Source organism: Primulina tabacum, chromosome 13 (assembly GCF_025594145.1).
Source record: "Primulina tabacum isolate GXHZ01 chromosome 13, ASM2559414v2, whole genome shotgun sequence".
In the NCBI taxonomy this organism is placed as follows: Eukaryota; Viridiplantae; Streptophyta; class Magnoliopsida; order Lamiales; family Gesneriaceae; genus Primulina; species Primulina tabacum.
The window spans coordinates 29180338-29250760 of record NC_134562.1 but is presented as its reverse complement, the minus strand read 5'-3'; the positions used below and the strand labels follow the sequence as shown (position 1 = coordinate 29250760).

Below are 70423 nucleotides of genomic sequence, written 5' to 3'. Positions count from 1 at the left end.
TCCCAGATACTGACTTACGTGGAAATCCACATATTAATTCAAAATCCATGCGTGGAAGAAAACACATGGTTCTCTGGTGACAATCTTAAGCAAAAGTAGGATCGGTTGGAATGAGAGAGACAAAATGGTTTAAGCTATGAATGAGGCATGAAAATCAACGATTAAGGTATTATTTTACATGGTTGTTTGTTTGGTTAATAGCTGGAATAATTTTTTTCGTTGAGAAATGATTACATGGGAATCCTTGTTCTTTATCTGGTTTGTTTTTATAAACAATAACATCTCCTCAAGTTTTGCTTAATTTGTTACAGGTAGACAATAGTGTACATTTCTTGCGGCATAGGAAATGGTCGTATTACCATGATTGGTGTGAAATATTTGGAAATGATCGAGCAACTGGTGAACATACAGAGGACTTTGCGAATTATGTTAAAGATGTCCCTAATATGAATTACAAAGTATCTAATGACATCTAGGTTGGGCTTCAGGACGTATTTTGTGTTGTTGAAGGAGTTGGTGATTCCATTTCTGGGACACAAATTCCCTCATCCAAGAAAACTGCAAGCAACAAGTTAAAATCAAAGAAACATAAGAATTCAAATGAAGAAGAAGATAGCATCGTTGCGGCCATCAACAATGTCGCAGAAGTGACCAAGACTTCTATAGCAGACCTTGTTAAACAACTAGCAACTGATGAGAAGATGGAGAAGGCAATGGACAAAGCGTTAGACACATTAGAAGTGATTCAAGAGCTAAGCGCAGGAGGAAAAATTTCTTGTGCAGATTTGTTTGTTGATAACCCCAAAAATTGGCCCTTTTCTTGCGTCATGGTCATGAAGTTAGGCTAAGCTTAGTCAAAAGGCTCCTCAAATCAAGTTAAGAATTTGGATTTCTAGATCTAATTTCTCTTTGGCTAAACTGAGTGCATATGTTATTTGGATGAAATTTGAACAATATATGGACAATCTTGTCAAAGAATTAATTTTTTTAACATTCTGTATCGGTCATTCAGTAAAAATTTTTTAAAAAAATTATGTTTTTGGGCATTAACTTAGTTCAAGAATATGAATTTTATTAACTAGTTGATATATAAATCGAATTGAAATTTATGATTTTTGAAGGTTAGAACTTACGTGATTTGGATTCTATTCTTTGATGGATTATATTTCTTTCATTTGCACACACATTACGTAAATAATTTCATGACGAATCTAAAAAAAACATAAATAAAGTTAAAAAAATAGAAATAATTAGAAATCAATATTAAAAATGAGATAAAACGCAAATTAACTAAGGTATCACATAGAATGCAAATCTGTTAATTATTTTATTGTCATAAAATTTTCATATTAATTTTTATTAAAAAAAATAAATTATAAGATAAATACATGATCTATAATTTAAAATTTTATAATATATTTATTTATTAACATCTGAATACATGGTTTTGAAAACCCTGTCATTTTATACACCAAATTGTCAACAATACTAGTTTAGGGTATTTTTGTATCAAAAACAAAAAATGTAAAATTTATCATAATTATTAGAATCTTACGAAACAAAACATGATTTATCACAACACGTTATATATCATTATCTTGAGTTTTTTCATCAATTCAATTAGTTATCATATCCTACACATCAAACATAGCCTAAAGGTTTTCGAAAAAAATACAAATTAGATTTCAGTTTTATCTTCAGATCTATAATTTGTTTTCCACCCGAGTACTGCTTCATCCAAAACAAACTTTTACATCTTCATTACAAAATATATACACATACAAAAAAATACAGAGATAACTCATTTAAAGTGTCTTCTTAATGTTCTTTTAGAGGCAACAAGTGTTGAGTATGCCGGTAGGAGTTTCTTCTCATGGAGTCATGAAGAAAAAAGATTGTGAAAATATTTGAGATATAAAATATAATGAGCTTATTTTTTGGGACCTAGGCAGGAGCCCTGATAGCCCTGCCCAGGGACGGCTCTGTCCCAAGGCAATAAATCTGCGTTCGAGAAGCTAACAGTCACCATCCATCTCTTCCAAGACATCTCCAAGATTAAATTTATTTCTTAATTTTTTTGATAATATTATGTATTAAATATATTAAAATATTCAAATATAAGAGTTTGTCTTTCTAGATTAATCTTATTAATTATAAGATTTATACTAATTCTAGTTATGATCTTCTTATTAAAAGAGTTTATTTCATAATAAAACTTCATTTTTCATATTTTGTATATATCTATTCTGTAGAGCCCAAAATCAATACACGTAAAGCACATGCATTTATTTAAATTAAATTAAATAATTTTTAGTGATGCATGACCTATTTAAATTGCATTTTTTTAAATTATTTATGTTTATGTGATGCACGTTAAAATGTTTTCTCGAGTTTCATGTTTCAGACGATTATTCGATGCAGGATCGAGGAAAAGAGACCGGTGATGATTTTGACAATTTTAAAATGTGGTATTTTATTTTTAAGTTAAGGTTGGGGCATATTAATTAATTTAATAAGTTTCAGCATTTTAAAGCCTAAATTATGTATTTAGTGAGTTTAGAATTTTGAAACTTTTAAAGTTGGCTTTGTACATTTTATTTTGTTAAAAATGAGAATTTTATAAAATTAGTGTGTATTTATTTTAATTGAGGAATTTGTTTAAAATTAATGTGAGTTAACCTTGTTATTAGCATTTTAATTAGTTATTTAACAAATTAACTCTCGTAATTACCACTAATCACACACACACATACTTTTACACACACTAAAAATCGGCTATCACACACACACACACTTCATTATTCAGATTTTATTATTTTTGAGAAGAGAAAACCTAGGGTTCCTCCACCTTAGAGCAGCCGCCCTTCCCTCTGATATTTCCAGCAAGTTTTCGGTGATTTTTATTGCAAGAAAATCACGCCACGTTCGTTCCGGATCGTCTATCGCATCCTTCCTGCTTCGGTGTCGTCGGTCGGTAACGTTAATTATCAAAAGACATGTATATTCTGTTATTCCTGCGTCGATCTAGTCATATTATGTGTTGCGATGTTTTTATGCGAGAAAATCCATGTGTGATGTAAATGGTTTGAGCAGAAAAATTGTTTGATCAATCTATGCAACGTTTTTAGATCTCAGAATTTCGTTTTTACTGTATTTTGAATTACTGCGATTTTTCGGTCGCTTTTCTGGAAAACCTTTAAACATATGAAACGTATAACTTTTCGATACCTTCGATTTGATATAAAATTCAAAATATTTGGATAAAAATTGAGTGAGTTATGGTGTTTCTCGTAGGGCTGCTCAAACTGCGTTTTCTGAAAATTATGATATTGATGTGTTCTTGAAGTTTATTTCTTGCAAGCTTCGTTGGGAACCGTCGGGTGATCGCTGCTGTGTTTAGGTATATGGAGTATGAGTCTGGGATGAGTTTTGATGCTTCGTTTCGTGTCGATAGTCGTTGGTTGCATTAGAAATCATAGGAGACAATTGGTGTCAAAATTTGAGTTTATGGGTTTTATTGCGTTGCGTGTGGTGCGTCGTTTCTTTGGGAACGTTTGGGGCGTTTTTATGGAGTCGGGTCAGTGTCATAGTGTCCTAGGATGTGTCTCGATGGATTGGTTCACGAATTGTATCGTTTTAGTTAGGAGTGTTAAGATGCTAGTCGCGGAGTCCAGAAGACTCGGCGCCCAAGCGGTAATATTTTACCGCCCGAGCGCCACTTCTTCTGTCCGAGTGTTTTTCCCAGTAGACCTAGCGCTCGAGCGGTAAATTTTTACCGACCGAGCGCGGCCCCATCTGTGAGAGTGTTTTGGTTCTTTCTTCTTTTCAAGTTCAATAGTGAGTTCATGTCTTTTATTTTTGGGAAATGTTCACATATCATTTTAGAGATTGTTAGGGGTTTGATGTCATGGGTTAGTACGATGATTTAACGAGGTCAAATCCCGAGTGATCTAGAATGTTATATGCTATTTTTTTTTGTACTTCGGTGGTGAGTACGAGTACCTACGTCTAATCTATGTAAGTTAACGGTTTGAATGCTTGTTAGTATATGCAGCAGTGGCCCCAAGCGAGATCCAACGAATCCCTAAACGCCAAGTAAGTAAGTATGTTCGACGTGCAAGAAAATACTTTTAAGTTTTTGAGGTATGCTAAATGTCTTGTGACCAAATTATGTATGGGATTGGAAAGCGGTAAAGTATGACCAGGGACCAATCCACCCCGTTAAATTATGAACGGGTTTAAATCAGGATTGGAAAGTAGTAAAGTATGACCAGGGACCAATCCACCCGTTAAATTATGTAGGATCTTCCCTGTCAGTCCAGTACTGTGGTTTTAGTCTGATCAGGCGTATTTATGTATGGGTCACTTGCTTTGAAACATGCCTCTACGCAAAATGATGAAGTTTATGTATGTACGAGTATGCAAGTATGTTTAAGAAAGCTTTACGTTGATGGCATGTCTATGTTATGTATGTATGTTCAAGCTTTTAAGTATTCAAGTTCAAGTTTCAAGTATGTACGTTCTATTTTAAAGATGCATGTGGTTTTATTACGTATTACTCGTTACTTCCAGTTTATACATGTTGAGTCTTTAGACTCACTAGACTTGATCGATGCAGGTGAGGATGAATTTGAAGAGACGAGAGGTGGGGACCAGTGAGCTGGCTTAGACTGAGCGGGAGGCTAGACCTGAGGACCGCCCATGTTTTAAGATTTTATGCAATGATTCAAAGACTCTGATTTCACGTTATTGTTTACAATGTTTAAACAATTGTTTTAAGCAAACTTTATTTGTGATCTTTAGTTGCAAATATTTTGAATGATCAGTTTATTGCTATCGCAATTTGAAGATTTCTATTTAATTAAGAAAATTTCTAATTTTTTCGCAAATTTTAAAGTAGTTTAAAAGTACGGTACGTTACATATTCAAGGAATTATCTCTAGGTCAAATAGACCTTATGTATATATCAAGAATAGATGTTCAAAAAGTGTGGACAGTGAGAGAAAACAAGGAAGAATAGAAAACTTGTGTTGTACTATGAACTAATCAAGTGATCGAGCTTCGTTGTGTTGTTGTGAAGTGTTGGAGACTCGCGTAACATTTAATCAAAATGTTGTTTGAGAATCGTTCATTGAATGGATTTCAATTTCACAGAGTTTTTATTCATAGTTATTTGGTTATTGTTGTTGATAGATATTTAGGATATACTTTTATCCCTCACTGTGTTAGGGGAGTTAGTTTTTGTTATTCACCAATATTCTTTTGGTGTGTAGAATAACTATATTTTTTAGTAAATATTTTGTCCTGAGATACCGCACAAATGCATACACTTGTGCATAATTATTTATGTATTAGTTTATTCACTTAAAGTAATTGTGTGCTAAATCATTTATTCCGCTGCATGTTATTTTAGTTGTTACAGCACCACACACAATGTTTGACTTAGAGAATTTTGGCCTATTGGACTTCTTCATTTTGAATGGAATATTGGACTAGCAAGGCCTTTATGAGTAGATGGTAAGTGAGAATGTCCCACAAAGGAAAATAATAATATCATTAGTGAGCTTATATTGAGTTACACTTTGTGATGTTGTAAGAATGATTGGTGAAGATGTCCTCTCTCGCGCATGTCATAGCAGGGAGAGCCCAAATCATGGGTCCAATTTGCACTGAAAAAGGCTTGACTTGTGTGCAAGCGTACGAACACGACCTGGGTGCATCGAATGTCGGACTGATTTTTGAAAATTCAATTTTGGATGATCTTCCATCTGCCTGACTCTTCAGCTAGACTGACTGTTGGTGCTCCAGCTGACCAACCTTTCGCCTTTCAGATGGCCAATCAGTGACACTATCCATATGTAACATGTGTGCCTATATATAGAGGCAGCCTTTAAGTCCTTCATCATCACACAACACGCTCTCCTATATTTTCGTTCAGCTTTCTTTTTTGTTTCTGCTACTGTTCCTCTACTCTACATCGTGAGATCATCTCGTGATAAAGTTCTGGTACTTTTTGGTTTGTCGTAGTAGTGCCTCGTGCTAGGTTATTGCTGGTTGTTCCATTGTATCCTGGGAAACAGACGTTCAAGTTCATCCTCGAAGCACATACCAGAGTGGACAAATCTGTGTTTCTTACGCAAGTTTTTTGTATCATAGGTTTGGTTTATTTTAAGTTTTTGCTCTACTGTCTTTCTTCACCATATTGTTCACTGGTTTCTTACGCAAGTTTTCTGTACTTTATCGTTGGATATATTGTGCAACACACAACACTTTTGTCTGGAACATACAGTCCACTAGTTATTTAGTACTTTCAAGTTAAACAATTCTTTCAATATCTTCCTCGCCACTTCAAAGTCACCATCGTTCTTTGGTACCCCCATCTATGTAATCTTCACTTAGTATTATGATTAAAAGCTTTGAGTAAAAAAAATGCATTGTTTTGTTTCTCAACTGTTTTGATTTTTTTTGAGTTTTTTTTCAATAATGTGTAGCATAGCTTTTAGGTTTTAACATGCCATTGGTTTTTAATTTTTGTTCACCGAGATTTAGTTTGAAATAATAGTAATGGACTAGGTTTGTTGCTTTGAGTCATTCATATTCAAATCAATCATAGTCTTGATCGATTAGATTATAACAAGTATTCTTTATCAATCTAATTTTGTTAATTTGTCATTTTTTATTTATTATTATTATTGGAGAATTTCTTATCATTTGAGAAATAGACATCTTTTCTGAATTTTATTCTTGGTTTGTTTTGAAGACAATGAACAAATTATCTGAATCTAGTGCATCCACACTGCATAAAAACAGGGATTTTTCAATATGAAGGAAATGAAGACTGTATGTATATATGAAAGAGAAATGACGTCTTGTACCAGAAAAAAAATATCATTTTTTGTTAGCTGATTATACTTTGATATGATTGTTTCAATAAATATGAATATTCCTGAGAGATTGGCAGGTTTATGGATAGGCTAATATGTTCCTTTTGGAGGGCTGAGATATGTTTTGCTGCTAGATTTCCAGGCTTCCTAGCAGTTGCTCAAAGTTGATTACTCCTTCTATAGAGAGTTGGAGCTACTACTTGCTATCTAATATGGTTAGTTTATTTGGTGGCTAACTTTGAGTTTCGGGGTATGTTCCGGGTAATTGTTTTGATATTTCTAGGGTATGTTCCGAATAAATGTATTGGTGTTTCGAGGATATGTTCTGTGTAGTTTTTTTAACGAAATATTAATTTCATTAAAAATGGTAAAAATTTCAAGATACAAATACTTTGGACATCCCCAAAAGATAATAATATCATACACCATAATCAACATACATACAACTAGCTAGAGACTAGAAATGCTATGTCATTCGCGTCAGGTATGCAGCGAAAAATGTGGATCTGAATTCTTCTAATTATACCATCAAGGATCGGTTGCTCATTGTCAAACATAACTCTGTTACGCAATGTCCATACATGGTACATAGTAGCTGCAAAGGCCGTAGTTCTCATTCTTGTCAGTGTCGAGTTCCCCCTGTAATGTTTACGAAATGCTCTAAAAACAGTTGCCGGTGAACCTATGATTTTCTTCATATCTAACCATTGGCGTACACCATCCCAGATTTGTTTTGAAATACGACATTGAAAGAATAAGTGTGCAACCGATTCTTCCTCAACTTGGCAAAGAACGCATTTCCTGTCACTTATAAATCCCAATCGGTCCCGAGTCAATAGTTTACGATGTGCAAGCAACCATAAAATAAATCGATGCTTCGGAATTATGCATGTCCTAGCCAACAATGGTTTCCAAGGCCAATTACCTATTGTATGCACAAAGAATGTATATGCTCGATATAGTCCCTAGTTGTTTCCAAACCAACTATGAAGTTGAGCTGTAGCAGCTTCCACCGAACCGTGACAACAGAGCAACTCATCCCGGATGTCTAAAATCTGCTTAATCAGCGGAGACTCGTCTTTGTGCAAACTCCAATTCCAAACCCCTCCAAAGCAGCTATATATGTGATTCATCAACTTAATCCAAAGACTTTCTTTCCTCAATTGAATCTTCCACAAAGTCTTCGCCGGGAGCGTCCTGTTCCACGCTTTTAGGTTCTTTAATCCAAGTTCTCCATCTACCAGTGGTTTACATAGCACATTCCATGCAATAGGTGGGTGTTTTGTTGGCCATACAAATTTCCGACAAATCGAATGGATCGAATCAATAACACAATTTGGCACAGGTAATATGGACAGCCAAAAACATTTCACCCCTTGGATGACAACTCTAATCAATTCAACTTCCCAACATAAGATAAAGAGTGTCGAGGCCAGGAGCTAACCTTCTTGGTGATGGTGTCTACCAGTACGCTGTAATCTGACGCTCTCAGATGTCTGGCCGCAAGAGGGACGCCAAGGTATTTGAATGGTAAAGTTCCAAGACTGAATTCCGTAATGTCCAGAATTTCATGTCTCACAGTTTCATCAATACTAGCCATATAGAAGTTAGATTTAAATGCATTGATTCGTAAACTAGCCATATCACCAAAATCATTCAAGCATTTCATGATCAGCGAAACACTACGAGTATCCCCATAAGATAATAGCAGCAGGTTATCCGCATAGGCTAAGTGTGTAATTCGAAGGTTGCGACACTTTGGATGAAAACCGAAACATTGTGATCTAGACATTCTTTTGAGTGATCGAGATAGCACTTCTAGACACAAAGTAAACAGTAAAGGAGAAGTGGGTCATCTTGTCTCAATCCCTTCTTACCAACAAAGTGTCCATGAGGTTGGTCATTAATTACAACAGAATACGAGGTGGTTGACACACATTCCATAATCCAATGTGTAAACCTGCATGGGAAATCAAGCGCATGAGGACCTCTCTCAAGAAGTCTCAGTCAACCGTTTCATAAGCTTTCTCCAGGTCCACTTTCAATATGCATCTTGGCGAGCCACGTTTCCGAGAATATTTCCTCAACAACTCTTGTGCTAAATGGATATTATCCACAATAGTCCAGCCTTGAATAAATGCCGCTTGGGCTCCATCAAATAAGTCTCCCATCAGTCTTTGCAACTTGTTAACCAAAATTTTAGAAATTACTTTATAGATAATGTACAACAAGAGATCTGACAATACTTATTAACCAAGGAAGCTTCAGCTGATTTCGGAACAAGTGCAATGTTAGAGTGCTTCCATTGCTTGAGGAGTCTGCCTGAGGAAAAAAATTCAATAATAGCTGCACACACGTCCTCCTTGATAATGCTCCATGTTTTTTTGAAAAACAATGCCCCAAACCCATCTGAACCCGGTGCTTTATCATTATCTATGTAACGCTCCTTCAATCTCCTCTACTTTCACTGATGCTATCAAACCATTCTACTCATTTGTCGAAACACACGGACCCTCCATGATCGTGTCTCGGTCAATCGGTAGCCTGTCAACTTACTTCCGAGGACTCTTTTATAAAACTATACAAATCAATGTGCCATCTCCAGTGGCTTGGTCACCGTGATACCATCCTGATTTTGAATTGCAATAATCGCATTTCTCTTGTTTTTCTTTTTAATCAAATCATGGAAAAACTTCGTACATTTATCACCATGCTTCAAATAGTTTAGCTTTGCTTTCTGCGCAATGAACAATCTTTCAGATTCAAGTAGCATCTCAGTATTTTTTTTCACCTCTCTATAATCATCTAACATCACCCCGGATGGCAACATGTCCTCCTGCATAGTTTCTAACTTGTTTTTTGCAACAACTGCCCTGGCCGATATGTTGCTGAACAGTTCTATATTCAACACTTCAAGGGGTTGTTTCAAACCTTTGAATAATTGCTTGAGACAGTATTGTAATGTGCCATGCCCATTGAACCGCCAGTTGCTGATCACTATGTCCACAAACTCATTAGTAAGAGTCCACATGTTTAAGAACTTGAATGGTTTCAGCTTCTGTTTGTGTTGCTCAAGCACAGATACAATGCATACAATGCATACAACGTGATCCGAGACACAACCCGATGCTTTAAACTCAACAAATCCATCTAGGTTCGAAGAATTCCAACGTTGATTTACAAGTACACGATCCAACTTACTACAAACCTTAGGGCTCATCCAAGTAAAGAAGCAACCAGTGAACCGAAGGTCCAACAGATCCAGTGAAGCAACACAATCAACAAAGTCTTGTGTTTCATAGTTCTTAATACTCAACCCTCTTTTTTTCTCATCTTGGGAGAGCACATTGTTGAAATCCCCATAATTATCCATGGTAAAGTGCAAGTTGACCCAAACAATTTCAAATCATCCCAAAGCCCTCTTCTTTGAACAATCGTATTAAATCCATAAAAAAAAAACACAAAACACTCTTTTAGTCACCAAGCAATCTATACGACAATGAATAGACTGTTCGGTTATACCAATAATATTCAAAGCAACCTTATTTGGGTTCCATAACACAAAGATGCGACCTTTATTATTGAGAGGAAAATTATGAGTTACCTTCATTCCTTGAAACCGAATTCTAGAAGCCAGTTTACTGAGTATGTTAAAGTTCCAACAATCCGGGGGTAGCCCATGAATCTGAACCCAAGATGGTAGAGAGTTCATGTCTTCCTCCCTAAATTTGAAGCATCTCAACATTTCTTTAAGAAAGAGATGGAACCCAAAAACCATGTAAGAACCTCTCCTCATCACTCGGTCCTTAGCTTCATCATTCGGAAAAGTAAACACAATCCATCCACTATCGTGTGTGTGAAAAAGAATATCTTTTCAATAGAGCAGCAGTAGGTGGTTTGCCACTAATGACATATCCAAGCAAGCTAATACCATAAGTCTTTTCTATAGAATCGATTTCGTCCATTCTGAACCTCAACTTACTCGAGCCTGTTTTCATAAACTCCAGCTTGTAATCAACATTAACCATTCTATTATTCTTAAACAAGCTAACATAAGAGACTCGATTTTGCTTATTAATCAACCCAGCATAGTCTCTATGCCCATTTGAAGCTGTGTTACTCATATTATTCAGAACAGTAACAACAGTAGAGGCATTATGATTACCTCTGAAGGATCGATTCGGGGCACCTTTGAGATGCTTCAATAACAATATTCTCCAAGAGCTGCAATAGCTCGTGTCCTAAGAATGTAAACACCGATGAATTAGATCGGGTTTGATTTTAAATCAAGCGAAAAATACATGAAATAATCATTCGTTAAGAAAGCTGATACATTTTAAAAGCTTTTAAATTGTGTAAACTGGTTAACTGAAATAAAAGGAATCAGTTCGAGCATGTATCAGTTCAGCTATAGTGAGAACTGAAATGATATCAGCTGAACTGATCAAATAAGTTTAAAGCAAAAGTTAAGCAGTTAAATACACAAGATATGTTTGTGGATGTCCGGAGACTTCAACTGCTTCTACGTCACCCAATCTACCTCCTCATGTAGAATACACTACAAGACTTTGATTTATACAATACCTTATACAAACTCACTCAGCTTAGGACTTACTCTACCGCCTAACTGAACACATATTCAGGACTGAAGGCAGCACCTTCCAGCCAACACTTGTTTAATGCCTATGTGTCAAAGACTACATACACAAGTTTTACATCTTTGTGCAAGACGATATTCGAGTGGTGAGGTGTGTGTGTGTGTGTGAGAACTGATATCTGAAAATTACCTGAAACTGTTCTCACACACTGAGGAATATATGCTTCTTAAACTAAGCTGATAACACGTTGAAGTGTTCTCTCTGGGCTGATTGCTTCTTCTAAGCTGATAAGCACTATGCGTGCACTCTCTATTTTTTCACACACTTATTCTTTATTGGTATTCACTGATCTTCTATTTATAGGCGGGAAGCAGAGAGTATAGTGAGACTCCATAATTGTATATGTTGCAGCTTGAATGCGTTCCTTGAGATCTGTGTCTCAATTTTTCCGACATCTATGCTAGAACATTTTGTCTTTAAACTTTGCTGCAACGTCCATTATTGTACTTTGATAATACAGTTGCTTTTGTACCTTTGTGCACAGCTGGATTCCATTGAATAATCTTGTCGAGATCTGCAACCGATTGAATCCTAACTGATGCACCTAACTGTTCATCTAAATTGATATTCAGTTGGGCTGGTGAAATCAGTTGACTCGTCAGTTGAACTGATTTCACTCTTTCCGTTGAACTGGTCAACTGGGCTCTTCATCAGTTGAGCATTTCATCAGCTGATCGGTCTTTTGAAGATCTTCTGCTGAACTGTCTATCAGCTGGACAATCAGTTAAATTGTTCTTTAATATATCATTTGAGCTGATTTAGTTTGAGCAATCAGCTGGCACTTTCAGTTCGCATCTGTTAGCTTCAGTTTTGGTTCGTTTAACTGATTAATTTGAAGTCTGATCAGTTCCAGCTTCTTACGTACTTAGGTAAATCATTAAAAACAAAATAACAAATTTTGTTAACATCAAAATCAAGATTGCGACACATGAAATGTTCCAACAACCTCCATTAGTGTGTTGTCCATTACTACAACCATTGGGAAGCAGTGAGTTACTAGGCAGATCGGATTGAGAAATCACAATGGTGTCCGCAGTAGCATCAATGCTCATTGTGGCAATGTAACAAACACTTGGGCAGTAGCTTTGAATTACAATAACAGAAGGAATCGATGGAACCAAATCAACACCAAGCGAGAACCCTAGCAAGTGCGCATATCAAATTACAGAAGGAGAGTGGCAGAGATACAAAAGAGTGATTGATGATGTTATAGCAGAGCTTATTAACAAGACCGAACAATAAATGAGTGAATGTATCAAAACAAATCAAGCCCTACTGTTGGCGAAAACCAGAACCAGTTGCCATAGGTTTTGCACAGTAGAAGACTCCAATAGTAGCGATAATCGATCAACAACAAAGTGAAGAATGTAAAGCAAAACCTTAGATAATAGGTCGACTCAGATGATAGAGCTAGCAGGGAGAAGAGCAGCAAGGAACGTTCCATTGTAGTGAGAAGCGAGAGTATTCCCTCTCTAAAACGCCATTGCTTTCCGTTGCAATTATGTCTTGTGTAGTTGAATTGATTGCTTTGAGGCATGCTCTGTGCATGTGTACTTGCTGTCCCGGGACAACCTTGCTTTCGTCCCGTATTGCTAGCTTTTTGGACATGACTAGAGTGTTGTTTGTAGGTATATTCATCTGATAGCCATTCTACAGGTGTTGTCACTAGCTTGTAAGTTTTTTCCTAAAAAAGTAAAAATAAATATGAATATCTTTTGATTTGTTTTGTACAATGTGCTAATTGTATTTTCTTTAGCATCATTTTGTATTGCTTATTATTATATCAAAAGGTGATACTTTTCGAACGAAAAATACTATGTTATAATCAAAAATATTATTTTTCAATGTAAATTTTTTATTTTTTATTAATTATGTTGTGAAAAAATATTGTGTAATATATGTTCGTTGTAGTCGAAAGTATTATTTTCCACTCTAAATTTATTGTTTTTTGTTATTTATGTAATGAAAAATATTATGTAATATATGTTTATTTGAACAAAAATAATTATTTTTTATGTCAAAAATATTGTTTTTCACTGTAAAAATTATCTTTTTTTGTTAGTTAAATTATGAAAAAAATATAGTATAATATATGTTCTTTTGAGTTAAAATCATTATTTTTCATCGTAAAAGTATATTTTTTGTTTGTTATGTTATAAAGAAATACAGTGTTATATATATTGATTTAAATAAAATTATTATTTTTTATATTAAAAATATTGTCACGGAGAAATTTTTTGAGCTTCTTTTCTCAGGAAGGGGAAAATTGAAAAACAAAAGAAGAAAACAGTAAACAAAGAAAAATGGAAACAAGTGGGAGGCTTCGCCTGAAACCAATTTCCCGATTATGATGCGTAGTTTCACCGCAGTGTATACCGATAAAGCTTCTTCATATTGGCAGTCAGCAGAGAGCCGCGGATTAATCTTTGCGAATAGGCAAAAAAGCTGGACAGAAGCCTGGGGAAACAAAAATGGCGGATTCTGAGCAGCACCCGCGTCTCATCCTTCGCAATTTCCTTTCTCTACATCTGTGCAAGGTCATTTCTACACGCAACTTAGTCCTACTGTTTGTATATATGTATACACACAAATATACGTGCGATTGCATGCTAAATTCAGGAATTGGAGTTCATACACAAGAGCTGTTGCACAGTTGGGTACAGACCAAACGTTTTCTCCACCACTCTCTCTCATCTTATTGCCACAAATTCACCCCATCTCATTATGCCCTTCGTTCCCATTCGAGGTTCTTATATTCCTTTTAATCCTTTTCTAACATCCAAAACTAGTGGGTGTTTTTTGTTTCGTTATATAATTGTTAATGGGTTTATCTTTGATTACTTTTGTGCGTTTGCAGAAAATTTAAAGGAGAAAGTGGAGGAGTTCTTCGGATGTGAATATGAGTTGTTTGTAGAGTTCACTGGACTAATCAGGTACATTTGTTATCAATCTCTTCTTGTTGAATTGAACAACTTTTATTGTAAGTTTTTGGGAAATATTTAATTGGTTACATCAAGAAAATAATTTTTTTGGTTGCCTTTCCAACTCATTCTGACTAAATGCTTGTAAGCGTATTGATATATTTGTTATCATTGTTTCTCTTTTAATTAAATTCGGTTTTTTGGTTGTTTTTGGCCATCCTTTGTCTAAGTTTTCCTCTCATCTTATGTTTTGTATACCAGTTGGTGCAAGGGGTCTAGCATTGGATGGCACAGTGATGATAACAGAGACTATCTTAAACAAAGGGATTTTGCGGTGTGTACATGCTCTTTATAACATTCCTCGTCTGTTTTTTTAGCTATCCTTGCCCTTTCATGTATCAAACTTTTGGTTATATTAGGTGTTGTTTCAGTTGCATAATAAAAAACGTGGTCATAAAATATTTGGAAGAAGTAAATAACAATGTATTCTGATGCATTTTCGAACATCCCTGTCTTCGCCGATGAAGGTAGGCTAGTTAAATACTGAAGCGAGGACTAAGTATTTGGTGTATCCGGAAAACACATTGGTGCAGCTATCATCCGCATCGCAAGGGCTACAGCTATGGTGAAAACTTCCCCTCATGTATTGAGGATACTATTCTTGATCGAGTCTTTCTTACAATGCACAGCAAGTATTAAGTTATATACAGACGTGTTTACTTGAGTAAGTTGATATGGTAGTTTGTGTCAAAATGAATTGCTAATACCTTAATCCTTTAGCTTACACTATGTTAAAATAGTTAGTTTTCGGTACGACATCTATGGTGCATGCTAGAATATATTATTTTCACTTTATGAACTCTTGATATGGCCTTGTGTGAAGCAATTTAACTTATTATTCTTTTGAGTTGTGAAGGTTGTTTACCTTTTTTCTTTTTCTTTGCTGTGTCAGAACAAATTTTCATAATTGTGATAAGTGTTTTATTACTTACTCTAGTTGTTCAGGGGCTTCCAATATGGCCTCATCTTTTATTCTAGTTAGTTTTGGTTTGTGGTTTATCACATCGACCATCTGAAATTCTTTTCGCATATATATATGTATATATGTGTGTATATTGCTCTTTTTGGAAACACTGTTGTGAATGCCGTCTTATTTAAAATAATTATCATAAATCATATTTAGGATTGCAAATAAGTTGTTTTATTTACTAGTGTTGTAAACTCTGTCATCACTTTCTTTATCATACTTTATGTTCGTGAATGATATCTTGTAAAGTGGATACATGTAGAAACTTTGTTGTCCAGATAATGAATGAAGTAGTCCGATGCTTCTTCTATTCTTATTCTTTTCCTACTTATTGTTGATAGATAAAAATTATACAATTTGATCACTAAATATGGAGAGTTAAGCTGGGATTATTGTGGTACTGCATTGTCAGTGGTGGTCCTTTTTTGATACATATGTCTTTTATTTGAAGTTATACTATTCCAGGTTAGTGATTGTTAGGGCATATTATCTTTTATCATTTAAAATGATATTTATTAAAGTGAAGCAAGTATGACTACTTCACTTCACTTACATTGTGCTCTGTTTGGTGGATTCGGAACCACGACTAACACTCTCTCTCTCTCTCTCTCTCTCTCTCTCTCTCTCTATGGTTAAAGGCAGTTTGTTATTTAAATAATTACGAGGTGGATTTCAAAGGAGGTCTGTTTTACTTCCAGGATGGGGAACCCTCAACTTTTGCACCCATGGCTGGCGTAAGTAATTTTCCATCAGATATTCTGAACATTATTTTTTCAAAAGGTAGATTTTTTGTTGGAATACCTATACCCTGAGGCATAGTCATGTGTATTCCCAATAAATCTTTTGTCCTCTATCGATGATTCCTATTGGAGTTTTTTATTTTATGATTGGCCAAGGCATTATAGTTTTTCTCTTGGGCTAGCAATTGTGAACTTGGAAGCACTAGATAAAAAGCCATAATAAAATTAGTTGTGCAGCTGTGCCCTGAGTTTTCTACAGGGATAAGTTAAGAAAGGTTGCAGTTCACGGTTTTTTATATGATAGTGGGGTTCAATGCAATTGTGAAAATATCATAATTGAGTTGTGGAAGGCTTTTTGATTGCAGTCAATGGATTGTTGAGAAGAGAGGTGATTCAGTTCGATTGTTGATCTATGTATGTGGTTTTCGTTGATTGTCAAATGATATTCTTTTGTGACAAATCTTTATTATCTGCTGAGAATATTGTTGTGGTGTCTGCAGTGTGTGCACCTATGAGATGCCTATGATACTTATCAATGGGTGGAACGTGATGTAGCATAAGCGTATAGTAACAAGGATTAACTTGTCGATGCACATAGAATGCCAGTAAAATCTCGAAAATAATGTAAAATAACACTCAATAATTCAATTCGAAAACTTTCTTTACCTCAATAGTATGTCCGTTTATATAGAACGAGCTCATAATAACCAAAATGGGGAAATATTTCCAAAAATGGAAAAAAAATTATTGTAATTAAAGATACCATCTTGCCTAAGGAATAAGGAAATCAAATCAAAATTAAATTTCGATTTTTTTATTGACAAAACAATAACTTCCCAAAACGGAAAAAAAACGCGAATTTTAAAGTCTGAATGAAGAAATTTGCCTAAAAGCTTTTTGGGCTCATGGCTTAAGCACGAGTCTTGTTCGTTGGCCCGTTTACAATCAAAATAGCATATTGTTACGTCTAAATCCGACATCATCCAAAATCACTAATCTCTCACTGGCTTTATTTGGTCTTGAGTGATCCCAGCATGCCAAAAAGAAATTTTGCACCCCACCAGAAAGGGAGTTAGAAACTGGAAGGGGAAAGAATGTTATCGAAGGTTGCTAATTTTGCTTTTGCAAATGTAAAAAGTCTGAAAAAAGCCAGATCAGTTTACACATTTATAACATGGATCGTTACAGAATTTTGGGCTGCCGATTTTTTTTATTCTTTAACTTAATAGGAACTAATACATAGATAACTATAAATATATAATCTTGGGACTTGTATTATTAAAAGAAATGAAGCCTCATAAGCATAAGATGTATATCAAATTATCCTTATTTTGGATCTAATGTCCTTGATGCTAAAGTTGAGTCTGCAAACATCCTAATCAATCATTTATGTTATCCTGATTGATTAATTGAATATGTGTTAGTAATCTGATGTTTGAGAAAAGAAATACCAAATTGATGGTGAAAGTTTTGAAATAGTTAAAGCTTCTTTACACGTGGATGATTGATGTTCCTTTCTCATAAAATAGAGATATTATTGCGACCATGCTACTTCACTCCTTACCGATTCTTTTTGTACATAATTTCAGGATGTTATCATATATACAGCGGACAACAAAAATGTTCATTCTGTTGGCGAGGTAGCCAGCCACTCATTGGTTTTTCTCTCACTTGTGTACTCACCTGCCTCATAAGCACTCTGCTTACTTGATTTATTATTGTATGGTTAGATTTCATGAGTATGTTTTCCATTCTCGATACTTGTTTAAAACTTTAGATTGCAAGTTTCTAATTCTCAGTGAAGGAGTGAGACCAGATTAATTATTAAATTCTGGTCACTATGTATAAACTAATATTGACAGTCAGATCACCTCCCCATTTCAGAACCCATGCTGTACTACTGGTTTAGAAGACAAGTGGACTAGGAAATTCTTATAGTTCTATTAAGATACTGACTCTGAATGCACTTGTTTCTAGCAATGGTCGTGAGATCCGAACCTGTATTTTTGTTGTTTCTCTCTTGCACGTCAAAATGATTTTTTTTTAAAGAATATGGGTGCAGTTTTTGGGATAAGCCAAATTGTAATTCGCCAACTTCTTGGTGCGAGTTTAGCTAAAGGTTCAACTGAAAACGTGGTCAGCAGAAAAGAAAATAGACGACTTGCGAATAGAACTTCATTAATGAATGAACTTTTGATGGAATGTTTATATTTGTAGACACATTTTTTATTACTTGGTCTGTATGTGCATAAGAATGTTTATTTATAGGTTTAGTATCATGTTCCCAACTTCATATTTCTTTGGTTAAAAATGTTTTGATTTTTCTTCATTTGAAGTACTTAATGATACATGATATGCTTAAAGTTTCAACAATTCCCTTTTTTCATGCTCATTATCATTACTTAATTTTTGTGTACATTGATTAACAGATCACTGAAGGAGAAAGACTTACTCTTACTTTGATTAAAAATGTTTTATTTTTTTTCATTTGTAGTACTTAATCATACATGGTATGCGTAAAGTTTCAACAGTTCTGTGTTTTCAAGCTCATTAAATGTACACTGATTGACAGATTACTGAAGGAGAAAGGCTTGCCCTTACTTTGTGGTTCAGCCGTGATGCATCTCATGATGAAGATGCTAAACTTCTTCTTTCTCTTTCTGAATATACATTAAATATCTCTAAAGGAGCTATTCCTTCGTATTTTCCTCTACGAGCTTCCAATAATATGTACTGGTTCCCTCCTGAAGAAGCTTCAATATACGAATCAGGATTTGATATATGCTTTGCAAGGTTACATGTTCTTGGATTTGACATTTCTGCATCTGACAAAGAAAGTTATGTACCTTCATTGGATTCATCTTGCCACTTGAAGTTACTAGAGAAACCTTTACATTTGGTATGTGGCGATGAGTTACTCGTATGGGAATTTGTCAACATATTGCATGCCCTGCAGGTATTTATTCCTTGACAATTGCTCTAAATTATACTGTGCGTGAAAGTGCTAGAAGGAGCATGATCTGAAATCGGTAGTAGTGAAGGTTTTTAATAGTTCCTTCAATTGAAATCGGAAGTTTCATTTTGTTATGCAATCGGTTGAGAATTAACAAGCTGGTTATAAAATGAGTGTTAGAATGTCGCGAGTATTTTTATGCTATGCTTAATTTTGATGACTTGCGTTTAGTGCATTTACAGCTCCATACTTTACTCCAAATGTGGTATTATTAGTTGATCAGAACCTTCATGTTGAAATTTTCTGGTGAATATAGCATTTTCGAGTTTGAAATTTGAAAAAATTACTTTTACACGAGCGCTCTTCTATTCTCTTTATTTTCTGGGCAATTTGTCATGGTAATGAATAATCCATAATGTGGTTGAAATAAAATGAAACATTTTAGGCTTCATTTATTTTGCAATGCATACGCTATATATTTTCTTTTTGTATCAAATAGGTGGTAAACTTTTACAATTGGAAAGCATCAGAATCGGACACAGTGGAGGTAAAAGGTTCTTCATCTATCAATGTAATATCCTTGTCTGAATCACAGAGGCAGAAAATTGACAGCTTGAAAGCCGCTGTTCTGAAGGATCTTCAATCAGCTGAGATAAGATTTGGACAATTGACACATGGCAAGAAGAATTTTCAACATTCCTTCGATTGGATTAGTTTTTTTGCCATAATTTTCGAGTGGGAAGCTTATATCTGTGACCTGCAAAAAGATATACTCACAAGCTTACCACACTGGCAAATGTATCAAGCTATTTTCTGTTTGCCTCAGTCTTGACATTGGATTCGTTGAGTAATAGACGTCATCCATCAGGTATCACCCAACAATATTTTTCCTTGCATGGGCGAGTAAGTAGTGTAATACTCTTATTCTCATGTGGAAGACAACATGGAATGTGCCTGGACTCTGGACTAAGCTGAATTTATGCTATATTAGGTGGACACAAATCTACTTTAAAATCCCTCAATCTTGCAAGTGTTTGGGGCATCTATGAAGTAGGGAACATGAAAATCGTGCAAAGTTGGATAATATATTACAACTGATAATTGTTTACATAGCAGGGTCGTACAATATTTTTGCGTTACGCAAAATATACAATCTAAATTTTGGAGAGCAATGATTTCGATGCACTCCACTGGTGCATTACATTGCCAAGAATATCATAAAAGTTGATTTCAACTTCAGTTTGAGTAATTTTCATGGTCATGAAACCTTGCCCATCATAATAGAACTTCATTTCATTTGGATTTGACCAATTGTAGCCACCCCTCCATGACTTAGAACCACCCCCACTGGTTAGAAATTGAAGTGGGCTATCTGCACTACTGATGTGTTCCAAACAGTGATCATGCCCATTTATGTAGAGGTCAACATTGTTTGCCTGCAAATTTTTTACGGCTCATTCAATACTCGCATATTACACCCATATATCAAATGCATGGCTGATATCCATCTAACTGAGCATAAAGTAAATAATCTACAACTATTTCTACATCTTTTCTTATATTGAATCGGTATTTTTCTGTTGTCTTACTCAGATACACTACGCAAAGATATCATGGTGTGTAGGAGACACTGGTAACACAGGAAATGGCGCACCCCCAGAGTAAAATTCGGTATATTTGAAAAGGTTTGACAGCTGATATTGGAGGTGCATAATTTTCTATTATCTCGACTCGATGAGAAAGTACTAGATCAAAACTTCTCCATAACCAAAATATCACATTATAATCCGATTATGCAGTTGCTGAATATAAATTTGAAATATGTTGTTGACTAGTTCGAACTTTCTATACTTGTTTCTCATATGTTGTATTGAAATGGCTAAATGTACGACATACTATGAATACTTGTAATGAACCGATACCACTCTCTCGCGATCATTATTCATAGGATTTCTCCAGCCCAGACACTAAAGCTTTTACCTTCTCAGGATTCGAACCCAAGACTTCCAAGATCTAGCTGGTACCAGGATTGCTTTGCCAAGACTTATATGTCCAGGAGGTCTTGGGTTCGAATCCTGGGAAAGTGAGCGTGGACCGGAGAAGTCCTATGAGTAATGGTCGCGGGTGAGTGGTGTCGGGTCATTACAATACTCGATTAACATTGCGAGTAATGGGCATACGGGAAAAAATTTGAATCTTATACGAGAAAAAGTTCTACAAATGTAATATACCTCGAGTATTGGGAGAAGCTTTTGCACAAGCTCTTGAGTATTTCCATGAATCCCAGCACTTCTAATTGTGTGGTGGCCGACAACAATTTTCCATTTTGCTGTTGATTCTGCTAATGCTGACTCCAAATCCTACATTATATTAAGAAATATTAAGTTGATTTCATCTGCAGAATTAAAATAAATAATTTCTTATTTAAAGAATACTTTTTCCCATATCAAACTTAATTTCTTGAGAGGATGTATAAATTTTACTTTTAAGAGAGTTGAAGTATATTTGTTTCTGGGATGCACCCCTCTCCAGTCATACACTTCATCTCCAGGATTGGTGAAGTATTTATCTTGGAATGGTGTCGTGTCTATGAAAAAGAACTCTGCAATTTCTGATGAAAAATGGGGAAAATCAAATGTAATAATATCATTGAATAAATATAATTTTGGAATAGCATTAAAGTAAATTCACTCTTCTGGTTTGAAATGGTGGCTCGGCCTTTTCTTTGATCTTTGCCAACATTGCTTTCACTTTTTTTTTTGTATGTAATTTTTGACTTGTATACATTGCTTCTATCTAATGGCTGATTTTGGCGAAATCCACAAGTAAAATTAATGGTTTTGTAAATTTTATTTGTACACTTAAATTTCACAAAAATGAAATATCAATAGGATAATTATGCATATAATATTATATTAGGTTATTTAGGTAGATATGAATCACTTTCTCCCATTGTATAAACATAAAAACTTTCATGACATCGTATTTCAGATCAATTTTGTGAGATGAATATCCTATCTAACCCGATACACGAAATATTGGACAAATATTTTACCAACAATAATCGAATCAAAAATTTTCAGCTAAAAAGATCATTAGAATGTTAATCACACACACACACACACACACACACACATATATATATATATATATACACCCTTAATCGATAGTATACGAACCTGCATTGAGAATGAATGATTTTAGGCAAAACCATTTACTATCCTTTTGATTGAGGAGAGGATTCAATTGTGCCAAAGCATCTCCTCTATAATCATGGTTCCCCAAAACTGATTTAAAAAATATTATAATATATACATATTATATGCCAAAAAGACCATTAAAAAATTAAAATTAAAATGTTTGAGAGAGGGTTATGGAAATTACCACTATACCATTGCTTCTGTAGGCTTGGAGCTGTGTATATATTTGTGAAGGATTGATCAAAGGCTGGATCATTTACATCAGTCAATCCATCGGGATAGAAGTTGTCACCAGTTGAAATAACAAAATCCAAATCCATCTTCTCCCCAATTATTCCCATCTATCAAATATCAAAAGCGAAAAAAAAAAACATACACTTTTGAATTATTTTCTATCATCGTCGATATCTTATTAGCAACTAATTTAAAGTATCGGATACAGAAATGGATACAACGATGATATTACGATGGGACATACTATAAAATACGATTTTTTATTTAAAAAAGTTAGAAACGGGCACATATAGGATACATAGCTAGTGATAATGGTTCAACTCAAATTAGGGATGGCAATTTTCCCCGCAGTTTCGGGGCTCCGCGGGGAAAACCCGAAATGGGACGAGTTCGGGGATATGTTAATGGGTTTGGTTTCGGGTTTGGGAATTTTTAAAAATCCACGAAATATATTGGGACGGGTTTGGGAATCCTATCCCCATACCAAACCCTCCCAAACCTGCTCCGATAACATATATATATACATATACAGTTGTATATATATTATATAAAAAAAGTATATACAGTAATATATATATATATATATATTATATAAAAAAAATATAATACTTATATATATATAAATATAATAATATATTCAGGTATTTCAAATGGGTTCGGGGACGGGGATTTTATCCCCGCGGGTTCGGGGACGGGGATTCCCCGATTAGGTATATCCGGGGATGGGTGCGGGGATAGGAGCAGGGATATAATTAGGGGACGGGGATGGGAATGGCAAACCCGCCCCCGAACCGTCTCATTGCCATCCCTAACTCAAATCTTTTAAACCATATAGTAGCTCAAGCGTTACGTTTCGACCATTCTCTCAGAACGGACAATTATTATGACTCATCACTCAACTTCCCAATAATTACACAATCTTACAACTCATGAGAGTCGAGCACATACTTTTTTACTTTGATACCAATAGCATGATTGAACATTTATCGTTTTAATTAAAATCACAACAGATAATAATGATACGATTCAAATATTTTAAATTGTACAACATATTAAGCATCACACTCCAATCAATATTCTAACAAAGATAATTATTAATTCCCAACACACACACACAAATATATATATATATATAAGCAACACTTGTTGGATTGTAAATAATACTTCTATTTTATATATATATATATATATATATATATATATATATATATATATATTTACCATTTATTAATTACATTAGCATAAAAAAATAGAAGTATTATTTACAATCCAACAAGTGTTGCTTACACTCCACTTCACATTTTTATCCTATTATTATTTGATAAAGCTTCCCCTAACTATGACTTCTTGTATACATAAAATTTTGATTGATCCCCCAAATGTGTACTTTTTGTGTAATCTATTACTATTGTTATATTTAAAATCTATAAAATATTTTTCTTTTTAAAAAATCTATAAATATTTTATGACAATAAATATTTTTGTTATAAATAACATATGCTAAACAATTTCAAGAAAATAGCTAGTTTAGACATATATGGCATAAGAAAAAACTTGTGTGAGACGGTTTTACTGGTCGTATTTTGTGAGACGGATCTCTTATTTGGGTTATTCATGAAACAATATTACTTTTATGCTAAGAGTATTATTTTTTTATTGTGACCCGTCTCACAGATAAAGATTTAATAATTATGATTAAATTGTTGATAAATAGATTTTTTATGGCTCGAATATTAGATTCATAATTAGAAAAATAAAAGACTAAATAAAAGGTTGAAATGGAATATCCAAATATGCCTGAGGAAGAATATTTTAGTCGTGGAAGGAATAAACTCTTAGCAACCCACCAAGCAACGTGCTGTCTAAGTGTCAAAATATATTGAATTTCAAGATTCAAACAAAAACAGTTCATATCATATCAAAATTCTAAGTTAAACGAAATATCGTGTTCGAGACTCAATTATAATAATCTCTTTCTTCCGACTCAAAAAAAAAAAAAGATAAGAATGCTTGTGATTTAAGTAAATATTTAAAGACATAGGAATTTAACAGACTATTAATTTTGAATAAAAAAAAATTTTGTCATCTCTTTGAAAATAAAATAATATTTCACCCAACATTTATATATTTTCCGAGGTCTGATAGGAAAAATCAGATAATTCGAGTTCGAGTTATTTTTATATATAAAATATATCAGATCGGATATCAAGTAGTACTTTCCTGCCTCATCGAGTAATTCAACAACCAAATTTTAATTTTTAATTTTTTTTATTTCTTATTTTAGTTTACAGATAAAATTAAAAATAGAAAATTTATATTTAATTTGATATCAAAAGCAAAGTAAATGAAATTGAAAGTGAATTCTTGGGATTCATTTAAATAATAGTGACAGATAAAATCTTTAATTTGTATTTTTATGTATAAAAAAATCAAAATAAAGTAAATAAAAAAAACCTGGTGGGCGACAGCAGACTGGTTGTATAGTCCTCGTCTTCCCCAGTCTCCGACCACCATGATGCTCAGGGAGCCGTCGGATTTGGCCGGATGTTCGAATCTTGGGAGATTATCAGCGTTAGCTCCATGATCAGTACAAAAATAATTAATTTCAAGAATCAGAAATATTTGCAGGATAAAATTATTATAATTACAACGTTTGGAAACCATATTCAGGCAGGAGAATGAATGGTTGGAATAGATGGAAAACTAAAGCTTCTATTCTCTCTCTCTGTCTTTCTCTCTCTCTCTATATATATATGTATATATATGCGTGTGTGGAGTGTGATTGGCTGGAATCTTTGTTTGCCACAGGGCTGACTCAATAATGAAGCTTATAATATATATATATATATATATATATATATATATATATAATAGTAAAACACGATAACTATATTTAAACTAAGATTACAGACAATTACCTCGGAGATTAAAGAAAGTGTAGGAAAGATTTGTCTTCTCCGACAAGACAAAGAAACAGTTTTCTTTATTAAAGCATAAGCAACTCAATTCGTTGATCGTTTAACAAAAAAAAAGATATTATAATCTTCAACTATTAATCCAGTTTTATGGTGCAGCATTTATCAATAGAAAATCTGATTTACAGATTATGTTTGTAAACTGTAAATCTTTTATCTAACCGAGTCTCTCTCAATTACGTCAAAAAATTGTGTGAGATGGTCTTACGTATCGTATTTTGTGAGACGGATATTTTCTTTGGGTCATTCATGAAAAAAGTATTACTCTTTATTCTAAGAATATTACTTTTATTGTGAATATCGGTAGGGTTGACTCATCTCACAGATAAAGATTCGTGAGACCGTCTCTCAATAGACCTACTACTTGAATCCTTATGGCTTTAGCAATCGATGAGTTGGAAATACCAAGAAGTCTTGCTACTACATATGTTAAACTTATTTCTATAGAAGGAACTGAAATCAGCCGAATTAATCGATTTCGATCGATTATTTTAAAAGAATAAAATTTGTATTCGAATCAAATTTACATATCACGATTCATAATTTCTCTTTATTCAAAATCATTCAGTACACTATACATGTGATGATACACAAATCCACAAGACAGGGTGCTTCTTCTTTTTTTTAAAAAAAAAATATATATATATATATATAATAAAATGAATTAAACAATTTTAAAAATTACCGAGATAATTTGAAAACTTTTCAATGAATGGATGTGGAACGAAGGAAAAGGGTGCGACAGGTCAGCCCAAAATAATGTACACACCAATTATTATTATTATTATTATTATTATTATTATTATATAGAGTTCCAACAAACAAGTGTAAGTGAATTATTTATGACCATACATGTTACATGGATAGACCCCTATAATATACGACAAAAAATAGGACAAAAAAACTTCCAAGTTCCAATCAAACTTAAAAAATAAGAGTAGGTATTATGAGACAATACGATGAATTTTATATGTGAGATGGGTTAATCGTATTGATATTCACAAAAATAGGACAAAAAAACTTCCAAGTTCCAATCAAACTTAAAAAATAAGAGTAGGTATTATGAGACAATACGATGAATCTTATATCTGAGATGGGTTAATCGTATTGATATTCACAATAAAAAGTAATATTGTTAGCATAAAAAGGAATATTTTTCATGGATGACCCAAATAGATATCTGTTTCACAAAATACGATCCCTTGAGACCGTCTCACACAGGTTTTTGCCTAAAAATAAAGGAAATTTTTGTGTGAGTTTAACTTATTTTTAATTTTAATTAATTTCTGACATTACGTCATCATTTAAGTGAAATATAATTAAAATCTAAAAAAATTTTAACACTCAATTTATACTATGAAACCCAATTTTGATTACTTAAAATATCGAAATTTAAATTATGCAACGTTAGAGAATGAATTCAGCTAATTTTTTTTTTACTTAGAACAATATAGAGTTATACTCAACCAATGATAGCTTTTAATTTGGACACAGCACATTAAAGTTGCCACTTATTTTGTGGGACTCTACGCGACATTTCACATGTGATAAATGGATAGAATAGATTGGAATCGTGGCGCATATTGATTTGATTACCAGATGAAATTTCGGATATTATAAAAATAACGTAGACTTCATGTATTGTTCATGGATATTTTCTAGTAAAACGGATTAGTATTACTTATATTTACAATAAAAATAATTTAAATATGAGATTTTTTTCACAAAATTGATATGTGAGATCGTCTCACATCATTTTTTTGATAAAAAAATAGCGTCCGGTTTGGTCAATTTATGTGATAGGTCCTTTCCTGCTGTATTATTATAATTTATTTCACGAGTTAATGAGATTTATCATTGTCGAAGTTAAGGTGCTAAGTAAGTTTTGTACGAGAAACTATTAGAATTTGAGAATAAGGTTTTGCCTTGCTGATATTGAATTTGGTGCACAAGGTAAATGTTTTTGTTGGAAAAAACTCATAAACCGCGGAATCCATCATGCTAAATCATTAAGAGTTTAACTGAAATCTTAAGCGGAAGCATACCTGAAGCCATAATCCTCAATTCTTTAGAACGTGTCTTGATCTTCAAGATCTACGCGCTCTTTCTTTGAAAGAATCCTTTAGTTTCTCTTCAGAACTATTTTCTTGATGGGGGAGAGAATAGTGAAAGTGATAACGCGAGATCTGGGGAGCATGACCCATATTTATAGATAATGTTTATCAATATCTTCTGATATTTATGTTTTAGCACATCATAAAAACAGAAATTACACTTATGTCTCTACACATTAAAGGCCCACAAACCATTAGATACATTAAAGCCCAATAACCCGAAACATTAATTGATCACTTTATTTTGAAATTAACTTAATAGACAACTCACAATACATAATTATTCACATATAAGCTCAGATAAATAAATTGATCCAACAATCTCCCATTTGGGCTATATGTGTGAAAATAACCTTATGAGCTCAAAATTTTTGTCATTCCGAAATGTATCTATAACCAATCCGGTCCATCAATCACATCAACATAGGATCAAAGCAGTCTTAGCTACACTCAAGGTAACTAAACCCATCAATGGTCACATATGCCAACACAACTGAATGACATGGATCATGAAGTGGATGTGTAGCATGGAAATTTCATGCAATGTGACCATAACATGCCTATTTTCAATTGATCCTCCCTTTAACCTTATTGAGATCAAACTTCAAATCATAATCAGAGTGTGACTTGACTTGAAATTTATTTCTGCAGAAAATAAATTTACATAACTGTAACTGAAAATGTCTACAACTGAAAAGCATTTAAAATAACAAACTGCCACTAAAACTGAATTTCCTCAACTGACATAACACACATACTAGCAATGTGCTCATGAAACTGTTTGGGTGGTAGTCCCTTAGTAAGCGGATCAGCAACCATGGAGTTTGTACCGATATGCTCAATAGACAACTTTCCACTCTAAATTCTTTCTTTAACAACCAGAAACTTGATGTCAATCTGTTTTGACTTCGTCAAGCTCCTGTTGTTATTGGAATACATAACTGCTGATTTATTGTCACAATGTAATCTTAGTGGCCTTTCAATGCCATCAACAATGCGCAGTCCTGTGACAAAATTTTGCAAGCCATATTTCATGATTGGATGCCTCATAACACGCTACAAACTCAGCTGTCATGGTGGAACAGGCTATAAGTGACTGTTTAGCACTCTTCCAGGAAATGACACCTCCAGCAAGGAGATAGATGTAGCCCGACGTAGATTTAATACTATCTTGGCATCCACCAAAATCGGAGTCAGTATACCCAATGATCTCAAGCTGATCCAACCTCCGATATATGAGCATGCAATCTTTTGTTCTCTGTAGGTATCATATAACCCTTTTGACTGCTTTTCAATGTTCCACTCCTGGATTACTTAAATATCGTCCCAATATTCCTGTCACATACGCAATATCTGGACGAGTACAAACCTGAGCATACATCAGACTCCCCACTGCAGATGCATAGGGAACCTTCTGCATTTTTTTTCTTCAAAATCATTCTTTGGGCATTGTTTGAGACTAATTTTGTCTCCCTTAGCCACAGAGGTATCTGTTGGTTTACAATCTTGCATCCCGTATCGCTTGAGAACTTTCTCGATATAGCCTTTCTGAGATAATCAAAGAATACCCTGAGAACGATCCCGATGTATCTGAATACCTAGTACAAAAGATGCATCACCAAGATCTTTCATCTCAAAATTCTTAGCTAGAAATCTCTTGGTTTCATGAACAAATCTATATCGTTGCTAGCGAGCAGAATATCATCAACATATAAAACCAGAAAAATATGCTTACTCCCACTGAACTTATCGTACACACAATCATCGACCAAATTCATCTCAAAACCAAACGAGATGATCACTTGATGAAATTTGAAATACCACTGTCGAGATGTCTGCTTGAGCCCATAGATGGATTTCTTTAATTTGCAAACCATATTATTTGTGTCTTTGGACACAAAATTTTTTGGCTGCACCATATAAATCGTTTCATCAATGTCACCATTTAGAAACACAGTCTTTACATCCATCTGATGAAGCTCAAGATCGAAATGCGCCACCAAAGCCATTATAATCCTTAAAGAGTCTTTCGAAGAAACCGGAGAGAAAGTCTCTTTATAATCAATGCCTTCTTTCTGTGTAAAGCCTTTAGCGACAAGACGAGCCTTATATCTTTTCACATTGTCTTTCGAATCCCTCTTGGTTTTAAATATCCATTTGCAACCAATGGGCTTCGTACCTTTGGGCAATGGGACAAGATCCCATACGTCATTGTCCTTCATGGACTTTATCTCCTCATTCATGGCATCATTCCACTTTTGAGAGTTAGAACTTTCCATGGCTTGACGAAAGTTAATAGGATCATCCTCCATCAATCCAATATCTGCCTCATGTTCTTGAAGAAATACAATGTAATCATCTGGCACTGTATTTCTCCGCTCTCTAGTGGATCTCCTTAATGGCATAGGTTCTGGAGGTGCTTGAGTTTGTTCATCTGGAATGGGAGGATCTCTAATATTGTCTTCCTGTATTGTGTCTTGGTCAAAGTGAGGAATATGATCCTGATCAATGTCCAAGACACCTGTGGGAATATTTACATATTTCTCTTCAAAGACAATATCCCTTACTTTATCTCCCCCCGCAAACTCAACATCCTCAAAGAACCGGGCATTTCCTGACTCAAAAATCGACTTACTTGTGGGATCATAAAACTTGTACCCCCTGGATCTTGCAGAATATCCAATAAAATAACAACTAACCGTCCTTGAGTCCAGTTTCTTTTCATTAGGCTTGTAAGGCCTTGCCTCAGCTTGACATCCCCAAACGTGCAGATGCTTAAGACTAGGCTTTTTACCCGTCTAAAGTTCATAAGGGGTTTTGGTCGCTGCCTTAGTTGGAATCATGTTAAGGATATATGCTGCGGTCTTTAGTTCTTCTCCCCAGAGTGATTCTGGTAAGGTAGAATGACTGATCATACTCCTCACCATGTCCTTAAGCGTTTTGTTTCGTTTTTCAGCAACACCATTCATAGTGGGCGAACCCGGCATAGTGTACTGTGAGACGATACCACATTCTCTAGGAATCTAGCAAAAGGTCCTGGACGTTGTTCACCTGAACCGTCATATCTACCATAGTATTCACCACCACGGTCAGATCTAACGCTTTTAATCTTTAAGCCAAGCTGATTTTCAACTTAGCTTTATAGCTTTTGAACACATCCAATGACTTTGCCTTTTCATGAATGAGATAAATAAAGCCATATCTTGAAAAATCGTCTGTGAACGTTATAAAATATTGTTGACCATTCCAAGAAGCCGAAGGGAATGGTCCACAAATATCAGTATGTATAAGTTCTAAGACGCCTAAACACATATTGGCTTCAAATCTCCTTTTGTTGGTTTGTTTTCCCTTTATACAATTAACACAATTATTAAATTCTGTGTAATCTAAAGGTTCGAGAATTTCGTCTGACACGAGTCTTCTTATTCTCTTTTCAGATATATGACCCAATCTTTTGTGCCATAACGCAGCTGAATTCTCACTTGTTAATTTTCTTTTAGTGCCTCTACTTGTTTGCAGGGATTCATTAAATGAAGCAATAACTTCCAAAGAATAAAGATTATCGTATCCTGATAAAGAACCAGAACCAACCAATTTTGAATCGAGAAACAAACTGAATATTCCATTTCCAAAAGAACAAGAATAACCAAATTTGTCCAACGCAGAAATGGAAATCAAATTCCGTCTAAAAGACGGCATAACAAATGTTTCATAAAGATCCAAATATATTCCAGTCTTTAACAATAATCTAAATTTTCCTATTGCCTCAACTTCAACTTCGTTGCCGTCACCAACATAGATGAATCTTTCAGCATCACTTGGTTTTCGGCAATCCAGGCAACCCTGTATAGACACACTGATGTGAGTTGTTGCACCAGAATCTATCCACCACGTGTGTCTAGGCACTGAAGTTAAATTAACCTCAGAACAAACCATTTTCAGAAGCATACCTTTCTTAGCATGCCAAGCGTGATAATTACTGCACTGCTTCTTCATATGCCCATCACTGCCACAGAAAAAACAACCAGAACTTTGAGAATCACTAGGATTCTTCTATTATTTCTTCGGAGGCTGTGTATCCGCAGCTTCTTTATCCTTCCTTTTCTTTCCTTTAACCTTCGAGGTAGAGGCATAATGAGTACTTTTTGTCTTGTATTGCTTCAACATTTCCTCTTCCTGGACACAGTGCGAGATGAGCTCATTCAGAGACCAAGTCTCTTTCTGACAGTTATAGCTCACCTTGAACTGGTTAAACTGAGGAGGAAGATATATCAAAACCAGGTGCACTAGCAAGTCCTCAGAGAGATCAAGCTTCAGTGCTTTTAACCTTGAAGCAAGATGAGACATTTCCATAATGTACTCCCTGATGTTGCCCTTACCTCTGTACCTCATTGAAACGAGGCTTGCCAAAAATATACCAATTTCAGACTTTTCACTTTTAGCAAACCTCTTTTCGAGGTCTTGAAGGAAAGCCTTAGCCGTAGCAATGTCGCTAGACATTGTGCCCCTGAATGTTTCTGGAATGGCTCTCTTCATGATCATCATACACATGCGATTCGATCTCTCCCACCTCTTCAAACTTCCTCTTTCCATCAGAGGTACTCTTATCCGTAATGGCGGGAGGAGAGTCAATCCTTATCGCAAGGTCTAAATCCATGACTCCGAGAACTATCAATAAATTCTCTTGCCACGATTTAAAATTCGAGCCATTTAACATAGGAATAGAATTTATGGTGAAATGAATATTTGCAGGAGTCAAATCTGAACAGAGAACAAAAACAAAACATACATGCTCAACCAAATATCCAAATAAAATAATCAATAAATTCAAATAATGTAAACCCCATAAACAGAATATCGTGCACTCCATTAATGTTTCATCTTTGGACAAAAGATTAACTTGTAAGTGATATCCTGGTGCAGCAATCAAACACTGATAGTAAATATCATGTCAAATAACAACCTTCATTTGGGCCGATTTATTATTCAGATGAAAAACCGAACAACTATCACATGTTTACCACCACAAGTGCATATGTAATTATATTAAATAGTCGATCAATATTCATATAAATCACATGTACCTAAAATCCTTTTGTATTTCAAAATAAAATTAATTTCCATAAAAGATGTCACTTTGGTGACATTTTATTTCAATTAATCAATTTTAAAAATACATTTAACCTTATTATTATTTGAATTAATGAATATTTAACCTTAACCGAATAAATCTGAGCAGGAAAAAAAATTGTTTTTTTTAAAAAAAAATTCCGTTCGGGTCGGGTCGACCCAGTTCCGTACGACCCGACCCGAATCCTTACGGGTCGGGTCAACCCGGGTCCGTACGACCCTACCCGAATCAGTACTTTTTTTAAAAAAAAAAATTTAATCCAAATTTTCGATTTTCCTCTAAAATATTTTGTTGAACAAAAAATTGGAAGAAAAATCGAAATCTTATACAAAATCTTTTTAAATTTACGACCAAATCTTTTTTTTTTTTTACTAAAACTGAAACTTTAAAAGATTTGGTTTTCAACCAAAATATTTTCCAGATCTGAAACCATAGAACAAAAATTTTCAGATCTAAACAGAAATATTTTTCAGATCTGAAACGATATCAAAATATTTTCAGATCTGAAAACATATCAATATATTTTCAGATCTGAAGCCATATCAAAAAAATTTTAAACAAAATTTTATTTTTCAGATCTAGATCCAAATAGTATCCAAAACTTTACACAAATCTCAATGATTCAAACATGAATGGCTCTGATACCACTTGTTGAGAAAAACCCACCGCAGAATCCATCACGCTAAATCATTAAGAATTTAACTGAAATCTTAAGCGAAACCGTACCTGAAGCCATAATCCTCAATTCTTTAGAACGTGTCTTGATCTTCCAGATCTACGCTCTCTTTACTTGAGAGAATCCTTTAGTTTCTCTTCAGAACTATTTTCTTAATGGGGGAGAGAATAGTGAAAGTGATAACGCGAGATCTGGGGACCATGACCCATATTTATAGATAATGTTTATCAATATCTTCTAATATTTATGTTTTAACCCATCATAAAACAGAAATTACACTTATGTCTCTACACATTAAAGGCCCACAAACCATTAGATACATTAAAGCCCAATAACCCGAAACATTAATTGATCACTTTATTTTGGGCTTAACTTAATAGACAACGCACAATACATAATTATTCACATATAAGCCCATATAAATAAATTGATCCAACAGTTCTTACTTCTTTAAAAAAAATAATTTGGGTCGTTATACCTTGTGAACTTTGAAGCCTATTATTTTTATTTATCCAAACACACTTGACTTCTCTTGGGTAAGAAACCAAAGGAGACTGCACAACTCCATTTTATATTGGTTATTTAATTGTGAATCTGATATTGACACAAAATATGACAATTCCGATATAATATATCGTTATATCCATGATTGCACCCAAGGGAAAAGGATAAGGGCTGAGTTTGGTTGAACATTATCGAGCTCAAATACAACTGATCTCGACCTAAAATCACAAAAACAAACCAGAAGTTGGTCGGAAAACCCGATGACGAGCAGCTCACCAGAAGCAGGTTGCGCTAGGCTTTGTGTTGCTTTATTCGGGGCTCAAATCAGACGATTCAAGGCTTAGATCGAAGCTACATGTCATGTCTTTTAGCTATAGGTATATTTTGTATGGTCTGGGTGTGAATAGAGATGGCCAAATTTTACTCAATTTAAAAAGTTGTATCTAGACCACAAGTTGATTTTAGGCTATTAGACTTCAAATCTATCTGATATAAATTTTAGACATTGGTATAATATTTACTTTTGCGTAATGTATTATACTCTAGATATGAATACATAATCAGCACAAAAACATAACAGTAAGTGCGAAAAGTAAAAACACAATATTTGTTAACGGAAGTTCGAAGGTAAACCCCTTCTACGTACCTCATTCTTTCTTCTTCAACCAATGAAAGATTCACTAGATCATGTCCATAACACACAGTAGGACGAATTACAACACGCTTACATCCAAAACACACAGTAGGACGAATTAATTTGAAATTCAAATTTTACGTCCAGATCACACGAGAGGATGAATTACAAGTTAAGAGGATACAACACAAACTTTTGAGGTTTACAAAAGGATTTTGGATTTGTCTACAAGAAAATGCACTCTCGAAATATTTTAAGTTTTTGGTGAACTTCGAAATCAACACCGTGGGTGTGAAGCATGGTTGAAGAATAGATCTTTTTGCTCTGAACCATGTTGCTTCTCTAATTACACAATCATATACTCTTATATCCCTTTCCTCTTCGTGTAAGTGTATGATACTTGTTTGTATCATCTTTAAGAATATTGGAGGTAGTGTATCTATAGACTTCAAAGTCCAACTGTCAGTTTCTCTGGATTTAAATTGTACGATCTGTCTTATTTCATTAATGTTGTATTATTTGTCTTTGCGCCATTAATGCTTCTGACCAAATCTACAATTATGACTGTCTATCCAACCACGAATTTGAACACCACTTTAAAGGAGATTCCTTTGTGGTGTGTTGATTCTATTTTCATCTAATAGCTGATAAGATTACAAGTCACTGTTTTAGTAATGCAAGCCATCGGGTATCTTTCTGTGAGTCTTGAATACACTTAAGAGTCTTTGTAAGCGTTAAAATCTTTGGATCTTGTTCGGATTCTGTGATATTCTCCGACCTGACTTGTAATTGAGACTTTGATCTTCATTCCTCTGAAGAGCTTACATAGACTTCTAACTTTGTCACTTCTTTATGAGTTCTTCTGCTCTTCTGCTCTTATGAAGTAGATTGATCTTTCTTTGTCTTGTTCTGACTTCGTGAGCTTTTGTTCGAGTGATCTTATTTGATTATGCACTTTTCTAATCTGAGAATCACTCGTCTTGACAACTTTCTGAGTACTGCAATACACACACCAGCACATAAACCAAAAAGCTAATCAGTATCAGACACATAAAAAACAGCGGACTTCAGCTTCATTGAATCAATACTCCAGTTTCATATCATTTTCATATTATTAACAGAATTATCGAGGAACGAGTTACAAACAGGAAGGATTAAGAGAAGCTAGCTAGGCGCAATGCCATCGCAAAGTTCCTTCAAAATCTGACCACAAGTACTAGTCATATTAGAGAAACTAGCAAGGTGCAGTTGACAAAGGAGCCAATACCCATGCTGGAAATCTCTCCAATGATGAATATTAGATCAAGAACCGGTGAATTTGGAAAAATCTTAAGATTTTCTAATAACAATTTAGTGAATTCAACGTTTATACTAAGCAACCAACAAACAAAAATATTTTAATTTTTAGCTAAAATTATAAATTTATTGTAAAAGGCATGCAGAAAAATTACGTTGGGTGTCAGACAAAACTCACAACCAAATTTCCATTAAACTCCCACAAACATGATATCATATGAAATACGTAACTAGAGTTTTATAGCTCAAAAATCAACTTCAAGAATTGTAAATATGTGAGAGGAAAACCATATATTTCTCATTTGAAAGATTTCTAAAAAACCATACACCAGACAACAAATCCTTGTCAACGAAACCTCATCAACGTGCAATTATATAAATTACATATAGATTCTACAAGACAAAATCTATATCAAAATAATATATGGATTCTAACCTTGACCAAAGATCAATTGATCCACCGAACTAAATCAATGGATTGCAACATCAGGCTTTAAAACTAAAAAAGAAACAAAATTCCAGATTGTACGAAAAAACGCTGCTTGTGGTGGTGGTGGCTCGAACATTCAAGGAAGGAATAGTACAGCATAACCTCTCAAGCCCCGTGAAGGCGTAGGCGGCACTTGCGAATGTTGAGAAACAAGCCTTCAATCTTTCATCATCACCACACAGACCATAACAGAAACCTAGAAATCTGAGAAGAAAAAAGAAGAAACGTGAATCCCTATAAATGAGAGAAGAGAGTAATGAGAATCATCAATATAATACTAGCAATCGACACACAAATATTTTAATATTTACTTAAAATTATATACTTTAAGTTTGCAGAAAAATTATGTTGAGTGTGAAAAAAACTCACTACCAAATTTCCATTACCTCCCACAATCATGATTTCAAATGAAATATGACTTCAGTTTTATAGCTAAAAAATCTACTAAAAATTTGAAAAATATATGTGAGAGAGGACACCACATATTTGTCATTTGAAATATTTCTACAAAACCATATACCAGACAACAAATTCTAGTCAACCAACCTCATTAACATGCAATTATCTAAATAATACATAGATTCTCGAACGCAAAAAATCTATATTCAAGAACTACCACCTTGTTTCTCATAGAAGCAACGAAAGACAATGCTGCAGTGCCAGCAGCACAAATCTGACTCGCCGTCCTAGAAGAAGATGAGAGTCTCAGATGACTCCAGTTGCTTCCCTTATTTTCTGCTACTTGAATCGAACTATCCTACAAATATGCAAATTGCCATTTTCTAAACTTAGGAGTTCTATCTGGCAATAGATTTGAAAGAGAAGTTGGAGAATTGTGGGCAGGCAGTTGGCTCTCAATCCAGGATAAAATAGGAACAACAGTTTTATAAGAGGGGAAAGTAAAAAGGTGTCGATAATATGCTAGAACATAATTGTGATTTACCAAGTGACACACCACACAATCACGGTACCATCATCGTTCGAATGCCTTTGAATTTTCAACTACTATGATTATTAGTTTATTCATACATATCCAGACAGACTTTCACAGAGTGTGAAGTGGCCTCAGAGATCTTGGTGGATGAGAATCATCAGATGGAAAATATCAACTCCCATCAAGAGTAGCAAATATAAGCTCACATCATCAGCCCACTCACATTCTTCTAGAAAAATATGATATATATTCCTAGAAAATCTAATATGGAAAAACACAAATTGGGAAAGATTTATGGGTCAGAAGTAGCTGATTTGTGAAATCATGCATAAATCAGTGGGAATCCGTCTGATTTGTTTCATCATCCCCAATAATCACACCCATTCCAAAAAATCTAAAAGAAATGTATCGACCTGGTCAACAAATATCCCATCCTACAAAACAAAAAGGGGGAATACTTCACAGTTTAAGGTAGAGAAAGATATATTTGTGATCAGCAATTCAATATAGCCTGACGATAGATCCATCGATCCACCGAACTAAATCAATGGATTGCTGTATAAGGATTTAAAACTAAAAAAGAAACAAAATTCAAGATTGGACGAAAAAACGCTGTTTATGGTGATGGCAGCTCAGACATCCAAGGAAAGTGCAGCACAAGCCCTCAAACCAGGCGAAAGCGAAAGCACTTAGGCGGCCACTGCGAATGTTGAGAAACAAGCCTTCAATCTATCATCATTGCAGCTAGGGTTGGTAATTTTCCCCACGGGTTCGTGGCCAGGGAAAACACGAAACGTGGACGAGGATCCCTGATTTTCCTCGAACCCGCCCCAAAAATAATAATAATAATAATAATATTATTATTAATATTAATGATATAATAATAATATTTTTAAAAAAATATTAATAATAATATTATTATTAATGTTATCACTAATAATAATAAGTTTTGGTTCGAACGCCTCCGTCCTGTCAAATTAATATTTTTGAAACAAGAATGAGAGCGGAGATGGGGATTTGATCCCCGCGGTTCCGGGTTCGGGAAAAAAGCGGGGATCAGGGATGGAATTCGAGGACGAAGATGGTGATAGCAAACCCGCTCCCTGCCCCGCCCCATTGTCATCCCTAATCGCAGCACATACCATAAAATAAACCAACAAATCTGAGAAGATAAAAGAAAGAAGAAACGCAAATGCCTATAAATGAGATAAGAGGGTGGTGAGAATCATTCATATATGCTAGCAAGCAACACACATGAATATTTTAATTTTTAGTTAAAGTTATATACTTATTTTTAATTTTTAATAAGTTTGCAGAAAAATTATGATGTGTGTAAGAAAAATTCTCTTCACCAAATTTCCATTACCTCCCACAATCATGATTTCAAAAAAAATATATAGCTTCGGTTTTACAGATCAAAAATCTACTAAAAAAATGAAAATTCATGTGAGAGAGAAAAACCAGATATTTGTCCTTTGATAGATTTTTATAAAACCAGTCACCAGACAACAAATTCTAGTCAACCAACCTCATTAACATGCAATTATCTCCATAATATATAGATTCTATTCTACAACACACAAAAAATCTATATTAATTAAATCACCACCTTGTTTCTCATAGAAGCACCGAATGACAATGCTATAGTGCGAGCAGCACAAATCTGACTCGCGGAGAAGATGAGAGTCTCAGATTACTCCAGTTGCTTCCCTTACTTTCAGCTACTTGAATCAAACTATCCTACAAATATGCAAATTGCCATTTTCTAAACTTAGTAGTTCTATCTGGCAATAGATTTGAAAGAGAAGTTGGAGAATTGTGGGCAGGCAGTTGGCTCTCAATCCAGGATAAAATAGGAACAACAGTTTTATAAGAGGGGAAAAGTAAAAAGGCGTCGATAATAGGCTAGAACATAATTGTGATTTACCAAGTGACACACCACACAATCACGGTACCATCATCGTTCGAATGCCTTTGAATTTTCAACTACTATGATTTTTAGTTTATTCATACATATCCAGACAGACTTTCACAGAATGTGAAGTGGCCTCAGAGATCTTGGTGGATGAGAATCATCAGACGGAAAATTTCAACTCCCATCAAGATTAGCAAATATAAGCTCACATCATCAGCCCACTCACATTCTTCTAGAAAAACATGATATATATTCCTGGAAAATCTAATATGGATAAACACAAATTGGGAAAGATTTATGGGTCAGAAGTAGCTGGTTTGTGAAATCATGCATAAAATCAGTGGGAATCCGTCTGATTTGTTTCATCATCCCCAATAATCACCCCCATTCCAAAAAATCTAAAAGAAATGTATCGACCTTGTCAATAAATATCCTATCATACAAAACAAAAGGGGGAATGCTTCATAGTTTAAGGTAGATAAAGATATATTTGTGATCAGCAATTCAATATAGCCTGACGATAGATCCATCGATCCACCGAACTAAATCAACGGATTGCAATGCAAGGCTTTAAAACTAAAAAAGAAATCATCTGCTTCCGGAAGAAATCGAAGAATTTCTTGGGAACGAGATTGGACGAAAAATGCTGCTTATGGTGATGGCGGCTCAGACATCCAAGGAAGGAAAAGTGCAGCATAAGCTCTCAAGCCCGGCGAAGGCGAAAGCACTTAGGCGGCCACTGCGAATGTTGAGAAACAAGCCTTCAATATATCATCATCGCCGCACAGACCATAACACAAAATCTGAGAAGAAAGAAGAAACGTGAATACCAATAAATGATACAAGAGAGTGGTAAAAACCATTCATATATACTACCAACCAATACACATCAATATTTTAATTTTTAGTTAAAATTATACTTATTGTAAAATTTTAAAAAGTTGAAGAAAAATTATGTTGTGTCTAAGAAAAAACTCACAACCAAATTACCATTACCTCCAACAATCATGATTTCAAATGAAATATATAATTTTAGTTTTATAGCTCAAAATTCTACTAAAAAATTGAAAATATACGTGAAAGAGAGGAAAATCATATATTTGTCATTTGATAGATTTCTACAAAACCATACACCAGACAACAAATCCTAGTCAACCAACCTCATTAACATTCAATTATCTAAATAAAATATAGATTCTACAACACAAAAATCTTTATTAAAGAATCACCAACTCGTTTTTCTTAGAAGCACCCGAACTACCAGCAGCACAAATCTGACTCGCCGTCCTAGCAGAAGATGAGAGTCTCAGATGACTCCAGTTGCTTCCCCAATTTCCTGTCACTTGAATCACATTAAAGTTGACTAAACATACAAATATGCAAATTGCCATTCGAAACTTAAAAATTCTATCGGTAATAGATTTGAAAGAGAAGTTGGAGAACTGTGGGCAGGCGGTTGGCTCTCAATCCAAGGATAAAATGGGAACAACTTTATCATTGGGGAAAAGTAAAAAGATGTTGATAATAGGCTAGGACACGATTGTAATTTTATCAAGTGACACACCACACAATCACGGTTTACCATTAGTTCGAATCCCTTTAAATTTCAACTAATAAAATTTTTAGTTTATTCATCCATACCCTGACGTCCAAACAATGTGAAGCGGCCTCAGAGATCTTGGTGGATTATAATCATCACATGGAAAATTTCAAATCCCGCCAAGAGTAGCAAATAAGCTCACGTCATCAGCCCACTAACATTCTTCTAGAAAAACATGATATATATCCTGGAAAATCTAATAGGGAAAGACACAAAATTGGGAAAGACTGATGATGGGTCAGAAGTAGCTGGTTTGTGAAATCATGCATAAAATCAGTGGGAATCCGTCTGATTTGTTTCATCATCCCCAATAATCACATCCAATACAAAAAATCTAAAAGAGATGTATCTAAAAGAGGGAAATGTTCCAAGTTAAAGGTAGAGAAAGATATATTCGTGATCAGAAGTTCAATATAGCCTTTAGATCCATGGATCCACCGAATCAAATCAACATATTGCAATAAAGTCCTTAAAAACTAAAAAAGAAACATTCGAGATTGAACGAAAAATCGCTGCTTGTGGTGATGACGACTCAGACATCCAAGGAAGGCGAACGCACTCAGGCGGCCACTGCGAACGTTGAGAAACAATCCTTCAATCTATCATCATCGCCGCACATACCATAACATAAACCTACAAATCTAAGAAGAAGGAAGAAGAAACACAAATGCCTATATGTGAGATAAGAGTGTTGAAAATCATTCATATATACTAGCAACCAACACACATAAATATTTTAATTTTTATATAATTACATACTTATTGTAAAATTTTAATAAGTTAGCAGAAAAATTATGTTGTGTGTAAGACAAACTCACAACCAAATTTCCATTACCTCCCACAATCATGATTTCATATGAAATATTTAACTTCAGTTTTATAGCTCAAAAATCTACATCAAAAATTGAAAATACATGTGAGAGGAAAACCATATATTTGTCATTTGATAAATTTCTGCAAACCATAGACCAAACAACAAATCCTAATCAACCAAACTTATTAACATGCAATATCTAAATAATATATAGAATCTACAACACAAAAAATCTATATTAAAGGATAACCATCTTTTTTCTCATAGAATTACCGAAAGACAATGATGAAGTGCCAGTAGCACAAATCTGACTTGCCGTCCTAGGAGAAGAAGAGAGTCTCAGATGACTCGCTGTCCTAGGAGAAGATGGGAGTCTCAGATGACTCGCCGTTGCTATCATGGGAATGATGCAAGTATGACAGTTATTTACACTAAGCTCACTTGAAAGCTGAGAAATTTTCCAAAATTGAGTACAGAAAAGGCCGAAGCGAGATTTATAAATTAGTGTCATGGAAAGCTTCATCACAGGAAAAGGAAAACAAAACCATAAAAGATAGGAAATGAAATCTCTCTTCATAAAACAAGAACCATTGATCAGATAATTGTAGTCTGTTTTTTAGCTCGTCACGAATGCATCCGAATCATCTATCCTCATCACAATGGTTCAAGAGGTTTGAAAAATAAACCAAAATTTAAGAGAGGACACTAAACAACATCTAAAATTACACAAATGCAAGTTTCCTGCAGAATATTATGTAAACGTCGATTGGATTAACACCAAATGTTGCAGAAACTTTGAAGCCTACTTCTATTGAATTTGTGAGTGAGACAGGCTCAGAAGGATCCATTGGTTTCTATAATCAGAGGGAAACTTCTTCTCAGAAAATAGGTAGTTTTAAAACATCATAGCCTCCACTAAGCCACTTCCACAAATTGGCGGCTTTAATGCACAAATAAAATATACCAATAAAATGAGTAAAAACTACAACAAATTTGAATATAAAAATATTCCCAAACAACTTTTTTCATGCATTTCGAATCATATAGAATTCTATGCTTGCTCAGAAGTCAGAACTTGAATAAACAATCATGAACAGGGTCTGACCGCCCCTCTGCTTTTTCTCATCAACGAATAGTATTTGGATTCATAGAATTATCAAAGAAAATGAAATGTATAAATATTCAACGCATATGATGAATCCAGTATCCTCAAATGTTAGAGCCCTCGTAAATTAAAATATCAAATGTTTTTCTCGGATTCAACAACCCTAGGTTCATTTGGATTAAATGATGAGGATTCGAGGATGTAAAACGATATCTGTATTATAATTCCAAAAACACAATATTTCAAAGAAATCAAACGACAATTGAATAGGAATCGGAGATCCAAATAAATCAAAACCATCCAAACAAAAGATTAGAACTTTTTTGAAGAGATAATGAAGGCATCAGATAATAAGCGGAGTTTAGGTCTACACTATATTTCAGTGTGTAGGATAAGAATATTTTACATCATTTGCCTTCCAATCCAACAAAAAATTATTCCACATTTCAATAAATATGCATTAAAATTTACAGTAACAGCTAATAGCACACACGCTAGAAGCAAAACAAATTTGACCAGAGAAAACCCGTTCTAAGAATCAATAAGCAAACTATAATTCACAAATAAATCGCAGAAAACAGTACAAAAGATTCAACCTTCCAAGGCAATTTTTTTGAGCCCGAAGATTAATTTCGAGCAATAAAACTGAATGCATCTCTACTCAAACATCAATTTCAGTAGGGTAAACCAGATGCAATGTTAGGCTTTAGATCTAAAATCTAAAAAAAAATGACGCAGAGAAGAGAGAAGGATGCAGGTTAGGAACTGAGGGCATCGGTGGGCGGCGCTTTGCGTTGTTTTGTAGGGTTTTTTAAATAGCGATTTAGAAAAATTAAGGTTTGGGCCATTGTTTGTGATGCTCGTAATTTAGGTCATTTGGAAAAAAATACATCTATCGTTATTTATTTAAGATTCAATTTCTATCAATTTTTTTTTAATACCAGATAAAAGTTGAACTTACTTTTTACTTCATGTTTCTTGGGTTTTTACATTTTTACTCTTTTTAAATAATAAAAAATTGTGTGAATCCCTATTTTTGTTGGTCATCTTCCCTTTCTACTCATCCATCCCGCTTTTCACTCCTCCTCTCTTCTGTGCGAGCAACCATTTTTTTCCTTCAATTTTCTACTCGCCATTATCTATGAAACCCTTTCTCGTTCCCCATCGGCACAATTTACCATATTTTCCGCAGGTCTATGTAACTGAATCTTCCCACAAATATATCGCTCAAAACCGTAAATCTGCGTAACCAAGCTTAGAAAATTCCCAGCAAAGCAGAGTCCCTACCAGCGCAAATCACACGTCCCAGCATCTATTGTCGTCCTGTTGCCGAAAACGTTGCAAAAACAAGAATTTCTAGGTCGAATCAGCGTAACTGAGGAGGAGAAAATAGGCACTTCATTTTCAGATTTCCGTGGAACTACCACCCTATAAAACTAATAAAGGACGATTAAATGATACACAATTCAATTGTCGTTTATTTGTCATCATTTTTATAGGTGTAATGGTTTTTGTTCGTAAAAACAATTTCTTTTCTTCAATCCCATTTTCAATACACAAATGGATTCATGATATTGTATGTTCGTAATAGGATTGTGATTTGCGGAAAGATCCATCGGCCCCATAAAAGACATCGTAAATGAAATAGTTGAAGAGGGCAGGAAGCAAAGTTTAGGGCTGCGATTTGCGGAAAGAAGCTTGAATCTACGGCAGAGAATTTGCTCAGACAAACACCATTTGCACGAAGCAGATTGAACAAAGTAATATGCTTGAATAAATCCAATTTAGGGGTTTTTTGTTAATAATTTTTGGTGCACTATTGTGAAATTGAATTTTAGCCCATTATTCTGAAATTGAATTTTGTTGCTTTGACCGAATACGGACATTAATGTGCATGATTTTGGGAACAAGTTTTGTTTACCAGAATGTATTAGTTTAGAGAATATGATTGGAATGATAGTTATGTGAGATTAGTTCGGTTTGTCAAAATGAGTTTGTTTTGGTTTATTTTGACAGAATATGTTTGATTTGGTTTGACAGAATGGGAATGTCATTTGATATTAGTTTCCGCATGTAAGATCATTATCATGTTTCCACTTGATTTTTTTTGTGTATTGTGTGACTTAACTTATCTTTTATCAAACAATTTTGAAAAGAATTGTTAAATTATTACGATGATTTTATAGTAAAATATTTCTAAAATGAGTACCAAAATATTTAGACGATTTATTTGAAATATAATGTGGGTTGAAATATTTCTGCTTCAATATTGTTTGAGCACAAAGGTCGACTTGGTTCGGTTGTAATTTTATTTTACGTAATTCATTTATCACCATTATTGAGTTATTATTAAAAGTAAGAAATTATAGAATTAATTTTCTTTTTTGGATGTCCATTTTTTTTAGAAGCAAATTTTAATATTTTAGATATTTCACGATCGATTTATTGATGGAAGTCGGTTCCGAAAGTGCAATATTTTTCGTTTCTTGGAAGTTGCCGCTATGTCAATGGTCTTTAGTTGATTTCAATTTCTAATGGCGCAACTCTATTAGAGATATTCTAGAGTTTAGGACAAAAATGTGCGGCTATTAATTCTGAATTAACAATATTGTAATACATGGCACCCCATGAGCAGATTGTAGTAAACCTGAACGAAGATGATGATGTCCGAAATATGATAAACCTTCATAGGTTGTTTGAAATTAAATATAATCAAATTGATAACAGTTCCAAAAGATTATCAAAGCCCAGTCAACATAATTGCTGCGAGGTAACTTCGTTATTTTTTGTTTGCATTGTTTTTATTGTTTGTTTGCAAATTTCAGAAATTGCTAAGTTGATAAATGAGTTATTGCTTGTTTTTAACTACTGTGGAGTACTTGAGTATTATTTGCTATATTTTATAGTTCAAGTTAAATTAGGTAAAAAAAATATTGAAATGTTTCCTCATGTATTTTATTGATTTGTATTAATATGGTTAGGTTTGATTTTGATGATGAAGTTTGTTCAGACGGAGGTCACGAGCTTGATGTTGGCACTATAACCAATTCTATTGATTCTTGGATTCATTGCATACGTGATGTTGGGAAAAAATTTAAAGATGCATCCGAATTCAGGATTTGTCTTAAAAATTATGTTATTGCAAGTAGAAGATATTTTAGTTAAAAGAAAAATAAAAGTGACAAGATCGTAGTTGTTTGCTGCAAAGATAATTGTGAGTGAAAAGTTATGCCTCCAAACATAAATCAGACAATTCATTCGGCATAAGAAAGTGCAACCTAAGCCATAGTTGTGGGGATGACAATTTGCGGAGTAGAGGTCACCCTAAAGCTGATTCATCCTGGGTAGCTAATGTTGTGAAGGAGAAGTTAAGGGGAGAGCCATCATATCGCTCATGTACAAAGATGAAGGACATTGAAAGATAGAGTAGAACTTGAGTATCATAAAGTTTGGGCGGGTAAAGAAACGGCAATGCATGATATTCATGGAACTGATAAGGGGTCGTATGATAAATTACGATGGTATTGTCATGTTGTTAAAGAAACAAATCCCAAGAGTTTTGTTGAATGTGAAATTGATTCGATGACAAACAAATTTAAACGGTTATTCATATGTTTTCACGCATGTCTTGTTGGTTTTATTAGTGGTTGTCGGCCATTAATATTTTAGGATGGAACTCACATTAAGAACAAGTATAAAGGATGTTTATTAGGTGCTGTGGCAAAGGATGCGAATGATGATATTTTTACACTTGTGTATGCAGTTGTTGATGCAGAAAACGATTCTAATTGGGAATGGTTTTGCTACCAGTTAAAACATGTCTTGGCATCCCAATACATCATGATATTCCGTAGCTACATTTTTTTCTCTGACCGACATCCTGGATTGATCAAAGCTATTCAGTCTGTGTTCCCTGGTAGTCATCATTTTTATTGTTTAAGACATTTGGTCGATAACTTTGTCAAGCAGGTTTGTCTTTTGTTGATTTTTCAATATTTTAGCCATTTGTTTTTGTTTATTGTTTATGTAATGTCCCAAAAATCGAAAAGTCACGTGTACCACATGCATGCAAATTATTAAATTTCTTTGGTATTTTATTAAATTCTTTTAAAGCATAAAATGCATGTTCATTTTATTAATTTGTGTTTAATTATTTTTATGCATTTTATGCATATTTATTTAATGATAGGATTTAATTCATGAAATTTTAAAGGTTCATGCATTAAAGATTTTTAAGTTTCATTTCGTGCTCGAACGAAGAACGGAGACCGGAGAATTTCCAGGAAATTATTTTAATTACATGATTTATATTTATTAATTAATATAATGTGTTTTTAAGTGTATTTTTCAAAAAAGGGGATTTTTGGGATATTTTACCCAGTATGATATTATTTAACCTGTACGCAAATTTTAGCGAATCGGGGGACTTTTTGAGGGTTCGGCTAATATTTTCAAAAACTTTCCAACATGAAATATTTTTCGGGAGTGTGTTTGGATTTAATGGGCCTATTTTTAATCTTATTGGGCTTAAATATTTTTTTAAAACTTTTAATTAAACAATTAGGGTCCATTATTTACTAATTAATCATTTAATTATTATACTAGAGCTACCCTACATCTATTATGTACAACAACCGACACCCCATTCAAATTTAGGACCCTTGGTTTCAGAAAATTAAAGGGAGACACCAATTTAAAGCCACGGTTTTTGGTTTGTTCTTGCATCCAAGGCTATCTGGCGCTCCTCTCTTCTTCCTCGTCACATTTTTACATCATCAAGGCACGCTAAGTACTTTCGTTTCTGCATCATTTACGCTGTATATTTGTTGATGTGTGTTAATTTATGGGTGGAATTCTCGATCCAGCTTGTTACATAGAAATGGGTTTGGTTTTGCTTAAAAACATGCACCCTTTTTATTCTCTAATCATGTTTCTTCAAGTGGTTGTGCAAGGGGCTGTTGGCTGCGCTTGTTAAGGGGGCTGAGACATGTCATGTTCGAGGGAAATAGGGCTGGAGTTGGCTTTCGGTTGAAGCTTGTGTAGATCGAGATGGGTGTCAAGTTTTGACTCGGTTTTTGGGATAAGTTGAGTACAAGGATTAGCTAACCACGCAGGGACCTAGCTGAGTCTTAGACCAGACTCTGGTAGGTCTGAGAGAAGTCTTGGAAGGGCTCGAAGCGTGCTAGAACCTCAGGCTTAGCAGACCGCACGCTTGAAGATGGGAGCTCGGGTGTAGTGGTTTCGGGTTCTAGCGCTCGTTTCTGTTGTGTAAGTTGCATGGGGCCGTGAGCTTATGTTCTTGGGGTTCAGAGGGCCCTAGGGTGGTCTAGGAAAGGATGAGTAGCAGCTGTTCCCATCAGAGTTAGGCGAGAGTCGAAATAAGGAAAGTTGGTGGCTTGGGTTTTCGGATTAGCACGTGCTGGAAATTTCAGCAGCTTGCTGGCCTATTGTGCGAGTGTCTAAGGGTCAGATTTTAAGGTTTTTAGGACCTTTAGATGTTTTTAAGATATGACAAAAAGTTGGAAAAAATTCGGTTAAGTTTCGAGTCGATTCGGGTTAAAATCGGGACACCGGTCCAAGTTTTAAAAACAATTCGGTTAAGTTATGAAATGAGCTCGAGTTTACATCTAGGAATGATTATAAATAAGTTTTGGGATGTTTTAAGGAGTTTGTTAAGTTTCGGATCAAAATAAAGAGTTTTGGATTTATCCGGGATTTAGTCGCCGCACAAAACGTAAATTAAAGAATTAATTGAAACGCCTAGATTTAAGCTTAATAAAATTATAGGAAAATTATATTTAAGCTCAAATAATTATTAGAAGTCTAAGTTTTTAAATTGGGAGTTTTATGCTAAGGTTTGGTTTAATTCGGGATTAAAACTCATTAATAGGTTATATTTATAGATTTAAGCCAAATAAAAATATGGGAAAGTTTTTGTAGGCTTAAATAATTATTTGGGACGTCTTAGAGTCAATGGAATTAAGAAAATAGTCAAAGAAATGAAATTTTACGTCTAGGAGAAAAACGATAATTTTGGGTTTCCAGGGGCAAAATGGTCATTTTGCACCCGGGGAAGATTTTGGTCCTGGCAGCGCCCTGAGCACATTTTATCATCATGTTTTAAATGTTTATGCATCATGTTTATGATTTTTACGCAATTATGATAAATACGGTGCATGCTTGGTTTAAAGGAAAAAAATTACGTATATGCATGATTTTATTAAGTGATGAATATGGTGACACGTTTTGAAGGAAGTGATTTAGTTGTGACTAACACGATGACACAATGACATGATGATATGATCGGAGATATCGTGAGGGAAAAGGCCCTAGAGGGAGCCCGTTTACGGGAGAAGGTCCCAGAGGGAGCCCGACGATCGTATTTCCATTGACATGATATGATGATATGATAGGCCAATGCCCAGTTGACGAGTGAGAGTATCGCTGGTGTCCCCGCCACCCAGTATTGTAGTTACACGTAGATGGATCCATCGACTGACATGATGATACGAAAGTCACAGCTAATGAACTGAATTCAATTAAAAAGAAAATGTATACGTATATGATGACATGAGATGACATGCTTTAATATGATATGATTTTACACGACACGTTTACGTATATGATAACATGAGATGATATGTTTTGACACGTATATGATGATATGAGATGACATGATATGAGATAACATGATTTGACACGACATGATTTTATACGACATGTTTATGTTCATGTTTTAAAGTTCATGAAAGGTATGTTGGCATTATGATTTTACACGACACGTTTACGTATATGATGACATGACATGCTTTAATACGATATGATTTTACATAACACGTTTATGTTATGCTTTTAAGTTCATGAAAGATATGTTGAGTATGATATTTTTCACTGCTATGTGCTATGTATATGTACTTGTTATTCCTGGTACAGGCAGTGTTGAGTCTTTAGACTCACTAGGCGTGTGTGATGCAGGTGAGCTAAATGGTGAGGAGACTGGAGGTGCCGAACTCTGAGTAGGCAGACTTGGTGGGGTGACACGACCCGAGGACCACATGTTTTCCGCATTACGATTTATGAGATTGAGATGAGATGAATATATTCATACGTTGATGAATTTAAGATTTTTACTAGTTTATGTTTACGTATGATTTTGGATGAGTTTGGTTAATTTAAACTGCACTATTTTTACGGTAAGATAATTACAATTATTTTAAATGTTATTTCGACAAATATTTAAGATCATTTTTAAATGTTATATTTTTCTGTGCAGCGCATGCATGCGAAACGTTTAAATGATATTTTGAAAATGCGAGCTTTTAAAAAAAATATATTTCCGCACTTTTAAAACGAGTAGACATTACAGTTTATCAATTGGTTATTATCTTTAATGCTTTTTAAATTTAATTTTTGTAGGTTTTGCGTAGGTATCCTATCCATAACAAGAAACATTGGTCTTCTGTTTTGAAGAAAGCTGCGTACACCCCATCAAGACATGAGCTTTCGCAACATATCAAAAGCATAATCGATTCGATGCCTCTCGCCCAGGAGTTTCATGTGAGTGTGTCTCTAGAAAATTGGGCCAATTCTATGTTTGTGGTTGAGAGATGGGGTGTTATTAATAATATTGTTGAAAGCTGGAACAATTGGGTAAAACCAGCACGATATCTACCTATTGTGGGTATGATAGATAATATATGAATTCAAATAATGACCACGATGCACAAAAGACGAGAAAAAACATTGGAGATGACCAGAGAACTAAGTCCAAGAAAGGAGAAGGACGTGTCAATTGCATACAGTCAATCTCGAACCTTAAAGGTGCAAAATTCATGTGGAGCTCTGTTTGGGGTTATAGATGGGGACAAAATGTTTTCAGTGGCTTTGAATTCATGTCATTGTTCATGTCGATATTGGCAGATCTATAGGCTACCATGCAAGCATGCTTGCTCGTGCATAGAATCAAAGTCTCTGTCGATTTATCAATTCTGTTGTAGATATTTTAAAATGAACATGTACTGCCAATCTCATAAAGGAATCATAAATCCAATTCCAACATATGACATGACTGAGGGCTATCTCAATGATGGACATACCATTTATGCTCCTACAACCCGTAGCCAACCAGGACGTAGAAGGACTAAGCTGATACCTTCTCAAGTTGAACAACGTGTGACAACGTGTGGGATATGTCATGAGCGAGTGCATAATAGATGAACTTGCAAAGAACCAGTGCCATAATTTGTTTGATTGACATAGACATTAATACTATATCGTTTCATTCAATTATCTTTATTTTATTGTAATGAAATTTATTTTAAAAATTCCAAATTGCTATTTTATTTTTTTAATTTATTGCAGGCACGGAAGGTTGTTCACAAAGACGTACAAGATGTGGTGGCATTAGGTGAATATTTTTGGGTTTGTAATTGATAAGACTACTGTGTTACTATCAAACTCAATTGCTTGAGTGAGATTGAAAAACTTTATGCCATTGAACAAAACATTGGATTTTGTGTTTGTAATTGCAATTTGTAGATGCGTTATGAAGTGATTATGTCGTATAAGTGAAACTACAAGTGAACAAAACAGTTTAATGATTATGTAATAATCACTTCATAACGCATCTACAAATTGTAATTACAAACACACAATCCGATGTTTTGTTCAACGGCATAAAGTTTTCCAATCTCACTCAAGAAATTGAGTTTGATATCAACACAGTAGTCTTCTTCATTACAAACCTCAAATACTACCTAATACTTGTAAATTGAACAGATTCATTGTTGGTTTACAAAAAATATGACATGCCATCAACGCATGATAAGTCTTATCATCACGTCAAAACTTAAAATAAAAAATGGCTACCATAAATGTAATGCTCCAAATGGTCGATTAATTCAAGAAACAACACCAACTTACAAAAACCAACATTGTTATCCTCATCACTCATCATTCATCTCATGAAAAAATCATTTTAAACCTTCGAACAAGCCTTGTTCATCAGACAAAACCGCCGAAGCAATCCGAGCATCTATACCCTTCCATTGATGTCTTCCATTCTTCATTCCAAAATGTCGGGTTATCTCTAGCAAAACATTCACCCCATAGACAAACATAAACACCACAATTCAGATAATTTGTTGCCGACATTTTAACGCAATCACTTCACCTTTGCCAATATTACAATTTTTCACATTCCAAAGATATCCAGACATAAATTTGGCCTAAAAAAGCAATTCAATCAATATTAGTTTTCCAAGAAATCATAAATAATGTGTGTTGTGCACTTTTGTTTTTTTAAAAAAGTTCTTTTTTGTATCTGAATTACAATTTTCTTTGCTGCACTTTTGTAAACAGGACCACTAAGATAATGTCTTAGTGTGAAATACTTATCGCCTCGAGTATACCCGAGCAAGATCCAATGAGCTCTGTAACTAATCGGGAAAATTATGTGCTTACAGCATTCTAGAACCTCTTTGTTTAGTTCAGACAACTTGCTCAATATACTTCCGTCCAACTGTGATGTAAATTCTGAAAAATCTTTATCTTTCACCCTCTTCTGCTTCATTTTCTCGAGCATCTGAATCACGTTAATCTATGCAAATTTTAAAAAATATTGTTAACTATCTTTTTGATGAAAATATTCTTTAATTAACATAAATAATTTGTACCTAGACATTGGGAGACATGCAGTATATGTCATGCCCATATTTATGTTTTCTAGTGCTCAAAGTATTGAAATAGGCATGAATAAGATCATATCGTAGTTCGATGTCGAACAAACAAAGCAGTAACTCGTGCCCATGCAATATTACGTCATCATCTTGCCACACTACACCACTACAAAGCCAAATAACAAACTTAACAACTCAAACGAACAAAAAATGACATATTATGATTTCGGAAAAATTAAAAAAAAATATCTTTTTACCCCCAAAATATCCCCGCATATGTACTTTCCAGTAATGTTTCTCTCTTCCTTTGATATTTGATCATGACCATCATAGTCTTGTCTTCCTCGTAACTCCTACAAAGATTCCTCTACGGCACTTTTAGTTGTACCTTTAACATCAATATCATCCTATATAAAAACAAGAAATATGAAAATACGAAATTCATTAACAAAATTTAAGCACCAACAAATCATAGAAAATATAAATTATTTTTAGGTATTGTCAAACATATGAATTCTAAATTACCAGATCCAATACGAGTGATGATTCTTGTTTTCTCTTGCGCTTTGGGGTCGTACTAGGGGGTGTCATATAGTCAAGACGTTTTCTCTTTTTCAACCGATCTGTTATTTTTTGAATCGTCTTCACAATAGATGATTTTGGATTATAAATAATCATTTCTTTCCCTTCTTCAATGTCAGTACCTACGTGCACGTTGTCTCCAGAATTTGTGTTCATTTCCACTTCGTCCACAACCACTCTCACATAACTCTCCACTTTAACGTTGTCTTCTGTGTTCGTTTTCACTTTGTTCTCAACCACTTCATTCAAACTTTCAACTGCAGTATCAACATGTACATCCACATCTTGCTCGGTATGACCTTCATCATACATAGGTGTCGCATCCTTGAAGACAAATCGGGTTGTATCATCTTCAACCACTTCATTTTTTTCCTTCAACGCTTTAATCTTATTTTCAAGTCTTTTTATCTGATCCAACAATTCTAAATCATTGTATCGAGACTGAACCTGAAAATATAAGTGCTCATTAAATATGGTAATTCATTAAATAGTATATTATTAATAAATGACTATTATCAATTACAAATGTTTACCTCAACAATCCTCTCTATATCATCAACGAGTTTTTTTCCTCCTCGAATGGTTTGATCGGCACAATCTAACAACATTAAAGACTTTGTTGGCGAACACCTTGAGTAACCCTCTTTAACAAAGGGTCCAAGTTCTTCATCATTATCAGCCGTATTTTCTTTACTCTTCTTTTTAGTCTTCGTCATTCTAATTTACATAAAAATAATTACAATCTTAGACACGAATAATAACTCAAAAAATGTCACAGTAAATTGACACGAATAAATCAAGAAGTTACACAAATAAATTGGTTCAAACATGAACAATCAATCTCAAATAAATATCTCACGACAGTACATAATGATCTTACATGTGGAAACATGATAATGATTTTACACGCGAAAATTAATATCAAATAACAATTTCATTCTGTCAAACCAAACCAAACCAAACCAAACACATTCTGTCAAAATAAACCAAAACAAACTCATTTTGACAAGCCGAACTAATATCACATAACTATCATTCCAAGCATATTCTATAAACTAACACATTTTGTTAAACAAAACTTCTTCCCAAAATCATGCACATTAATGTCCATATTCGGTCAAAACAAAAAAAGTTCAATTTCAGAATAATGGGCTAAAATTCAATTTCACAATAATGCACCAAAATTTATTAACCAGAAAAAAACGTAAATTGGATTTAATCAAGCATATTACTTTGTTCAACCTTGTTCATTCAAATGGTGTTTGTCTGAGAAAATTCTCTGTCGTAAATTCAAGCTTCTTTCCGCAAATCGCAGCCATAAACTTTGCTTCGTGCCCTCTTCAATTATTTCAGTTCCGGTGTCTTTTATGGGACCGATGGTACTTTCCGCAAATCACAATCCTATTACGGACATACAACGTCATAAATCCATTTGTGTATTGAAAATGGGATTGAAGAAAATAAATTGTTTTTACGCACAAAAACCATTACAACTACAAAAATGATGACAAATAAACGATAATTGAAATGTGTACACTTTAATCGTCTTTATTAGTTTTATAAAATGAAGCGCCTATTTTCTCCTCCTCAGGTACGCTGCTTCGACCCAGAATTTCAGGGTTTAGCAACGTTTCCGGCAACAGGACGACAATGGATGTTGGGACGTGTGGTTTGTGCTTGTAGGTACTTTGCTTTGTTGGGAATTTTCTACACTTGGTTACGCAGATTTACGGTTTTGAATGACAGATTTGTGGGAAGATTCAATTTTCATAGACCTGCGAAAAATATGGTAAATTGTGCCGATGGGGAACGGGAAAGGGGTTTCATAGATAATAGCGAGTAGGAAATTGAAGAAAAAACAAACGATTGCTCGCACAGAAGAGAAGAGGAGTGGGAAACGGGAAGGAGGAGTAGAAAGAGAAGATGATCAACAAAAATAGGGATTCATACAATTTTTTATTAATTAAAAAAGGGTAAGAAGGTAAAAACACATGAAACATGGAGTAAAAAATAAGTTGGATTTTTGTCAGGTATTAAAACAAAAAAAAAAAACTGATGGGGACTAAATCTTAAATAAATAAAAGCTATATGTATTTTTCTCCAAATTGATCCTCTAATTTCCTACTAAAATAAACATTTTTGGCAAGATTTTAAATATCTAAACTATATGCACAAAGCAGTCACACGTTTTCACATATCTTTATCCATAAAATATGTCAACCCTGCTATATTAACAATAATAAGTAATACTTTGGTATAAAAATAATATTTTTTATGAGTTAAATTGGATATCTGTCTCACAAAATTGACTCATGAACTCACATCACGAAAGTTTTTGTGATATATATAGGTTGATGTTCTTAATGATTTGATATTATGATATGAATTAGTTTTTACGAAAATATCATATTCATTAAATAAATAAAAATTTTAACATAATTTATTCATAACTACAATGTCTAATCCATTTTAAAAAATTCAACAATTCACAGTATTATCTCTACAAATAGTATATTTAATATAATTGTATTATCTTTATCCAAATAAAAATTTAAAATTATAACAAAATTTTATGAATTAACTTGATCTATCAATGATCATATACTTAATAATCATATTTTACGTAATAAGTACTAGTGCCCATAATTACCTTTAAAACCAAATGACAAAATGGTAGCATCTCGACTATATTTCAACTATCTGCATGCTTGTGTAATATACACCGCTAATTTCATTCAAACTGGAATAATCAAGTAATGCGAATATAGACTTATTTAAGCTGTTTTTAATTCGACTAAAAAAATAATCCGATCACTTCAATGTACTTAGAAAACAAAAATTTCTAATTGATATTATACAGTTCGATTTGATCAGTAATCGAGCCGATCGAATGACCTCCTCTATCGGCCGTGACGTCGTATTTTATCAAACTTAAAACATACTATATATGAATATATACACACTAATCTCTACGTACATGTGTGTGATACAGTCGTTTACAATAAAGCGCAGCCAGATGCCAAAAAAGGGATGTATGATTACCTAAAAGGCTATGATCTCACGGAACAAGACTTCCAGTGGAAATTTGGAATACTGGAAATAGATAGCAGGTAAGAATATATGGTTGGACAGATCCTTAGTATCACAAATTTTCTGATCAACCATCTTCCCTGAGACACCTTATATTATAAACAGACACGTCGAGCTGGGAATCCAAACAATTAGCATCTCAACCTCACGAAAAAGACGCCGAGAAAATTTATTTATAACAGGTGGTATGAGAAAGCCCCGCAGCATAGAACACAAGGACTCGTTAAGATATTGGTGGGTGCAAACAATAATGACTTCTATTTTTGTCATCGTGAGCCAAAACAAGCAACAGATCTAGACAATTACATATCGATATTGCTAGGCGAGCTAAATACCGTCAAGACCACAGATTTCATAAAAACACGAGGCTAACTAGCAACGGGTTCCCACCAGTCAACCCAACCATTAGACAGCCCCACCGTTGGATTCCCACTCTCTTTCAGGCCAAACAATTTGAATGGAAGCCAAGTTCTTAGAAACAAAGATTTTGTTGCTGAAGTTCACCAAGACACCAAGATCAGCAATGAGTAAAACCACACAACCCCTCGATGTTCATGCAGTAAACGGGTCGTTGAAAATGAACCATGCAACCAGCAAATATGCTAAGCACAGTTTGGAAGGTGAATGGCCATGTGCTTCAGGGAGAACTTCCTTTTATAAATCATCACCCACCACTGTTGTATACTGCAAGACAGTGCTTCTGACACTATATTTTATACCTAACAGTAAAAGGCGCAACTGTATTTTAGTTGAAACATTCCATGTTGATTGTTTTGCCACAGAGACAGCCACACACCACAATAAGGGCAGATGCTTCTACACATGGTAGGCATAAACTATATATCAGAAAATTGTCCAGAAACAGCACGAGGAAACCTAGAATAACACTGTTCTTGTCACAAAAGCTAAAATGTATATATTATACCCTTCACAAATAACACAGGTTTAGATATGTCATATACTTGCATATCAGGAAACAAGCAATTTTTTCTATCCCCACCTCAACATAAAGATAGTGAAAACACATATTACAAAACTAACGAGGATATTTATATTTCTTAGCGAGCTAATACTATATAGCAGTACCCCTGATATAGAACGACTCCACTTCTCCAACCCATCAATGAAAAGATCTGCGAGAAAGAATGTTACTGCAAAACTATACAAGAAGTAAGTGTGAGAATAAAATGGCCAGAGTGCAACAGAAGCCGATATCACATTGAGATATCTAATCGACTATGTGTGTAGAAATTCTTAATCAACGTAATGAAATGGAGAGTCTTGAAGATTTTTATTATGATCCTGAGATCATCTATGTAAATAAGAGAAGGCCAATAAAGCAACATAACTGACTAGAATTTTCTCCCAGCACAGAGAACGCTGGCAAGCCTGCCAAAGACTGGAGTTTTGTCTCTAGAATAATAAAAAAACTCGCCAAAGAGTTAAAAATTCTAATCAATTGCATAAGTCATCAGAAACGGGAAATAAGCTAATGAGATTACATTATAGAGGAACACTGCTTACAAGCCTAGCTCCAACTTGATCAAGTTGCTTCACCATAGATAAAGCCTTCAAGTTACCTTCTTTCATGAAGGCCTCAACCATTCTCTCGCCAATTTCTGTACCCCTCTCTTCATCATCCGTCACCGCGACGGCAGTCGGCCCTGCCCCACTTATCGTACACCCAAATGCCCCAGCAGCGATTGCAGCTTTCTTTACTGCCTCCATTCCCGGAATCAATGGAGCCCTCCTTGGCTCGACTATCTTATCCGATGACAACGCCCTGCCCAATCCTTTCAAGTCTCCTTGCAAAATAGATGCAACCAATGCCCCAGCCTGGCTAGAATTCCACACATGGTGGGACATGGTGATTTCTTGTGGCAATACAGCTCTCATTTTCTTGGTGGGAGCTTCAAATTCCGGATTTACTAACACAAAGAATAGTTTGTTTTCTGGAGGGAGCTTTAACTGCATTAGTTCAAGAGGCTCATAGCTTCTAACCAAAACGAAACCTCCCATGATAGACGGAGCTATATTGTCAGCATGGTAGCCGGAGACCTTCGCCTCCGACACAAGCCCCGCGATAACCAGTTCTGACGGAGACAACAGCCCTCCGAAAAGCTCGTTAACGGCCACTGCAGCAGCAGCCGCACTTGCTGCGCTGGAGCCTAGACCACTGCCGAGGGGTAGACCCTTCTCGAGGGAGAGGGAGACGCCAACAGATCGAACTTTCAGCATCTTCATGACAGCGATGGCAGCGATACCAGCGCAATTCCACAACGGATTCTTGCTGAGCTTCGACCCAGCTCCGGAAATCTCGGAAATGGAAACCTCACCAGGACGAACATCCGGGTCGACTCGAAGGTTGACATAGTCTCCGATCCCATCCACAGCGCAACCCAGAAAGTCGAAGCCCGGACCCAGGTTGGCGACTGTAGCAGGGGCGAAGGATTTGACGGAAGTGAACACAGGTTGGGGTTCTACAACGGTGACTGCTACGGATTTCGAATTGAAAGATGGTTGAGCTGAGGCAGATACACTGAATCTCAAGAAAGATGAAAGATGGAAGTGAGAGGAAGAAGACGGAGATTTGGATAATCTTACAGTGGAGGTGGGGCTGAAAACAGGATTCAAGCTCATTTCACAAGAAGATATGGCCATCGTTTCTGGGGTCTGCGAACGGACCACAGGGCGGCACGCCTCCTACAATGTCTTCCGCCGATATTGCTTCTTTGTTTCGTGCTTCATAGTGATCCAAACCTTGAACGTGACGCTCTGAAACACTTGGGCACTATGAATTTGCAGATAGAAAATATTGAAGAACACAGAAGAGTGGCGCAGTAGAGGTATTGGAGAAGAAGAGACGACACAGACTGAACAAGAAATTAGGGATTCCAAATCACAGAATTTGTTGGTGCATGTATTTATTTTTTTTTTGAAAAAAAATATTATTTTTAAAAGCAAAAATGATATTACTATTTTATTTTTAAGCAGCATCTTAGCATATAATTACTTGTGTTTTTTAATTTTTAATACAACTGATGCATAGAATAATTTATGGGACTTAAATATGCCACCCAAGGTTAAAACTTTTGTGTGGTCGTATGGTACAGAATTGGTTCTCTACAAGAATAAATCTTCAGAACAAGCATTTTCTGGTCTCGTCCACCTGCGTAAACCGTAATTCCATGCTAGAACAACCCTGTCATCTATTCTATACATGCCAATTTGCTCAAGCTTGCTGGGAGATATCCTCCGTGAAGATCGAAGTCAATTCAACTCTCCTCGAGATCGAGAACTTTGCTGATTGGTTCTTTAACATCCTGGAAAGTTTGGATGTCGAGAGGAGGCAGATTTTTGTAATGATTCTTTGGGGTATCTGACACTCGTGTAATGAAAGAGTCTGGAACAACAATTCAGTTTTCCGCAAATCGGACGATTACATATGTCATTGACACACTTAATGAATGGCTTGCTCTAAGAACGGTAGAAAAACAACCAAAACAACAGACGAACATCAGCATATATGTGGTCTGAAGGAAAACCATGGAAGATTTCTTTAAGTGTAACGTGGATGCGGGTTTTGGTACCGATAAAAGATCATTTACGGTTAGCATGGTAATTAGGGACTCAAATGGCTCCTTCATAATTTGCAGAACCAGTCTCCACCATGGAGCAACACTGGTAAAGGAAGTAGAAGCACTCGCAATCCATGAAGCTCTAAGCTGGATAAAAGACATGAGCTACGACAAGATAATAGTGGAAACAAACTCAAAGATATCAACAGATGCAATCCACTCTTACACATAAGATCTTACTGAATTTGGCATCACTATCACAGTCTGTCGTGCTATCACTAGGAATCAAGGTTTACTTAAAATTGAACACATTAGGAGACAAGCAAATAGAGCCGCTCATACATTCGATAAAACGGTTCTTCAACAAGCTTGTTTTGGTATTTCTGTTGTAATGACAATTTCTATTAGCACTAGCATTATGAACGATTGTAACTCTCAACTTGAAGTTGAATAAATGATGCTGGTTGATATTCAAAAAATAATAATAATTCTTATTTCTCATCCAAAATTAACTTTAAATAGATGATACTCTGATTTTTTTTTGAAATAAAAACAGAATGTCAGATAAAAATAACCAAAAAAATACGAATTAAGACTAAAATTTGATTTTAAAAAAATATATAGTACTAATATTACAATGTTTTCTAAATATTAATTGTAATTTAATTTTCTGGGCATACAAAGTTTTTTTATTTTTATTTTTTAATACACTTTTTTGTCTTTCTGTATATCTAATGTGAATAACATGCAATTTATTAGCTTGTTATGAACAAAAGAAATTGAAATATGAAAGGATAAACAAATCATACGGGATTAAAAAAATTGACAAGTAGATAAAATGTTGACAAAAACTTATAACATCTTATTGAAATAATTTTCACTGAAAAAAGAAATATCTATATCTATATTATTTATATTATTAAGTGTGAGACATTTAGAATAACTAACTTAGATGACACCAAAATATTTAATTCTATAATTATGATTTTTACCCTACTAAAATTCTTCAGTCACTTCATATTTTACATAAAAAAAATCTAAACAAATTTCTCTTTTAAATCAAACAACTCTTCTAAATTGAAAATAATTTTTTGTTAATTATTTTTTTATTATTTGATCAAATTAAAAATAATAATAACACATGCAACGTGTGTGCATATTTTATTAGTTATATTTAAATATATGAAGCTTTTACATATTTGATATTCACACACACACACACATATATATATATATATCAAATAATAGGTGCAATTAACTAAATGTATGTTATATTTGCTTGCTAAGAAAATAAAACAATGTCAATTAAAGTTGGGGTAGGTTGCGCTGCCTAAGCATTAACAAGTTGATCTTAATAAATAATGTTAAAAGTACAACGAAATAATGTTAAAAGTACAACGAATATATCGTATGATTATATTTACAATAATTATATCGTGAGATTTTGGTTTTAGGTCACAAAATTTTGTATTGAATTTATTTGGAGATTTTGATAAATGAAATTTTTGTATTGTAAGAATTGTTGTACAAAATTAACTGTACATATAGCATCATCACTCTACCTTAAATAATACCTGAATGTTTTAAATATCATAACTAATTCATTTTAAAATAATAATTAAATTAAGTTAGCTAAAACATTACCATATACTTAGTAAATGTGACAATTAATTAAATATTGAATAGATAAGATAAATAAAAAGATAATTACCAAAATAATACAAATTCCGATATTAGAAAAACCTATTAAATAAAGATATATCTATTACTATATTCTAAAATTAAACATGTAAACGACTATTTTGATATGTCGGTAAAGTTTTTTTTCATAATCTCAAAAATATCTTTTAACTTGTTTTTTGCATTTCTCTAACAATTTATTATTTCACAATATCTTTTTCCAAATCAATTTCAAATATTCAGAAAAATTAGTTAGTTACCTTCCGAAAATAATTCTTGGCAAAAACTTGTGTGAAATTTTTTATTTGGGTCATCAATGAAAAATTATTAATTTTTATGTTAAGAGTATTACTTTTTATTGTGAATATCGGTAGAATTGACCCGTCTCACAGATAAAGATTCGTGATACCGTCTCACAAGATACCTACTCATAATTCTTAAGCTTTCTTACATTTTTCTGTCAATTTTCATGTTCATCACATATATTAATTTTATAATATTTATGTATTATTTTATGCATACACGATACCGATGTCGCTAAGATTTCATTAAATTTCCATGACAAGAACCACATTTGAGGAAAATATTATATTTTTTTAACTATTACACTTCATCTAGTGTCGAAATTTAGGATGTTAAACTATGATTTGATTCGATTTTAGATAAAATCTCATATTTTATCAGTTTTACAAAACTCAAAATCAAACTAAATCTTGAATTTCGGTTCGGTTTGGCCGACTAATTTTAGTTTTCGAGCTTTATGCTAATTACGACATGAGATCTTGTAATTTGGAAAAAATAACAATTGACATTTGATAGAGACTTCGTGTTGAAAAATATTATATTTTTTTAACAAATTAATTTTTCACTTTTCATGTTATAATAACCGAAATTTTAAATAGGAAATTTAATATTAGTCAATTAAAATGGATGATCGAAGAAAGGCCATGATAATCTTAAGAACATGTACAATGCACCAAGTTCTCCAAGAATCCGAGCTCTTTAAATTCCATCTAATGAGCACGAAAATATGGATAGAACGTCGCAGCTGAACAATTCGATCTTGTCGTAGACGACCCTTTACCACGTTTACCAATATCCTAGTACCTAAAGTTGCAATAGAATTCTGAATGCCAGCAGATGAAGGAAAAATCATAAGAATCTACAGTCTGTAACATGGACACACGAGGCTTACTTTCTTCAAACCTTTCTATGGTATGACATTGTAGATGAAGATGGTGGCGTAAATTTCTTGATGGTTCTATCTTGTTCGGAGCCAAACAGGAGGCTACTCCAGTTGCTGGATCTGTGCAGAATTCTTGTAGGTACTTGGTCGCTATCTTCCCCACCAGATGCGTCGTATCCACCACTAGTCGATCTTGATAATGGGATTTCGTTCTGATTAACCATGGCAGCAGCCGATAGCCTAGCTTCTTCGACTCCCAGTGAGGAGCCTCGAAAAGGGTGGACATCAGGAGAATCTAAGCTACTGTCAGGAGATGATGCTACATTACCAGTTGAGCTTGGCATGGGACGTCCGGGCCTGAAAGCACTTTTAGCTTCAAGTTGTACAGGCATCAAGCTTGTCGATGTCTCAGAGATGATAGTATAATTATATCTATTGCTTTTGGCATCTCCACTCAATATATTGGGCATCTCAGTAGGAAGACGAATTCGATTGCTACCTATCTTTCTACTATTATCAGGCTTTGGGTTCATGCGACGGCCACTACTTCCAAAACTACTGTCTGTTTCAAGAGAATAAGGCGCTTCTAGTCTTACCACAGGCCGTAAAATCTTGGACTTTTTTCTTGCCTCGGCAGCAGCCTTGGACACATCCTCGGAATTCAAACGTGCCAAAGTCCATGGACTTATCCTTACAGCAGCATGATTCTTTTTCTTTGATTGCTCCCCCACCACCATCTTTTTGCCTCGCGAACTGACAGATCCTGTCTCAGGAGGGATTACATCGAACTGCAGAACCACCATAAAAGTCACGTTATCAATGAATAAGCCTTATGGTATTACTTCGCAATCAGAATGAAATGGCAATTAAAAAGAACTCAAAATATACGATGACTTCAGAAAACTTTAACCTGATCTTCAAGGAAAAGCCGTGGAGGAGTGCACCATGCAGCTCGATGGAAAGTGTTGAATGAGCTGGCACTGCTTAATCCAGTAATAGAACTAACAGGAGACATCTGAGGACTCTGCTGCCCTCCAGCTTGTTCTTGCTCCCTGAGAGCTATAATATAATCGTATGTGCTAATTCCCTGTCAATCCAACACCGAGAATTGTCAACTTTGTCAAGATTATCAGCAAAAAGACGACATTATGTTTAAAGGAAAATGAAGTCGAACCTTCTTTATCAGAAGAATATGAAAGAAGAAGAGCTGAGCAAGTGGCAGGGTTGCAATCATGGCCAACATAGTACAGACTGACTGCATTATACAAAAAAAAAACTTTCATTTATCATTTGGAATACAGCAAATGTAAACCAAGTGCATACAGAACTCCTGAAATGAAGTACCAAAAATACCCACCACAACAATAACAAAAGGAACCATAGTGAAACTGCTTCCTAACTTGGAGCTAATGTCCTTTGAGAATCTCTTCCTCTCAAGAAAACAACATATCAACACAAGGATTCCAGTTGACCATTGAAGTATAAACTGCAATCTCAAGTCCAATCAAGAATAAATGTCAATATTCACTGAATTAGAAACTTTTTGGCCGGAAAATTCAATCACACTTTAAAGGTAACTTCGAGGATTTAGCTAAAGTCCGACGAGATAAGTGGTCGCCAATTTAATCCCAAAGAGAGTTGAGTTCATGGCAATAGATTGAGTAAGGACATGATATGAAAACTCTCTGTTCAAGGAGGAAATCCTGATGTGGGATCAAGCAAGCTAAATTAAAGGGATAATAAATAAAAGAAAAAGAGGAAGATGAACTTGATGTTCATGGAATATGATTTATACGTCGGCATAGCTTACAATACATGGGCTAACACATGCAAAAAAGAATAATACAGACAGTGTCTAAATTCCTAAGAAAACAAGATTAAGCAGGAAGTCATATAATACAAAATACTTAGACTAGTGAAACAAAAAGTGTTCGAGCATACCAGGAGAAGGGCAGACACCATGAGTGTAAAAAACTTTCGGTAGTTTCTTTTGCCTATGCAATTGTTTAGCCACTACAATAACAAAGAAAGTAATAAGAAGCTCTTGTTTCAAAAACTCAAACCAGCATGAGAAAGTGGCGTGCCTTACCCTGCAATGATGATCGAAGCGGTCAACGCATTTGTCACAAACTCTACAATGCTTACTGTACTTATAAACCTGCAAAATGGTACTCTTTAATTGAACCACTTGAACCTAAGAAATTTATAGTCAATGTGTAATGCAACATCTTAAATATATGTGGGGATGAATATTTTGATGCAGAAAGCAATTACTGACATACCTCTACTTCACACAAACTGCAGTAGAACATCCCATCTCCACTCATTTGTTGCTCAGAAGATTCTTCATGAGAGTTACAAACATAAGCACAAGGAAATAAAGCCAGCAGAGGAATAAAGAAGGGCTTATGATGAAGCGAGGGATTCTTCTTTTCAGGTTCAGCAACACATTCTGCTGTTGACTGAATGCCATTTTTGCTCCCCTCATTAGTATCCTCCCGGGTTATAGTAATATTGGTGTCTTGAATTGAAGAAGTTGACTGTCCACCGTGTATAGGCGCATTCAATTCGGGTTGTTTTTTGTTTTCAGGAATTTTAAGGTATTTCTTCGATCTAAAGACTCCTGAATCCGCAGGATCAGCAGCAGCACACCATACATATAGACCAAACACACATATAATCTGTGAAATAGTAACACAAAAGCGTAAGAGTATAAAAGTACATATTCACATCTCAACCCCACAACCATACAAAATAATATTCTGAATGACAAAAAACCAAGCACCAATTAAGTTAATTGAATCATGTGGTCTGTGTGTAAAACATTATAGAGTGAATTAGATTACATGCACCAGCCGCCTCAGCTATCAGTTACAAAAGATGTGGAAAATGTTGCTAATACCACAGACTCTGAGTAACAAATTGTCAAGCATTCCAAAGTTTGACATCTTACTACACCTAACCGGCCAATGTACTTCATGAATACAGCTCGCAGCCAACCGAGAAACCTTACATTTTAAATTAATCACTCGTGTTGGGCAGTTTCAATTTAAATAATTTGAACCATTAGGACTCCTTTATTTTCAAAAATAAATCCATTTACTTCTCAGCACAGATGGAACCAGGACCAGTGCATGAAAAAGTAAAGTTACAAGATAAAAAGATAGTCAAAAATCAATATTCTGTACTTCCCGAGGGAAATAATAATATAGACAAACTACAATCTTTAAATTACTTTAGTGAAATCTTTGATGGAGGAACTTGTGGCTCCCTAATGCCCCTGTATATGTGACAAATCGCCAAAGAATAAGCATCTTAGAGTCCTTTACATCAGTGACGGGCCTCAGTAACTTTAATGCTTATCTACAATTTACAATTCTCTTCAAAGATAAAATAAAAAATAAAAAATAAAAAATGAAAAAAAAAAAAGAGTAAAGAGGAGTGAAGTTCAACAAGAGACTCATCCGGTATATTAAACTGATAAAGGGAAGATTAATCAGAAAGAAGCAAGATTTGAAATCACAGATCTACGTTTTCTAACAGCCCAGTAAAAATGTAACGTCAATGCCAAAAGGGAAAGTAAAGTAATCTCAAAAGAAGGATGCAAGGTGCTTACAAGAGGAGTGTAAATCCCCATGACTATGTATTGGAACAACTGCTTTCCCAGAAAAGGGGCAAAGAAAACATAGAAAGCAAATCCCAAAGCAAGAAAAACAGCAACTGCTACCACCTGCACACACACTCATCTGAGTTCAAACCATTTTCAACATCTCAAAGAAATCCAAAACCAATTAAGAAATATAAATATATGCATACATTCGCAGTACGGTACACACATTTGAGAGTGACTGTGTAAAAAACGAACAAAATAATACCTGGAGAGGATGGTAGGGAAGCTGCCATCCATGCTTCCTCATTGTGATGATTGAACACTTCGTAACCAAGAAATTTGTTTGCAAGAAAATGTACGGTAAGGAGGAAAAAAGGCCAAGTTTTTTACTACTACTAGTCTAAAAAACAAGTTCTACTGTAAACCAACCTAAACTTCTTGCAAGCTCATTTCCTGAATCTTCCACCAGAAAAAGGTAAAATCAAAAAATCCCATAAAAACTTGCCTCCTGAAAAGCTGAGATCGAACGAAAACACATTCCCCAAGTAGGGTCCGGAAATGAAGCCATCAAGATGTGCCGAGACCTCTGTTCAACTCAATCATAGCCCACCAACCAATTCAAGGCTACACATTGATGGTGAACAGTGAAAAAAAAAAAAGGGTTTCACCTTTGGAGTTGAAATGATCAATAAACACATGGGTGTTCTCCTTTTCTTCTTCTTTTTTCTTTCCCTGTTTCTTGACAAGCCATTCGCTTCCACCAAAGCAAAGCAAAGATATGCTTAGAGAGAGAGGAGAGAGACTGGCAATTTCAGCTTTTCTTAAGCCTACAATTGAATTACCTACTCAACAACATTACCACCTCTCACTTTTTTCCCTTGTTTCTAGCATTGTCTTTTTCCGTTCCTTGGCCAGAAAAATTCAATATATTGTCTGTCACAGGTCAGAGATACACCCGCCACACAGCCAGTTGTACATTCTGCTACCTTTTTTTGTTCTTTTATTATTTATTTTCATGGGAGCAGTAATTTAAAACTCTAACGACTTCATTAATGGCTTTCCTTCGCTCCTATCTGGCCCTTTCTCTCTCTCATTGTTTCTTTGTTCAACTTCTTTTTACTGGCAATGCAGCAGAAGAAGAGTCCGATATATTTTAAATAGGTTTTTTGTGAGATGGTCTCACACGTTTTCATCGGTGAGACGAATCGATCCTAGAGATGACAATGGGACGGGGGCGGATTTGTCATCCTCATCCCCGTCCCCTAATTATATCCCCGCTCACATCTCCGCACCAATCCCCGGATCTACTTAATCGGGGAATCCCAGTCCCCGAATCCGTGGGAATAAAAATCCTCGTTCTCGTCCCCGAACCCATTTAAAATACCCGAATATATTATTGTATTTATATATATATTATTATATTTTTTTACATAATATATATATATATATATATATATATATATTACTGTATATACTTTTTTTATATAATATATATATTACTGTATTTATATATATATATTAGTTACTAAGCACACGCGATGCGTGTGTGTACAATTTTTTTTTATCATTATCGATGGATTAAATTGTAATTTGACAATTTATGGAAGGACTAAATTGATATTTGAATTGTTGAAATAACAAAAATAAAAAATAAAAGTATGTATTGAAATTTAAAAAAAAATACAAAATAACAAAAAACAAAAGTGTAATATTAGTATCATATAAAGGTAAAATTGGAAGAAAAAGTTGGTGTCCTCATAGGTAGTTACTATCATGTGCTCAATCTTAATAAAATAGAATAGAATAGAATAGATATAAATGTATATGTATATATATATATGTTATCGGGGCGGGTTTGGGAGGGTTTGGTACGGGGATAGGATTCCCAAACCCGTCTCAATATATTTCGGGGATTTTTAAAAATCCCCGAACCCGTCTCATTTCGGGTTTTCCCCGCGGAGCCCCGAAACCGCGGGGAAAATTGTCATCCCTAATCAATCCCGCCGATATTCACAATAAAAGTAATACTCTTAACATAAAAGTAATATTTTTCATGGATGATACAAATAAGAGATCCGTCTCACAAAATACGACTTGTGAGATCGTCTCACACAAGTTTTTATCATAACTTTTTTACTGACATGAGTTGATAATATATTTTATAAAAAATTGATTAATTGAAATCGGATATCATTATTAAGATTAATATTTGTACTTAACTAATTTAAGGATAAGATTGTCCAAATCTATATATGTAACTCTCGTGAATTTTATCCAACTGATGACAACTAACAATAATTTATCAAAAAAATTACATGATTATGCCGTCTTAGATAGATAGATAGATTGATAGATAATTTGTAATCAAATTCTACTAGAGTTTTTGAACCCAAGATGCTTTTCTACGTCATATTTCGGCTGGCTTACTTACAAAAACCGTGTTTGCTTGGTTTTATTCGGGTTATATGAAAGTTGAAAAACATTTAACTCATTCAAAATACAATAATATTCAAAAACAAATCCACGGGATATATATAATAACGAAAGAAAACAAAATCCCAATTCAATTATTGGGATATTAAAGAAATATTTCAATCTCGGTCGTTTTGTTCTAAAAGTCCAAAGGGAGTTGTTAAATTTTACTGCCTAAAATAAAATGGAATCAGTTTGGATCTTCAAACACTTGCTCCATAAAAGTTTTTTTTATTGATTTTATACTTCGATATTGAAAGTAAAAGAATTACATTTTGGAGTCATTTCAGGAATTGATGATGGAGACGACATTGATTGATGGTCTTCAGTACATCGAGTAGGGATGAAGTAGTTAAAATAAGAAAAATTATAAATATGAGTGGCTTATATAATCGGAAAAAGTATAAAATCTCAAACATTAAATTAAATGCAATTTTCAGCTATATTTCGTGTAATATATTTTGCTAAAACTTATGTGAGATGGGTGTTACATATCAATTTTATGAGACAAATATTTTATTTTGAGTCATTCACTAAAAATTATTACTTTTTATATTAAAAATATTATTTTTATTGTAAATATAAGTATTGTTGATCTGTCTCACGAATAACGATCGACGATCTTGTCTCAAAAAAAAAAAAAAACTACTATTGGTATAATTAATCTCAATCTTATGTTTTGGCAAGTAAATCTTGTTTATATAATTGAAATTATATTTCTATATGTGGATGAGACGATGTGTGATACATTGTATAAGGATAAACAATCAATATATACTTGGATAAAATAATGATACACGACACTAGTCTTTTGTCAAATAAACCAAACATTGGACAATAAAATTATGTCATAAATCAAGTTCTTATTCTCGACACCAAACTATGCCTGTGAGTAGGTCTCTTGTGAGACGGTGTCGCAAATCTTTATCTGTGAGACGAGTCAACCCTACCGATATTCACAATAAAAGTAATACTCTTAGCTTAAAAAGTAATATTTTTTCATGGATAACCCAAATAAGATATTCGTTTCACAAAATACGACTCATGAGACCGCCTCACACAAGTTTTTGACTCGGTAAAATTGTAGAAAAGAAAAAAAAAAAGTAGTTATTTCCAATGTAATGAAGTCCGCCCCAATCTATTTATTGTTGAGAGAAGAAAACCATTATCTCCGTTTTTCTTAAAAACGAGAGATAAAACCCCTTCCATGTTTAATTGTATGTGTACACAATCTATATACCAATATTTTTGTCTTGAAATATTACATAAAGTGCGTATAAATACGGTTGAATATGCAAGGGATTTTATATATCATATTTAAAAATCGTAGGTGTTAAATGACCATTAATTTCATACAATATTTTATTTTTTTGGATTTTTTGGGTTTTTATGAAGTGAAATATACTATCATCCCAAATATAATGTCTATAGGATAATCATATGCTATACCAAAAGTGTTACTATTTGTATATTTTTACACAAGATGTTCGTGTGTTTCACTCAATTCAAAACAACAAAATATGGGTGGTCAGATGATCACACGAATATTTTTTTTAAAATTTGCAGGAAGTAACACTCTCGATATAACATAGACAAATCAAAGTTTATGTAAAAAATATTGAAAAATCGTATTCGATGTGACATATACTAAAATATGATGATCGATAATTACTCTCGGTACAAATCAATGTCTATGTATAGATTTTTATTTGGCTTGGTGTCGCATACAATATAGCACGGTGA

General features: G+C 34.3%; 7 protein-coding genes, 2 long non-coding RNA genes and 11 other non-coding genes across 32 annotated transcripts; 2 read left to right on the top strand and 18 right to left on the bottom strand.

The window, feature by feature from the left end:
• Positions 1-9471: 9471 nt before the first annotated feature.
• On the bottom strand, positions 9472-10257 carry LOC142521981 (uncharacterized). Its single transcript, XM_075625154.1, has one exon. It carries the CDS (start codon positions 10255-10257, stop codon positions 9472-9474), a length of 786 nt encoding a protein of 261 aa, XP_075481269.1.
• A 3531-nt stretch (positions 10258-13788) lies between these two features.
• LOC142523441 (uncharacterized) lies at positions 13789-21017 on the top strand. 3 transcript variants are annotated; one of them, XM_075627248.1, is made up of 9 exons: positions 13789-14079; positions 14162-14288; positions 14400-14475; positions 14725-14797; positions 16189-16224; positions 17820-17870; positions 18803-19186; positions 19683-20051; positions 20777-21017. In XM_075627248.1, exons 1-8 carry the CDS (start codon positions 14014-14016, stop codon positions 20013-20015), a joined length of 1146 nt encoding a protein of 381 aa, XP_075483363.1. In that variant the 5' UTR covers positions 13789-14013; the 3' UTR covers positions 20016-20051; positions 20777-21017. The 3 variants fall into 3 exon arrangements, with proteins under 3 accessions (XP_075483363.1, XP_075483362.1, XP_075483364.1); XM_075627247.1 differs by having other exon boundaries at positions 16129-16224; XM_075627249.1 differs by lacking the exon at positions 16189-16224.
• Positions 20250-25365, bottom strand: LOC142523442 (purple acid phosphatase 4-like). The gene is made up of 6 exons (XM_075627250.1): positions 25072-25365; positions 22568-22724; positions 22363-22470; positions 21667-21794; positions 21415-21543; positions 20250-20619 (listed from the first exon to the last, which is right to left on the bottom strand). The coding sequence occupies exons 1-6, from the start codon at positions 25279-25281 to the stop codon at positions 20338-20340; spliced, it is 1014 nt and encodes a 337-aa protein (XP_075483365.1). The 5' UTR covers positions 25282-25365; the 3' UTR covers positions 20250-20337.
• Positions 25366-31762: 6397 nt separating this feature from the next.
• On the bottom strand, positions 31763-32299 carry LOC142521980 (uncharacterized). Its single transcript, XM_075625153.1, has one exon. It carries the CDS (start codon positions 32297-32299, stop codon positions 31763-31765), a length of 537 nt encoding a protein of 178 aa, XP_075481268.1.
• Positions 32300-35232: 2933 nt separating this feature from the next.
• Positions 35233-40921, bottom strand: LOC142521692 (uncharacterized). Its single transcript, XR_012814363.1, has 3 exons — positions 38981-40921; positions 37057-37194; positions 35233-36641 (listed from the first exon to the last, which is right to left on the bottom strand). It is a non-coding gene; the product is annotated as an uncharacterized LOC142521692 (long non-coding RNA).
• LOC142521693 (uncharacterized) lies at positions 37381-43315 on the top strand. Its single transcript, XR_012814364.1, has 2 exons — positions 37381-37985; positions 42064-43315. It is a non-coding gene; the product is annotated as an uncharacterized LOC142521693 (long non-coding RNA).
• LOC142523492 (small nucleolar RNA SNORD24) lies at positions 37499-37587 on the bottom strand. The gene has a single exon (XR_012814683.1). It is a non-coding gene; the product is annotated as a small nucleolar RNA SNORD24 (small nucleolar RNA).
• On the bottom strand, positions 37666-37742 carry LOC142523569 (small nucleolar RNA R12). The gene has a single exon (XR_012814756.1). It is a non-coding gene; the product is annotated as a small nucleolar RNA R12 (small nucleolar RNA).
• LOC142523489 (small nucleolar RNA SNORD14) lies at positions 38000-38115 on the bottom strand. The gene has a single exon (XR_012814680.1). It is a non-coding gene; the product is annotated as a small nucleolar RNA SNORD14 (small nucleolar RNA).
• LOC142523491 (small nucleolar RNA SNORD24) lies at positions 39417-39505 on the bottom strand. The gene has a single exon (XR_012814682.1). It is a non-coding gene; the product is annotated as a small nucleolar RNA SNORD24 (small nucleolar RNA).
• Positions 39584-39661, bottom strand: LOC142523568 (small nucleolar RNA R12). Its single transcript, XR_012814755.1, has one exon. It is a non-coding gene; the product is annotated as a small nucleolar RNA R12 (small nucleolar RNA).
• LOC142523488 (small nucleolar RNA SNORD14) lies at positions 39949-40069 on the bottom strand. The gene has a single exon (XR_012814679.1). It is a non-coding gene; the product is annotated as a small nucleolar RNA SNORD14 (small nucleolar RNA).
• Positions 40952-41038, bottom strand: LOC142523493 (small nucleolar RNA SNORD24). The gene has a single exon (XR_012814684.1). It is a non-coding gene; the product is annotated as a small nucleolar RNA SNORD24 (small nucleolar RNA).
• On the bottom strand, positions 41120-41197 carry LOC142523567 (small nucleolar RNA R12). Its single transcript, XR_012814754.1, has one exon. It is a non-coding gene; the product is annotated as a small nucleolar RNA R12 (small nucleolar RNA).
• Positions 42289-42362, bottom strand: LOC142523573 (small nucleolar RNA Z155). Its single transcript, XR_012814760.1, has one exon. It is a non-coding gene; the product is annotated as a small nucleolar RNA Z155 (small nucleolar RNA).
• LOC142523570 (small nucleolar RNA R41) lies at positions 42527-42616 on the bottom strand. Its single transcript, XR_012814757.1, has one exon. It is a non-coding gene; the product is annotated as a small nucleolar RNA R41 (small nucleolar RNA).
• Positions 43142-43224, bottom strand: LOC142523571 (small nucleolar RNA R16). Its single transcript, XR_012814758.1, has one exon. It is a non-coding gene; the product is annotated as a small nucleolar RNA R16 (small nucleolar RNA).
• A 9520-nt stretch (positions 43316-52835) lies between the features above and the next one.
• LOC142521979 (uncharacterized) lies at positions 52836-53780 on the bottom strand. Its single transcript, XM_075625152.1, has 3 exons — positions 53598-53780; positions 53008-53511; positions 52836-52889 (listed from the first exon to the last, which is right to left on the bottom strand). Exons 1-3 carry the CDS (start codon positions 53778-53780, stop codon positions 52836-52838), a joined length of 741 nt encoding a protein of 246 aa, XP_075481267.1.
• Positions 53781-56085: 2305 nt separating this feature from the next.
• LOC142522634 (homoserine kinase-like) lies at positions 56086-59064 on the bottom strand. Of its 10 annotated transcripts, none has more exons than XM_075626146.1 (3): positions 57679-59064; positions 57241-57287; positions 56087-56873 (listed from the first exon to the last, which is right to left on the bottom strand). In XM_075626146.1, exons 1-3 carry the CDS (start codon positions 58813-58815, stop codon positions 56861-56863), a joined length of 1197 nt encoding a protein of 398 aa, XP_075482261.1. In that variant the 5' UTR covers positions 58816-59064; the 3' UTR covers positions 56087-56860. The 10 variants fall into 10 exon arrangements, with proteins under 10 accessions (XP_075482257.1, XP_075482261.1, XP_075482267.1 ...); XM_075626145.1 differs by lacking the exon at positions 56087-56873 and adding an exon at positions 56976-57030; XM_075626142.1 differs by lacking the exon at positions 57241-57287 and having other exon boundaries at positions 56086-56970.
• Positions 59065-62384: 3320 nt separating this feature from the next.
• LOC142522320 (putative protein S-acyltransferase 22) lies at positions 62385-67270 on the bottom strand. 2 transcript variants are annotated; one of them, XM_075625625.1, is made up of 10 exons: positions 66638-67270; positions 66474-66530; positions 66215-66328; positions 64881-65279; positions 64688-64756; positions 64540-64611; positions 63956-64084; positions 63773-63853; positions 63509-63685; positions 62385-63386 (listed from the first exon to the last, which is right to left on the bottom strand). In XM_075625625.1, the coding sequence occupies exons 2-10, from the start codon at positions 66513-66515 to the stop codon at positions 62613-62615; spliced, it is 1857 nt and encodes a 618-aa protein (XP_075481740.1). In that variant the 5' UTR covers positions 66516-66530; positions 66638-67270; the 3' UTR covers positions 62385-62612. The 2 variants fall into 2 exon arrangements, with proteins under 2 accessions (XP_075481740.1, XP_075481739.1); XM_075625624.1 differs by having other exon boundaries at positions 66474-67269.
• Between the last annotated feature and the right edge of the window lie 3153 nt (positions 67271-70423).

Excerpts from the sequence above, each read along its gene's own strand:
- LOC142523441 (XM_075627247.1), top strand. The coding sequence starts at position 14,014 with ATGGCGGATTCTGAGCAGCACCCGCGTCTCATCCTTCGCAATTTCCTT. Across the intron at positions 14,289-14,399 it reads GCCCTTCGTTCCCATTCGAG|AAAATTTAAAGGAGAAAGTG; the intron begins GTTCTTATATTC and ends GTGCGTTTGCAG. Across the intron at positions 14,798-16,128 it reads TTAAACAAAGGGATTTTGCG|GCAGTTTGTTATTTAAATAA; the intron begins GTGTGTACATGC and ends CTATGGTTAAAG.
- LOC142522320 (XM_075625625.1), bottom strand. The coding sequence starts at position 66,515 with ATGAGGAAGCATGGATGGCAGCTTCCCTACCATCCTCTCCAG. Across the intron at positions 63,854-63,955 it reads TTCCTTTTGTTATTGTTGTG|TCAGTCTGTACTATGTTGGC; the intron begins GTGGGTATTTTT and ends TGTATAATGCAG. Across the intron at positions 63,387-63,508 it reads GGCTTTTCCTTGAAGATCAG|TTCGATGTAATCCCTCCTGA; the intron begins GTTAAAGTTTTC and ends GTGGTTCTGCAG.
- LOC142521981 (XM_075625154.1), bottom strand. The coding sequence starts at position 10,257 with ATGGATAATTATGGGGATTTCAACAATGTGCTCTCCCAAGATGAGAAA.
- LOC142521979 (XM_075625152.1), bottom strand. The coding sequence starts at position 53,780 with ATGACGAAGACTAAAAAGAAGAGTAAAGAAAATACGGCTGATAATGAT. Across the intron at positions 53,512-53,597 it reads ATATAGAGAGGATTGTTGAG|GTTCAGTCTCGATACAATGA; the intron begins GTAAACATTTGT and ends TTATATTTTCAG. Across the intron at positions 52,890-53,007 it reads CATCACTCGTATTGGATCTG|GATGATATTGATGTTAAAGG; the intron begins GTAATTTAGAAT and ends GTTTTTATATAG.
- LOC142523442 (XM_075627250.1), bottom strand. The coding sequence starts at position 25,281 with ATGGTTTCCAAACGTTGTAATTATAATAATTTTATCCTGCAAATATTT. Across the intron at positions 21,544-21,666 it reads ATACTTCAACTCTCTTAAAA|GATTTGGAGTCAGCATTAGC; the intron begins GTAAAATTTATA and ends AATATAATGTAG. Across the intron at positions 20,620-21,414 it reads AGCTTCTCCCAATACTCGAG|GCAAACAATGTTGACCTCTA; the intron begins GTATATTACATT and ends AAAAATTTGCAG.
- LOC142521980 (XM_075625153.1), bottom strand. The coding sequence starts at position 32,299 with ATGGAAAGAGGAAGTTTGAAGAGGTGGGAGAGATCGAATCGCATGTGT.
- LOC142522634 (XM_075626142.1), bottom strand. The coding sequence starts at position 58,815 with ATGGCCATATCTTCTTGTGAAATGAGCTTGAATCCTGTTTTCAGCCCC. Across the intron at positions 56,971-57,678 it reads ATCAAGTTGGAGCTAGGCTT|AAGCATCTGCCCTTATTGTG; the intron begins GTAAGCAGTGTT and ends TACCATGTGTAG.